General features: G+C 40.0%; 1 protein-coding gene across 1 annotated transcript; it reads right to left on the reverse strand.

The window, feature by feature from the left end:
• Positions 1–18,693: 18,693 nt before the first annotated feature.
• On the reverse strand, positions 18,694–58,217 carry ankrd50 (ankyrin repeat domain 50). The gene is made up of 5 exons (XM_006798905.3): positions 57,969–58,217; positions 55,563–56,677; positions 39,738–39,970; positions 20,690–24,234; positions 18,694–20,401 (listed from the first exon to the last, which is right to left on the reverse strand). The coding sequence occupies exons 2-4, from the start codon at positions 56,066–56,068 to the stop codon at positions 20,693–20,695; spliced, it is 4,281 nt and encodes a 1,426-aa protein (XP_006798968.1). The 5' UTR covers positions 56,069–56,677; positions 57,969–58,217; the 3' UTR covers positions 18,694–20,401; positions 20,690–20,692.
• Positions 58,218–72,089: the final 13,872 nt, after the last annotated feature.

Here is a 72,089-nt window from a genome sequence, read left to right on the forward strand (position 1 = left end):
AGTTGGTATCTGAGTACATTTAGTTCAGGAAGCAATCCTGACCATCACTTGTACTTATGCACTGAACGTCAATCTAGAGTACCTGGCCTTGCTGGAGTCCCCAGAGTCTCAACCGGAGTTGTGTTCTATTATTGGACTTCTGTGCCCACTACAGTTTGGTCATGGACATTTATGTGTTCAAAAGTGCACTTGGTACCGGGACAGCCTAGGTGGCAGTTTGACAATCAAATTTGCAAAGGTGTCATCAGATAACGATGTTGCTAAGAAATGGTGAACAGATGTTTAACAGATATTACTAACAATTAAAATCTTACCTATAGTTCTCACCAAAAAAATAGACAGTGGATGTCAACTGCTTTTGTTTTTGCAGGTATCGCTAACATTAAGGAAATTTGTTTCACTGCACTTTTAATTTTAAACATCTTCACCTCTGTGATAATATGCAAGGAGGTGCTTTTCTCCATCTGTGATGATGACCTTGATGATAATATTTAGTGTGTTATGTTGTCGTTTTTTAAGCTTTTACTATATGCATGTTTGAGATCTGCAAGAAAAAATGGAGAATTCTCCTCAGTGTGTGATGCAACCCAATTACAAAAACGGTTAGTATTTTAAGACTCACGAAGCACTTTAAAGATAAGGTGAGAAGCTCAGGACTCATTTGGAAGGTGTCGCTGCTCCTTCATAACAAAATAGCCAGTTGAGGCGGTTCAGTTATCTGTCTATGGTGATTGCTGGATGCCTCCTAGGTTAGAGAATTCAGGCATTTCAAATTGGGAGAAGATGCCAGGGGCAGACTTAGGATACGCTGGAGAGATTATGTCTTTCAGCTGATTTGGAAATGTCTCAGTATCTCTCTGGGAGAGCTAGAGGTGGCAGCTGCCCCTGCAAGCAGGATCCTGATAAACGTGGACGGATGGATAGTTTTGGTTTTGTTGTTGTTTTAAAGGTTATTTTGAGGTTATTTCACCAGTTTTTATTTGATTTTTGGGCTGATTCTTTATCCTTTTGTCATTTTACGTTACTCCCATGTCATTAGTTAACTTGTTAACTTTTGTCTGTTTTTGTTTTATACCTTGTGAAGCACTTTGTGATTGTTTTTTTATCTAGAAATGTGCTATATAAATAAAATTTTACTTTACTTTTACTATTAGTCTGCAGTAATTTCTGATTTGTTAATCACTCGTGAAGAACTTTGAATTCCATTTTGCAAAACAAGCTAAAGGCAAGTAAACAAAATGAAATTAAACAACTAAAGGTACTCTAATAACTTGTGCACAACTAATTCAGTTGGCATTTAAGTGAGTGTATTTCTCCTTTTTTTAAAAAAAAAAAATTCGAACACAAGAAAAACAACAGTAGCACACACAAGTCATGTTGTATGATCGCGTGATGCTCCTACACTGAGGACAGGGGTGTCCAGTAAAGACTTCCTGTGGTATCACATGGCCTGCTGGATGTCTTTGGTGTCTCAAAGGATGTAGTATAACCTATTCATCTCTGTGTACATTGTGACCCATATTCTCTCGCACAGGCTACTGCCGACTTCCCTCATGGCAGAAGGACATTCGGCGGTACAGGTGCAATGAATCACACAAGGACGCATTGTGTGGCAGACATGAAGCTCCTGCACAGTTCCCTGGGTTGAATAAATGAGATGAGTGAATGAGCAATCCTGGTCCAGTGGGTTTTCTGTGGACAGCTAAAAGTTTCTTACATTCTTCATGCAGATGCAGATGAACTGCTTCTTTTGTACCATTTTTCTGTTTTTGAAGTACACTTGTTTAGCAGTTGAAATACTAGATCATTTATCTATCTGTCGTTTCTTTAGGTGCCAGGGTGTCGTTATAGTATTACCAATAAGACAAAAGTTGTCTTTTTTTTGTTGTTGTCATTTCAAGTTCACAATTTCCCTTTGAAGTTGTAAAGCCTGAATTTTTGGTTGCATTCTAAAGCATTTTCTCAGTGCTTTGTCCAGTTCTGACATTTCATTGACCCATGTCTCATTAAAAATCCTCGTCTTTCACCATTTTTCACCCTCAGTGCAGGCCAAGCAGTAAATTTCTGCAGGGGTGTTAATGTGCAAGAAGAGCTGGCTGTCTTAATGGGGGATATGAGTGGGTGGTCTGCGCTCTGAGGGCCTTCTGCAGCCCCTTACCTTGCTGTAATGAGTCATTCAGTTCAGTCATTCTCCTCTTTGCTTGATTTGCATGGCATTGAAACATGCTGTACAATTCCAAAATGGGCTTTCAGTGTCCTTTCTGTACCGATTATCATGACCTGAAAAGTCCTCATTAACCAGCCAGGATTGCTTTTATCCATAAATGGTCTTGTGCTGTTTTGGAGAAGCATTATACCTGATTTTTAAATCTGTAAGACGTGGTTTTCTTAGTGGTTATCGGCATTTAATATAAGCGCACTTCACTAGAAGGCCGGGAGGGTGAAGGTGTTTTATTTACTCACCGTCTGTTGTAGCCAGTGTGTCTATAACTACAACTGTAAAAATAAAATAATTATCTGTCAGCTGTACTTGTGTTGCTGGTGCCTTTTGGAACGCTTTATCGAATCCATCAAACAAATAGCATCGCTTACTGCATGGTTAATTGCATTAATAGTTTGTTTAACAAGTCTGTGCCCCAGTTTTAATGAGCGAATTTCTAATATTTTTATGTTTCTTGGGACTAATTAACGGATATCTGTGTACATATAATACACCGATAGTTTTCAGTGTTGTGAAAAAGTCTTTGCCCCCTTCCACACATCAAATGTTAATATTGGACAAACATAACATGAGTAAATAATTTTATCATTTTAATTATTGTGTGTGTGTGTGTGTGTGTGTGTGTGTGGGGCGGGGGCGGGGGCGGGGGGGGGGGGGGGGGGGGGTACGACTACCATTAATTAACAAACTGCATTTTGTATTTACTCAGGTTACCTGTCTAGTATTAAACTTTGATTGATTATCTGAAATATGCAAATCAGTAAAAGACTTTTTTCACAGCTCCGTATCAATGCAACTTGTAAGTTAAGTTGGTACTCACTCCTTCAATTTAAATATTGTGACTTCTGGGCTACAAAAGTTAAGATTACGATGACCATCATATTAAACTTGAGGCTATAACAGGACCAAATCATGGATTTGCGGAAGGTGAAGTAAATTGTGTTAGTATTCCTGAGGCTGTCCTTCACCACAAAACAATGTAGCTGCCATACAAATAAATGCACATAAAATGTTTGCTGGTGTTGTCACCTTCAGACTGGGGTGAACTTGGCATGCTGGGAACCAAGAAAATTAAGCTTTATAACCTATGGTTAACTTTGTAAAAGGGTCCATTTTAACGGTAATCAAGTGGTTTTGGCGCCCAAACCTAACCACCAATGAGTGAAAAGGGAAGAAAAAAAATCTAATAAAAATGTAAAAATACTTCCAGACAAGACTGTTTGTCCAAAGCCAGGTGTCTTTGTGCCACAGGCAAATTTGAAATGCTTACATGGTTCAAGTCACATGACCATTTGGTATTTCCACATTTGTGTTTGTGGGAGGTAAGACAAACCTAAGCCAAAGCTTTTGGTTTTAAAAAAGCATGGCACTTAGTGAAGCACTTAGTGAGTTACATGAATATGGTTAGTGAAGTGCAATAGTCATGGGTAGAATCAAGAAACCTTTGTGGTTAGAAAAAAAAAAAATCCACGCTGACTGTTGATAGAAGACAGAACACAAAATGTGGTCTTCAGTATCAAAAATGACACATTTATCCAGTCACCTCAACCTCCTCTCAAACTCAAACTATGTGAGAATCCTCGTGCTGTTTCCAAATCCAGAGTGCTGTCATTATTCACATGGCCACAAGAGGTTTCTTGTCAGGAGGCATAAACACAGCCCATACCACCGCTCCAAACGGCTGCTTCGGCGCTTACTTATCAACTGACTTTTCGTCTTGTTTCAGCACTTGTGTAAACTGACATTTCAACAGTCAACAAGGTTTTAACAAAACATCACAGTTGTTTTCAGTGATTATACGTCACTGCTTTGACCTTTCCTGGCTGCTCAGTTTAACTGATGGTGTAACTACCTTAAAAGGCACATTCCTGTGATTTAAGTTGTAACGGATTAACAGACACACACCTCGTTGTGAAGTCATATTCAAGCTGCTTTAAGCACTTAATTTGCAGCCCAATAGAAACTCTTTTATATGCACAAATTTGAAGTTTTAAGACATTTTAAGTAGCTTAAGCTGTCTGCACTTGCAACTTTGTGCATACTTGCTAGAATGCACATTTTATATTACATTGTCTGTCTTGTGTGTTTCGTTGTCCTGCCTTTATGTGAGGTCACACTGTCCTTCAACTCAGTTAAATGTTTTTTCTGTCACCATCACTTATGCTGATCAGTGTCTGCAGCATCGCAAAAACAAGACCGACAAGTGTGTATTTATTACATTTTGTAAATAATGTGATCCTGATTGTGGATTAGAATAGAATCAGCTGAATACCCCGTATTTTACTTAACACATAACACAACACTGTTGCGCTGTGCAGATCTGCTAAACACTGTTTACTTACACAAAGTATACTGATGAAAATAGCAACAGCTCTTTTAGTGCAACATGCAATTATACAGAGATTTTGTTGGATATGCTGGTTGTTTACTGCACTGCATGTTTGAAGGCTACAACAAACAGAGGGCTTGGCAAGGCTTTGCAGCAAACCAGTTAAAGATTCGCTTTTTGTAGAAGAATAAAGGTTTATTAGTCTGAAAGCTGCTATGGAGGAAAACACATCAGGGTTGATTTGCATTGTTAAGTGTCAGTCCCTTATTTAATCTAAACGTTGTTGAAAATGTTTTTTAAAATGAGCAATATACCAATCATCCATTTTTTTTCTCATTTTTTTTCTGTCTATTTCTGGGCCCTGAGAAAATCAATTTGGAAAGAAGACATTTTTTCCATAAAGAGGAGATATAGATTTTAATATTTAATAACTTATTAAATAACTTTGTGGATGGGACACTTTTTTGAGACAGTGCAAATTTATCTCCTTGTCTTGCGTAATATCTCAAATGCCAAAACTGAATTTAATAAAGTAAATACGGCCAACAGTGATAGCTTGTAGAGTATATTGAGAAATTATTCCTCAAGCTATTTGGGGAAGCCATGCACAGTATTAATTCTAGGTATTTTTTTCTCTCAAGAAAAGCTCAGAGGTACTGTTTAATCATTTGGCAAAAGCAGCGAAATAGATTGTTCTTCTTCTTCTTCTGGACTTGGAGAAAAAACAAGAAATAACGAGTGAGGAACAGAATTATTTGTGTTACTGATGTGCTTTGCAATTTCAACTATCATGAGTTTACAAGTGGAAACATTTCAGGCCATCTATTTAGCAGATTCCCTGGTTTTAGGGCAATGTTTTCTACTATTAATGATACAAAGGTTTGACATCTACCTGACTTGTCTGCTCCAAGACTCTTTTGCTGCACATCATTCCCATAAACAGATAGGAAATGAAGGGCAGGATCTTGCCTGTAGTTTCATTTATATGTTAATCTATCTGTGGACCTTGGTTGGGATTTGAGTGATTCCAGCATAACGTTTGGTAATGTATTCAGCTGGACATATTCTGACAGCAGTGGAAAGCCTATACATCCTTGTAGTGCAGAAGCAATCTATCATTTGTGAGGTTTGGCTGCATGTCCGCCTTCCACTCTCCGTAACTGTTCCACTAGCAATAAATTGTTAGTTGAATATTGAATAGTAAGGGAAGCTGAGGTTACCTTGTGTCATAAATCCAAAATAAAAAGTAAGAGTTTGACTATGTATAATTCACAACACTTTCTTTCCATTCATTCCCATTGAAAACCATAAGTGCCAACTGTAGGCAGGAACGGAGGAACAATTTTTCATAGCCACTAATGCAAACACATGCCTGTTGAAAGTCATGGAAGTAGTCATATGATGGATGGACGCTATTGTCTGATGGGAAAAATAAAGGCTTTGGATTGAGCTGGTCACTCTTTGAAAAGGTTGCATATAAAAAATAAATAAAAAAGAAAGTCTCATCTGGAACACAAGGTAGAATCTGTCTGAAGTGTGATATAATTTATGGTGGACACTGTAGCATTATGATTTTAACGTGTTAGGATTTTGCAGTGTTGCTGTACATCAAAGGTAATGCTTGATAAACCTACATAACAGTCCTTCTAGGTAACAATCCAGTTGATTAGTGCTGGGAGAAGTATATTTATTGTTATAAATATGAATACTTTGAATGGCTAAATTAATTGAAATATGGTTTTACTTTTTAGTCACTGAACTCTTTGATGCATTGCATTGATACAGACAGTTAGATCCATAACTTTGAGTAAGTTCAGACTTTTATCTTTAAGCCATTAGCCATTTTTATAAATCGAAGCTCAAAATTAACAATGAATTAACAAAAAATAACATCGACAGATTAGCAGTTAGGCCAGGTGAGGCCTGTTCCCTTGTGATTTCTTGACAAATGAGGCAAACACAAAGTCTAAAGTAATTTTAAAGTTTTAAATTTGTATTTTGTAGTTTTTCACTCTAATTTTAAATATGAGACACACAGAATGGTTCGTGCAATTAAAGAAGAACATTATTTTGGCTAAAAAAACAAACTTTAGGGGTGGCCAAATAAACAGTCTGATAAGAATGAATTGAATGGCTAATTCAGCAACACCAAAGTCCTAACGTGCATGATCGCAGAATTATTTTCATGGTTAAGAAAAACAACTTCACAACTTCTAACAAAGTCAGTATCACTTTTTGGGAGATAGATGTATCATTGTCAAAAGCCTAGAGGCACATTGTTAAAGGAAATAGAGAAGATTTACAACACATTGGCTACACTCAAGTGACATATGTCATCTGGAGACAGTGTTGTGGTGCAGGCAATAGTACCAAATCACTGATGTTTTGTGATTTTGTGACTGCTGCTAGAAGTAGCAGGACAAAATGTACAGTGCTGTACTCTACTTAGATTCAACCAAATGCTGCAAAACTTACGGGACTGCACATCACAGTGCAAATGATCCAAAACACACTGCAAAAGCAACCCAAGAGCTTCCCATGTCAGAGAAATGGGATATTCTTCAATGGCGATGGCCGTCATATGATCTCAATCCAACAGAAGGCCTTTAAGTTATTAAATATAAATCTGAATGTTGAGACCCACAACCAAGAAGCAAGTGAAGGTGACTGCAGTAAAGCCCTAGCAGAGCATATTGAGGGAGAAAACATAGCATATCAAGTTGTCCATGGGTTTTAGACTTCGGGCAGTCAATGACTGCAAAGGATTTTTATTCAGGTGTTTAAAATTATGGTAGTTTTTCCAGTTATACCTGAGCCTATAAAAATGACTCCAAGTTCTATAAGGTTTTTTTAGTATAATTATCTTACCATCTGATGGAAGTCATTGGCTGACTTAAATTTAATCATCTATAGTAGATGATGAAATTTCACAAGACAAACAGAAATTTCGACATACTTGATAAAAAGTCAGTGACTCTTGAATGCCATTTTAAAAACTCTTCTAGGAACATTTGCACTAAACTAATCCTTTAGCTGAGATGTTTTACTGGATCATGCATTTCATCACTTTAACATGCATCACATCAACAGCTTTTGGTAAATTGCATATGTTTTAAGGAATACATAAATGACATATGTGCAGTACAAATGAAAAAATATAACATAATCCCTTGTGCATCCTGTAATTTTTAGGGAAAGAATTCTTAGAAATATGGGATTATCATTAGCTTTACTGGAGAAACTCTTAGATCTCTTCCTGTTGCTCTATAAATGAGTCCATCCTGCACTCGCACCAGTTCTTCTTGGTCATTCATCGACAGACTCTCTCTTGGCGAACCGCCATGGTTCCTAATGAGGTCAGACTCCTGCCTGCTCATCTGCCCTGATCTGCAATATGTGTGCCATTATGTGTGGGTGTATGGGAGAGAAAGCAAGTAGAAAGCCTTTTGTGTGTGTTTTTGTTTTGTGGCAGAGAAACCCTGGGATAAAGAATTTATGTAACTATGTATATCTGACACGGTGTGCTTTCTGTGCCATAGGTAATGATCTTGAATAGGGTTCGTGCTAATGAGGAGAGGGAGAGAGCGGCAGAGAAATGTGAGGGGAAGTTTAGGGTTGCCAGGTCAGTCCTGATTTGAAATGTCATGCACTGGTTGTGCTGAATAGAAGTTGCTTTCAAGGTCTGGTGTCACACACAAAAGCTTGGCCAGTGATTTGAAGGCGGTAAGTGGATGTCTAAGGGGAAGAACCCTAGCAGCTACCACAACTAAAGCTTGGACTGTAATGCACACACAGGCTGCTGTGAACACAAAGAAGAAGTAGTTTTTATGATATTATGTTCAAGTCTGATTGGAGGAAACATGCCCAGCTGGTGCTCTTGTAGTGCAGGTATTATACTACAAGGTATTACAGTAATAATAATAATGGATTGGATTTATATAGCGCTTTTCAAGGCACCCAAAGTGCTTTACAATGACACTATTCATTCACTCTCGCATTCACACACTGGTGGAGGCAAGCTACGGTTGCCACAGCTGCCCTGGGGCAGACTGACAGAAGCGAGGCTGCCATATCGCGCCATCGGCCCCTCTGGCCAACACCAATAGGCGGGAGGGTAAAGTGTCTTGCCCAAGGACACAACGATCCCCCAGAGAGCCTGGGGGGGATTGAACCGGCGACCTTCCGGTTACAGATGTGCTTCCCAACCCCCTGAGCCACAGTCGCACCCCAGTGTCTCTCTAGAAGAATCTACACAGATACAACAAAATGCAGAGTTTGCGTGTGCATCTTGAGAACATGTTGCTATTACTGGATCCTTTTCACCAGGGATGTGTATTGTGTCAGTACTGATACTGCTTATTGATGCAAGACGTACTTTTCTATAATACTCTAACTGTTGGATGACGTTTTTATTCTCACTGTCACAGTAAACAGCTGTAAAGGCGTCTGGTAACTTGAGCTAGCCACAAAACATTAGGCAAGTTTAGACGGTAGTGTCAGTGCTAAGATAGCCAGTTTAAATATTGCATTAAAGGAGACTTGCAATAATCTTTCTTTTGGTACTTTTTTTTTTTAAATCTATGGAGATTTTTGTGAAGAATGTTTAGGCAGCGGACAACATCAAAAATGATGTTTAAAATGCATTGGAAACCAACACTTCTCATATGAACACTGGGTCCATTAAGTAAAATGAACCTTCTTCTTCTTCTTTCTAATTAGTAACAAAATCCTTGACATTCATTGTTCACTACTTTACTCCAACATATTTTATGTAAATGCATCCCTAGACATTGAGGTACTTCCATCATAATATGGGGAAAACGATAAATTGGCTCTCATTACTGTCGCAAGAGAAACAGATCTGGTATAGCTAATCACTGGTGTTACCATTTGGAACCAAAGAACAATAGCCATTCTAGAAACAGATATCCCCACTACCGAGTGACTTCTATTCATTTTGTTGCATTATTGCCATGCCAGAAACACACCATTGATGTGTTTGTCCCAAAGATGCCAACAAGAAAATCACTTTCCTAATTTTTCACCTTTGTTTTGCTGTGTACACCGCAAAAAAACACTATCCATCAAAGTCTTGAGACAGCTGATTAACATCTGCAGCAAAAGTCAAATCAGGTCAAATCTCCCTAGCACTCTTCACAAAACAAATGTAAATACTGGCAAAAGCGAGAGGGAGCAAACTGATCGTAAAATTGAAGCCATGAGTCGACGGCTGTGCCAGTTTTTTTTTCATGTGTTCATGTGCAAAACATTGTTGAGCAGGAACCATTTTTGAAATCATGTGGCATTAGAGTCTTAGCCCATGTTGTCATTTCAATATTTCTCTCCTATACGCCAGTGAAACCCAGAGAATGTCTTTGTTTTACCGTCACTGTTCTCCATCTGTCCCCGGGCCCCGTTACACCCAAGACTTTGATTCAGTCGACAAACGGTGTGTATGTGCAGCAGCAGCAGCAGCAGAGCGGGGGCTTTTGTCCTGAGTTGAACTCTGCAGCAGCCGTGGTGAGGGCTGCTGCTGCTGACGGAGGGAAGAAACAGAGAGAGGGAGGGACGGAGGGAAGAGACAGAGGGAGGGAGAGCAAAAGACAGGGGAGGGTAAAAATCTGCCTGAAAGAAAAGAAGAGCGACAAGAGAGCCAAAGACAGAAAAACCAAAAACAGAATAAACAGCACGTGAGTGAGTGACACGAGGGGAGAGAATGAGCCACGAAAAAGAAGAACAATGGAAAAATTGTATGTAGGCACAAAAACAAGACAGGAAAATGAGAAAAAGCAATGGGGCAAAGACAGGAGGAAGAAAAAAATATAGATAGGGACAAGCAAGAGAAAGGGGATGTTGCAAGCAAAGACATGAAAAATCTCAAAGGAGAATGGCCAAGACTAAGAAAGATAAAGCTAAACAAAAGGATGGGGGTAGGGTCACGAGCAGTTGTCCAAGCATTTCACTGCATATCGTACTGTGTATGACTGTGTATGTGACAAATAAAATTTGATTTGATTTGATTTGATTTGATTTGATTTGATTTGAAATACAGTGGTCTGGGAGAGAATGGCAGAAGAAAATTCAAACCGAAAGCAAGTGAGCAAGGCATCAAAAACGGCAACAAAATAAATAAAAAATTTAATAAAATAAAGGAAACAGAGCCAAAGAAGAGAGAGAGCCAGGTACCCAGAGGGAGAGAAAGAGAGAACCCTTGCCAACTGTGAAATTTCCTCAACTCCTGGCGATAATAGCTCTGCATAATAAGCCGATTTAGCAGCTCAGTACCAATAAAACACCCAGGTGGTGCTCACTTTTCTCAGCTTGACGGACAAATGCTGTGTTTCAAGCAAATCTGCTTCTCATTGTTCTATTCGTGCTATGCTCGTAATGTTCAGCTGCTGTAAAACTGAAGAAAAAGGCGCTTTAGTTTAGGGTCACACGGTGTGAGTGATTTTTGTAGAGTAGATAAAGATTACATTGTCGTGCTGCGTTTATTGGCCTGCGTGCTTGAAATAGGTAGGACACTGAGATGCTGGTTAGAATGGACTTTTAACATAAATTTATGTGGTACTTTTTAATGTCAGCAACTCTAAATCTCCTACTTTTATTCCATTAGCATTATCATTTATGGATGCTCATTTTTGTTTTTTCATGTATGGAAATCTTTCTGTATATGAACTGGATAAAACACCTTTTTGAGATTCTTAAAGGTTTCACTTCTGTTGTAAGGAGAGGGGATAGCTAGACATGCATACAGTGACATGCTAATGTTTGGCAAGTACAATAGTTTTCATGTTAGTTTAGCATGCTAGCAAGCTAACATAATTGGGAAACAAGCCATAGCTATTAGCTAATGATGGAGTCCGATGAAATGATAGTAATCCTTTTTGAGATCTGCATGGACGTGTACTAATTTTCAGTGTTTTCCCATAATTGTTGAGACATTAAAATCTATAAATAGTTTTACTTTGTGGTTAGCCTAAATGAGGCAGACGATCACCAGTAACATTAAGACAGCAGTGAACTGATTGGAAAGCACTGATGTATGTGCACATTATTGTGACACTGCACCTAGTTCATGCTTAATGGAAATAGAAATTTTGACTTACTGGTGGCAGGAGATAAAAAGTTATCAAGACATCAAGTTTTTTCTGAACAATTCGTCCAACAGCTGCAGGCTCAGTAGAGGCTTAGAGTAAAAGTAGAACCGGATCCTGCTTGTAACTGGGAAAAATCAGAGTTTGCTTGGTGACTGCGCTGAATTTATTTGGAGTCAGTGGTTGTAGGGACTACGTGGTTGCACAGAGGTTCAGTGTGCAATGCTCTCAACTTCTGGTGGGAGGCATCATATCTCCAAACAATCACAGTCTGACTGGGAATGACTGCAAATACTTTCAGATAGATCGTCAAAGAATTGTCATCTAATTTATAAACTTTATATAAATTTATAAGCAGATAGATTGTCGACACATTCAATCCGAGTCAGTCTGCGCTGATGAGCTCCGTTCTTCTCTTTGCAATAGCGGACTCAAGTCAATTAGTCGCCAAAGGCTTGTACTCTGGTTACATTTTTACAGATAAATTTCTATCCTGTAGCATCTACCTCACTGTTTGGAGAGAATTTTTTTCTAATGTATGAGGTTCTGGAGTGAATGCAAGTAGTCATCACCATCAGGACTGGACTGGGACAACAAAACAACCCTGGCCAATATCATGCATACATGCATTATGTATATGTTTCATTTTGTTTGATTATTGATATTGAAACAGTTTTTCTTTTTAATCAGGTTGGTACAGTTGTTGTTAGGTTAGTTCTTAGTTGCACTGCACTACAGCGTGTGACAAATTACACTTTAGCTGTTAGGAGTGACCCGTGATCAAAGCAGCCATTTATTATACTTTAATCATTGACTCTCTTGCTTCCCAATTATGTCCCTGTTTTTTCTTACCATGGTAATTTCACCTTCCGGTGTCTCTTTCTCGCTCTCTTGTTGGGACTGCGGTCCTTCCTCCTGCGCTTCTCCACGGCTGGCACTACCACCAGCCTCCTGAGACTCAGAGGGCTTGTTACTAGTTGTTGCTGATACTGCAGGTGACGGTGCAGCAGCAGCCCCAACAGCTAACATGTCAGTTAATTTGACACATCTGCTGCATTTATTTCTAGCTTCTATTTCTGTCTCAGCTTCGCAGCTCCACCTTTTCACCACTTCTGCCACACTAAACTCTGTTCTACGAGGTGCATGAGTGCGCATCAAACATAGGGGAAGACCCGGTTGTGTTAAAGAGATTTGATTGGGCAATAGTGGATGTAATGAAAATGGGCCGGTGCACAGCGGCCCTTGTATTGACCCATCAGCCCAAAAGTGTGTCAGCCCACCTGGGAAATGCCCAGTATGCCAGATTAATAGTCCAGCCCTGATTACCACCATCACATTATAATCAGATTGCATGTAAATGTCAACTTGACCCCATTCAAATGCAAACTGATAGCAGACTGAATCCCATTTTATTGGCATCTTGAAATACCAAAGTTGCATTGAAGACAGCAACTGACAGACACAACAAGAAGAGGGTTACAAAAAGTTTTGTTCATGCTGCAGCCTCCAAACCCTGTTTTCTCTAGTGTAACTAACGTAACAGCAGAAATGTTCATTTCCTAAAGAAATAGGGAAAAAAAGTAAGAGGATCACCAGAGTTGTTAGGGTTCATCAAATGGGTACTATAAACTGTGGAAATTTTGAAACAATTGTAGACAACGATGATGCATCAGCTCATTGGCACTGCCTTTTATAGAAAATCTTGCTGTTAACATATGTTTAAAAAAAATCATATTTCTTGCTGCAATCTTTATTCTTTATTCTTTTATTCTAATCTAATAAAAACCTATTTACTGTACCTTGTTCTAAAAATCAAATGTAATTCTGCTTAGCACTGCACACTCTGCCCTTGGAAAATAAGCTTTTAGTTACTTTGTCCCTTAGAAATGGAATAACAATCAGCAAACTGTTGAACTTGGCAAACTTGGTTTCACAGCCTCAAGCTAAATGTGGCTGAATACATGTTTGTACATGTACATGTTTCCCTTTTGATTGTTTAACATTTATACTGTATTCACTATTTATTTTGTAAAATTTGTTGCAGCTCTCATAACGACGCCTTGTTTTACTAAATATTGTTTCATATATTGTTTCACTGTGTCACAGGGTAGATATTTTGGTCTTACAATTCCCAGCTGTTTCTTACAGATTCCACGTTCCCACATATCACCACTGCCTGATGCAAACCTCTTAACTCCAACAGGGATGAATTGTAACATTACATGCCCCGCGTGGCCTGGGAAAGTTCACCGACCTCCTGGGTTTATGAAACCCTCACAAAAGCACCAACTGTTCTCAAAAATGTCTCGTCTTCATGATGTAAACAATGTCATTTTTCTTACTTCCTCAAAAGCTGACATTTTGGAGATACACGGTTTGCATCTGAAATGACTATGATGGAAAGAGACCACAGAGCTGTGAAATCCTGAGTTCTCTGCTTAACAGACAGCTGCTTTTGTCTCATACCTGAGTATCTCTGTCTGTGAAGCTATCGTCTTTTTTATTATGTAGAAGCTCCATTTATTGTCCTTGGCTTCAACCATAATGATTAATGATGCTTAGTATGGTGGTGCACTATTGTAAACTCACCCAAGCTCAAAAGACAGGTTCTTTAGGGTTTTTGTGTCCTCGCAGCCAGACATTTCAACTTTAGATTGTACCATCAGGTGTGTTACTTATCCTGTTCAGAGTTTAGTGAAAGTGGAACACCTGTGTTCACGCTGGACCAGTGGGTTGAGTTTCAAAGAAGAAAACAGGTTTTCCGGCGAGAGTTGATGAAAGCTTTTCATCCACGATCCTTGATGAGAGACTGTGGGGATTATGTAAACAGGCAACAAAGAGGAATACAGTATGTCAGTAATCTCTCATTCTGCAGCTTTGTTGGCCATGAGTTGGCGCATTGTTGTTGAGCGGAGGCTGCTTTGAAAGCTGCCTGTTTTTAAGCGCAGGCTTTAATCTAAAATATGAATTCAACTTTTCGGTTGATACTGCGCTGTGACACGTAAAGGAGCACACCATTTTGAAATTGTACCTTGTATAAGACGTGCATTCATAAAAAATGCATTTAGTGCTTTGCTGGATCTGAGAGCTGTATACTGTATGCATGTTTTAAATGCCTCAGTTGTGAAAGCTTGATGAATGTATCTGTTGCCCACCTGCTGCTGGACTGTGCTGACACAAATCCAAACTGGAATGGTCTTTTTTTTAACCGAAACTCTTCATGAATGAACTGTTGCCAGTAAACAGTATGAAATTCAGCAGGCTTCCTTGTCACAACAGCGTCCGAAACCGGCTTTGCGATTACTGTTTGTTAGCTTTGTGGGAGTATGAGTGAGATATTATACTAACATAGTAGTGCTCAGTATGATCATAATGTACGTGCAGGGGGATGATGGGATTTTAGATCCATATCTCTGGCTCAAATACTACTTTCAGGGGTTTAGAGATGTCTGTCTTTCAAACCCACTTGTGGGGTTGTTGGAGCTAAAAATCTTGCAAATTTAAGTGTGCTTCTATGAATTATGGCTGATCACGTGATGTTTGTAGGAAAGAGGAGTGTGAAATGGGCTTACACAGCCTGTTGTTGAGTTTCCATTGCATACATGGCTGTCAGCAACTAGCCATTAAAGGATGGGTTCGGATGTGTTTTAGGTGTTTTTAGCACAGTAGTAATATGGCATTTTTATAATATGCAATGTATACAAGTTGAGTATTGGGATAATTTCACCTCTGCGGACTGGCTCTGACCCACAAAGAAGTATTAAGCTTGTTTGAGTTCAAATATTAAATCAAGAAGAATCTGCTTTCCAAAGTTATGGTCTATTTATCATGATATTCTCTATATTTGTTTCCATAGCCACTGCTGGCAATAATATGTAGGTTTGTTCATGTGATAAATTGTGGGATTAGAGCTAATGTTTCCCTGCCAAACAAAAAAAAAGATACCCATTTGATTTGTCTAACTCAGCTCCCTTTGTGACTGAAATGACACATATAAACTAACGCTCACGTTTGCACAAGGGTTTCATTATCTACTGTCCATCTGTGTGTTGCTATTCTTTGGTCTGCAACTGACCGAAAGGAAACTTTTTTTTGTAAATTAAATTTCATGCACTGTTGCTATGTCACATGATTATAATGTAGAACACAGTGTAGATACAATAATGCAGTCATGACGTTTCTTGCACAATTGTTCATTTGTTTATTTTATTAGCAAATCCTGTTGTTTGCAGCCTGTTTGCCAATACAAGTAAGAATATTACACATAATATTAAAACAAAATTCACATAGAAACATCTGCAATCACCTTTTGGCACAAAACCTGCAATAAAATCGTTGGTGACAGGAAGTGGGCGGGTCCTGAGATGAACTCACTTTTGAGGCAAGCGATTGAAGTGATAACCAATGAGAGCGCAGGATAACATACCGGTGACTAACATATGACAGGAAAGTAAATCTATTAGGGGTTATCTAGACTAGCGATCAGAGGTCAACTTCAAAGCAATTCATAGAGCAAATTACTTCCTGTGTGTATGCAGCTTAAAAAAAATTAGTTTACAATAGAACACTGAGTGTAAGATTTTATTGATGAGTCAATTATAACACATTTTTTCTCTGTATAGTGTCACTTTCAGGGCAAATTGTTTTTTAAACAAACAAACAAAAAATAGTTTTAAAGCAGGATTTTGTAAAAATTAATAATAATAACAATAATAATAATAATTGTTATTAATCCATTAATTATTAATTAATAATTAATAAAACAAATCCCAGATAATCTAAAAATTAAACATACTATATGTAAAGAACAAGATCTACACAAACTTCTTCAGAACAACATAACACATAAATGTAGCAGTTAATGGATTTAAAGTCTCTCTCTCCAACCAAATTGCAGCCATTTCCGCTTCGCTGTGAGTTTGGAGAAATTCACCTTTATTTCAGGTCACAGTTTTAACAAAGCTCACAGGCTGGTAGTTCCAGTCAATCTAATTTGAATGCCACTGAGAGGAAGGGCTCTGCATAGCTGCACTTGTGTCATTATAAAACTGGACGGACATATTTAAATACCTCATTGTAAAATTTCTCCACAAGTCTGCCACTTGGCTGCTTCTTCACCAAATCATTTCTGGCACTCATCCCAAGATGCTGACTATTTATACTTGTACAGATGCCAGTTTCCCAGAACAACAGTTAACATTTGGAGAATAAAACTCATCTGACATGATGTAGAGTCATGCTTGAAGTCTGATTTCAATTGTTCAAATATAGGTTTGAACTTACACATTCTGTCCAAGAGTCAACGCAAATTCTTCGATGTGTTTACTTGAGTTAATTGATTAGTAAGAATGACTGTGTGGTGATGTTTACAAATTGTAATTTAGCATGTAATTAGTAATGTAATCCACGAAGCAAAATCTGGCACATACTCATTCATCTCTGCACAAAAAGAGGATTTGTTGAATGCATACAGTATTTTCTTTTCCAACAAAGCTTTGCTCTGGCTAAAGTCTCATAATCGAGAAAACATCTGAAAAAACAGCCTTTATTTGTTTTGTCTCACTAAGCTTCGATCAACTGAAAAGGCTTTATCTCGAAAACCCTCTTCAAAGTGTATATTTTGTAAAATTGTATGCAGAAGTTGGAAAATAGACAGATTAAAGCTCAACATATGTGATCACAGAGAAACTTGGAAGTAAGACACCAGCCACACACACACACACACACACACACACCTGCCAAAAATAAATCTTTTCAGTGTTTGCATTCTTGTGAGGATTGCTGATCTCAAGACAAGCTGGGAAATATGTTCCCCACAAGGACACGAGAATTAACAGCATTTCGTGATTCGACAGTCACCTTGAGCCAGCTTAGATCGAAGTACACGCAGGTTTCTGTGAAGCCAAACAAGAAAGCTTGTAGCTAAAGTGCTAAACAGAGATCACATTTGCTTAAATGTGAATTCGGCACACACGTGGCTCTCAAAGGCATGCACTAGTTGAAGGCCATTGGGTTTAAAATACCTCTGGAACAAGCCAGCCACAACTGTCTCCATGTTGTGTATATTGTGAGGGAACTTGTTAGCGCTGTATCCAAAACAAGGGCAGGGGTGGAGAGCAACCAGATGTGGCCACTGGCAGACGGTTCATGAGGAGATCCTCCAAGCTTGGACAGTGCACACTGCATGACATCAGTACCAGATGGTTTGTTCATTAACACCCACCCTCTCAAAACATACAGAGAAGCCTGTGCTGAAGGTCCAAAAGTCTAAATGGCACTTGAACGGCTATTTGGTGCATTTTTTCATGACATTTTGGGTGGTGGCAGTTAAACCTAATTAGTCAATAGAACCACTTTGTTCAGATTTAACTCTTTGGTTCAAAGTTAAGTCTTTTTGAAACACAGCTGTGCAGAATGTTTTCACTGTATACTTTGCATCGATTTGGAATTTGAATAGGAGATTATTCATAATCACAGCCAACGAATCCAGTAAAACCATCCAGTTTCTTTATTGTGCAACTGCGTAAGATTAAATAAAAACGCTATTAAATCAAATCTTTCAGCTACTTCTGTTAGAGCTCTCTTTCAGTTTGCTTTTAACTCAAATGAACAGAGTGAAATGCAGGAGAGGGGGAGGCCGCAATAGCACTTGGCACACTTGTCTGCTCCACTTCAGCGTGATCCATGTGTTGCGATGCCTGCAGTGTCCTGGTTTGGCCCTCTATATCAAATGACCAACAGTGAAGTAGGTATTTACAGCACATGCTGTAGTTTCACAGCTCCAATACAGCAGAGAGAGAGAAAGAGAGAGAGGAAAAAGCTGTCAAAAGAATACAAGTACAAAAATATAAGCATGGTGCAGATTTTTCAGTTTTTGGTACATCCCCATAAATCAAATCTCTCTCCTTCGGTTGCTTTTTTATTATCCATCTTGTTTTGGACCATTAACGGCCAACACAATCATTTCTGTCGGCATACTGGCCTCAACTATCTGGCACTTTTACTATAAAAGGATGTGAAATGAAATAAGCAAGCAAAAATGTCTGTTTCAGCAGTAAAGCAAATATGTTTATTAAGCACTTTAATATACATCAGAAAATTCCACTTCATAGAATACAGGAATTCTTTTTAAATGAAAGTTGAATGTACATGGTAAGCTATTTACAATCCAATCACTGACAGTCAAATCAAAGATGGCAGACAAAACACAGTCAAGACAAACAAGATAACTGCTTAATAAGACTATACAGTATGTTTTTCCAACACTGTTTCTAAACCCGGTCCTGCTTAGAATCCTTCTACCGTCCCTTCATGGCATACGTTTGAGCTACTGTAGTACTGAAGAGCTGAGAGCTTTCACTAGGGCTTATAAGTGTTCGTGCATGCGATAGGCTTCTACTCCTCGATCCCAGTTCTTGGCAATATATATCTCACCGTTAACATTATGAAAAGCCTGCAAAAATATGACACAGCCTGTAAACACTAACGCAGCTCCATAGAATTCATAAGAAACAGATGTTTCAGTTCCCTCAGCTGAGCACCTCCTCCCCTCAAGTTGTGTCCAACTGATCCTCAGTGTCTCACAGGGAGGAGGCGGGTTAGAATATACCCATTCAACTTTGGCTTTACAACTTTGCATTACAGACAATGTGACTAACAGCTAGTAGTTGTCTTAATGGCTGAAGCCTTTCTGAGTGTGTGTCATGCCCCTGAAAAATCCAGCCAGGAATTAACTGAAAATGAACCACATGACGATACGGAAACAAAGCTTGGATTTTGTTTCTTGCGATGCAGTAGGTTATACATGTAACTGTGCTGACAAATGTATTTTTAATCACTTGACATTGCTGCTTTTAGCACCAAAATGGATTATTTAAATATTTTTTTTAATGCACACAAAACAGGACTCACAACAACAACAACAAAAACAAAACAAAAAAAATCCCATAGGGACAAAATTATTATTTTTTTGTTTACATTTTCGATGAACCTCCCTCTTTCTTAGATATTTTAATAATGCACAAACTTACATAGCCAACAAATTGGGAGTTCAAAATGACTGCAGGCAACGTCTGAAAACACAGCACCATGATAGGATGTAATGCAAAACCAAAAAGTGGCTTTTTTTCCCCCAAAATAAATACACTTTTATATACTTGTGATGAAAATAGCTATTGACATATCACACAAAGTAAGTTTAACACGCTGCTCAAAGTTAACACAGATTATTTGGGGTCTCTAGAAAGGCAGACTATCAATGCGCTTACTTCATACCATGGCATCAGTTACTGTTATGTCCTCTGGTTTGTTACATTGTACTCGCAAGTACATTGTTGTCAGTGTTTAAAAAGTAGAACAAACATTAATATAAAATAACAGGAAAAAGCATTGGTACGTTTTCTCAAACAGTTACTTAGATAAAACATGGATGGGATACGAGTGACTAGAACAAATGCATGTCTGTCATTTTACTCTTAAAAGTGCATACACTGTTTATTAAATAGCATTACATTAAATTAAGATGATAGTTTGCATGGATACATGGAGAAGGCTGTAACAGATGTAGGCACATTGAAGTATCAGTTCACATAAGCCTTAGGCAGAAAACAATCTTCCCTAGGTAACATTTTGAGGTCTCCCACTGATGAAAAGTTAAAAAAAAAAGTGTTTTTTTTTATTTTTAAAATGCAGATGAAAACAGTTGCTTTGGCACATTCCCTCCGCCGTCTGCATGACGAATGGCATTCAAGACATCTGAAATGGCACAGGAATGATTTGGGTTAATGTTTTGCTTGGGAGGCTTTCTTCATGCAAGTCTGATTAAATCCAACTAATGGTGGTTCTATTCAGTACATTCCAGTATCATCTATGTGCCCATTTTTTGCTCCTTTATTAGTCCTTAGACAAGCCAAAAGCATGTGTTGTTTGCTATGTGCCCTCGCCTTTTCTTGATTTCAACATATAAACACATGGTTGCTGTATTACATTAAAATCACATGCTGGAATATTAAAAAAAACAAAAACAAACAAACTCTCTCTTACCAGCTATAATGGAGTCTCCTTTTTGTAGTTAAACCCATGGTCTGATCCTTCAATCTGCAGTTTCAGGGCTTGTTTAAGGCTTAGCTCCGTTTCCCCTATGGGATAGTTCTCTAGAACATCCTGGTGGCCCCTGTTTTGAACAGTCCGTGGAACTGATACCCTACCCAAGAAAACCTGATTACCCTGTAGATGATAGTTGGGGTTTGTCATTATCCCATTCCTCTTCTTCTCAGAACAGCTTTGCTGCTGTATGAAAAACTGATCCTGGCACTGTCCCCTTTCCTGCTGAACCGAACCACCAATCATGATCTTACAATGAGGATCTTTCACTGCAATGTTAGCTACCGATTTATTAATGGCAATTCTCTTGTCAAACTGGGTCATCTCATACTCCAGAACCTGACCTTGGGTTGAGCCACTGTTCTTGATTTTCTTCTTGTCTCCCAGTGTTGCTTTGCTGTTTGCTGTGCTATTTCCAGTTTTAGTTCCCTTTGTTGATTTAAGACCGGATTTTAGCTGAGACCAGTCAAAGTCACTGGATGGAGATGATGGCTGCTGACTAATGGACTTTGTCGTAGAGGACGGAGATACAATAGACTGTCTGCTCCGGCTGCGGGGCAGTGAGTGCTGCTGAATCTGTTCTGTAAATGTCAGTCCGTGAAAACTGTCAATGGGCACTGTCTGTGCTGTGGCTGTAGATGATGTGGTTCTCAAAGAGGAGTTTTTTGAACTCTTGAGAGAATTATTTGACAGGGAGGATTTCTGTCTATCTACAGTGGAATCAGGAGACTCTGACGGTGAACTGAAGGCATGAACAGGCCCGTTCTGTAGACCTCGTCCAGATGACTGCACGTCTCCTGCCCCAGTGCTGCCAGAACTACTTGATTTGATGGTGAGGGACTGCATTTTACCAGTCACTGCCAATGGTGTTTTTTCTTCCATGGTATGCACTGGGGAGGGGTTGCAGCCATTTAGAGTTGTAGCTCCATATTTTTCTAGAAGTTTTATAATCATTGAATGGCCACCTTTTGCTGCTACTCTCATTGCCGTTCTTCCAAACTGATCAGCGTGGTTGGGGTCAGCACCGTTTTCAAGAAGTATTTGTACAACATCGATGTGACCCTCCTGGGCAGCTATGCCTAGTGCCGTTGCTCCCTGATTGCATGTGTGATCTACATGTGTGCCATTCTCTATCAAAAACTGCACGACTTTTGTATGGCCTTGCCATGCAGCGGACTGGAGGGCAGATCTTTTTTCATTGTCACAGGCATTCACATCAGCATGGTAGTTAATCAGCAGCCTCACCATTTCAATATGCCCTTGCCAGCAGGATACATGCAGGGCCGTTCTGCCCTCAGTGTCACAAGCTTCCACATTTGCGCCATTTTCAAGGAAATATTCTGTCATGGCCAGCTGATTTTCAAGTGCTAGTATGTAAAGCGTCGGGCGTCCGTCTGCATCTTTGCAATCTATATCAGCACCGTGGCTCAGCAGCAGTTCAACAATCTCCCTGTGACCTTCTAATGCAGCTACCCTGAGAGCATTCCTCCCATCATATCCCCTCTGGTCACTGCATGACTTGTGTTCCAGAAGAATTTGCACACAGTCATAATGTCCCTCTTGTGCAGCTAATATCAGCGGTATTCGACCATCATTATCTACCTCTGTGCAACGAGCACCTTGTTCAATAAGGGCATCGCAAACTTGCCGGTGGCCCTCAAATGAAGCCATGTGTAGCGGGGTCCAGCCTGCATCATCCCTGTGATTCTCATCAAGACCTCTGTCCAGCAGAGTTCTGACCACCTCCACATTACCCTGAGCAGATGCAATGCTCAGCACAGTCCTTCCCTCACTGTCAATACTATCAACAGCGGCCCCCCAAAAAAGTAGTGTGTTGACTACAGATGCATGGCCCATTGATGCAGCAGCCAGAAGAGGGGTGCGGCCATTGTTGTCTGTATGATCCACATCAGCCCCGCCTTCTAAAAGCAAGTCAACTACATCTACATGTCCTTCATAGCCAGCCACGAGGAGAGGAGTCATGCAGTCTTTGTCACAGTGGTCGACCTCTGCACCCCTGTCGATCAAAAGGCTCACAACAGATGCATGGCCTTTACTTGCAGGAACACAGAGAGCAGCGACTGAAAGGGCAGTCCTTCCATCAACGTCTTCATGATTAACTTCGGCTCCATGGTCCAACAGGTGTTCGACAATTTCTCTGTGTCCCATATAGGCTGCAGCAATAAGAGCCGTTCTTCCTTCATTGTCTGCTTTGTTGACCTCAGCGCCATGTTGAAGAAGGTTCAACACAATGTCTTCATGACCTCCCCAAGCAGCAGCTCTTAAAGCAGTTCTGCCATCGGCATCAGCACAGTCCACTTTGGCACCAGCATAAAGCAGAGCAGACACAACTTCTGAATGTCCACCCCATGCTGCTGAACGGAGAGCAGTCCACCCATCGTGATCTGTATGGTTTATGTTGGCCTCACAGCCAATAAGGCAGTTGACCACTTTAGTATGGCCCTGCCTTGCAGCGAGGGTAAGTGCCGTCTGTCCATTGTTATCTTCTAGCTCCATGTTTGCCCCTCTAGATATAAGCAAGTTGACAACATCAAGGTTTCCACTGTATGCAGCGTTACTCAGCAGAGTTTTTCCACTGGAGTCACACTGGTTTACAGATGCCCCATTGTCAAGTAGTGTCCTTATCGAATCCTCTCTTTCTAGGGCTTGTTGTACAATACATGAAGCATGATCATCCTCATTGTTTACGTGTGCACCAGCTTTGACCAGTAGCTGCAGGACCTCCTGTTCCCTTGGTATGGAGGTGCTCAAAGAGTCTTTAGCAGGAGTTCCATTCCAAACCATCCAAAGAGCCAGATTAAATGCTTCAATCTGTAGATTGGAGTTCACAAGATGCAATGCAAATTCCTGCACCTCAAGCGGGTTGAGCTGCTTTGCCCGGCAAGTATAACTCATTGCCAACATCCTATGTCCCTCTGCTGCATTGCACAAGTACTTTTGGGTGCAGTGCTTAACATCTAGTAGCCACTCTGCAAAACTGTAGTGAAAGAGGATTTTAGTGCTCCCAAGGCCATCGACCAATAATTTGGAGAGAATGTCCATCTTTTTCTGAAACTCTTCCATGGTCAGTGTCATGTTTTTGGTCCAGACTGCATGGTACAGTTCTTTGACTGTGAGTGGCCTACAAGTTGCAAGGATTACATTAAGAATTGGTTGTACTTTGGCAAACTGTTTTCTGACAAACAGTCTCTGGCAGAGCCACAGGTAGAGGCCATTAAGAGTGCCCGGGATGTCGCGGATCTCACGAAGCATGATAAAGTTTTCCACCACACCATCCAGGACACGTTCCAGGTAAAGGAAACAACCACTGCTCTTGATGTGAAGTTGGTTAAGCATCTCAGCTGTCTCCTTGGTTAGATGCTGCCTCAGGGCCTCCTCCTGATCCAGCCTGTGAAGGATGTACTGTTGCACGTCCTTGACGATGTAGGCCTTACGCAGATCATCAAGGCTGATTTTGCGGAATCCTGAAACAGAAGGGAAGGACATAAGATGAGACTGATGGCAAATTGAGCTAATAACTTACTCAGTATATTAAAAGATCCAAAAGATTAATTCAAGAATGACCTTTGCTGCATTATTTGCTAATGATGAGTAGAGTTACTCTCCCCACACTGGTCATGTCTGACCTTGAGATCCTGCCCTGTACTTAGTCACTGATCATGTACCTTTGGATAATTAGGTTAAGCCAATCTTATTTCCCAAGGTTCTTAAGATAATTAATAGTAAAGCCAGGTTGTTAAAGAAAATCCTTTCAGAGGAATTGAGAGCATAACCCCTATAACTGCTGGAAACGGAGACAATGAGTGGGTGTCCACTCTCAGCTTAGCCCATGAAATACCAACAAAAACTAAATCATGTCAATTAGTGGCTTTAGTGTATTGGCTAAAACAGCTATTTCAGCTTAGAGAGTGCCAGCATTAGGGAAAAATGTATAATTTAAGTATAAACATGGCTGAAACAATGAATACAGCGTAATAATAACAATAATTAAAAAAAACAAGCTAGAACGCCTTGAAGTAACAATGCAGATAACCATTTAAGAAACAAATCTCACACCCTGAGAGAAAACATAATTTATTTCAACACTGGAATCCACTACATTGGTGATTCAGCCCATTCATTAATTGCAGAGACTAATCAGCTAAAGCATATCTGCTGTAAAATGGAAGAGAGCAAGGGACACATTATTTGCATGACTGTAACACATCAATGGTCTGTAAAACATTTTTCCAATGCCTTACTTATCATGCAACATGCTCCCACATTGACCTTTAGAAATCCTACTGGGGGGAAAATAATCACAGTGGGTCTTAATGAATGATCTTTAATGGGAAATCCTCTCTGACATGTGGAAAAATGGCTCCATAATGGCCTCTGCTAATGGGCATAAAGTGAACTTTCCTTCATGCTTAAACAATCTGTTCATGGTCTGTGTAGTCTGCAGCCTTGAGGGCAGTAGGAGCATTTTTGCATACTTTTATTTACAGTTCCCATGCTTCTCAGGGTTACTAGGACAGGAAAAAAAGTCACCAGAGTCTCACTCAGTGTTGTTGACATACTGTTTTTTTCCCCAACATCTAACAAGCCTCCTACTATGGGAACAACTATCTGGCACTTTCGCTCCCTAAACTGATGTGCTTCTTTGCCAGCCTGAGCATCAATTCATTAAAATAAAGATATTTTACCTTCAGATAAAATAGCTTAAAAGAAGAGAACATTTAGAAAGGTTTACTAACAAGTTCAAAACTTTTATTCTCCATAGTGAAATGTGATTGCCTTGGTTATATAACATCTCTCCCCAGTACGAATCAGATTCTGTCACCAGGCCTGGAGCAGTCCTCTCTTCATCCGACTGCTATTGTGTGGGTAGAAAAGACAGTGAAATCTTATTCCACATAGGCCCAACGGTAACCACACACTTCCAGGCCAAATAGCAAACCTAATGACTTTAACAAGAATTCCCAAGCAGGCACTGACAGTTTGGACAACAGATCCTGGTAAACAGAAGGAGCAACAGGTTCCCTTTATCGCTGGCTTCTGTGTTTGTTTAAGATAAGCAGATTCCTTCAAACAGTATCTCACAATAATTCCCTTTTACTCTGTCCTTGAGGCCCTTCGTCACATTTCAGCCTGCGAAAAATTGGTTACTTGGTGAAATTAAAGCACTCACGCTTCGGATAATGGTTACACTTTATTGTAAGGTCTTTACTGTACAACCTAAAGCCCACTGAGAAGAATGTTTTAATCAGTACTGTATAAATAAAACTGAATGAAAGAATTTAATCTGTGATACAAGACAAATATTTACTTTGTATTTACTTTTTAAAAGGCACTACTTAAGTGTTATGAAACATCTTATGACTGAGATGCTAAGGAGTGAACAGTTACTGGGATTAAGACAGGACAGGATGAAATAGGATTCATGTAAGATTTCACCCAGAGATGTATTATACAAAATCACGTTCTATTGCTCTTTACATTTGTCTGTATCGTTTTATTTCTTTAGTGATGTGGTGGCCTGTGGTAGATCTAAATGAAAAAGAGGAAACTAAGAATGTTTCTTAACTACAACAAAAAATATATATATCTAAGAGACTCAACAGCCAATCACAGTCCGTGCACTCCCCACATCTGTCTGCATACAGCATTATGTAGTATTAAGTCTACAATCTGGGACAGGATGAAAACCTGAGTAAGGAATAAACCAAACTCCCATATAAAAAAATAATAAATATTATGAAAATATTAAATATGAACATGTAAACACAGGTTTATGTATGGGACGGTTATGGGAATTCTTTACACTTTAACAAGCTTTAAAGTAATATTCCCCATCATTATAGCCACTGAAAGGCCCTAACCCACTTCTAGTATGCCACTGTTTTCAGTAACTGTGCACATTTTCCACACTCCCTTCAGCCTCTTCTCTCCAGCTCCATGACCTCCCGTATCAACTCCCACTACTTCAGTCCTGGAGGAGTCACTGACATTACAAGAGCCAAATTCATGGCAAGCATGTGATGTAGCCATGTAAAAATCACTTCTGTTTCTGAGTACTTAGAGCAGTTGTGATGTCTTTATTTCATTCTTTGTTTACAAACCTTGGCTAAGTACTCATTTAAAAAGCATCCAGCAAAAAGCCCTTTGTTATCATGACTCTGGGGTTACTTCAGGGTTTATATCAAAAAGATACAGACTTGACTGAAGGCACCACCCGATCCTAATTCACATTCCTGGTCTCTCTGTGTGCTCACAACTCCCCTGGCTGAAACTTCAAGCAGTAAAGATCAAATTTCAGCCCATCATGTTATCATCAGAGGATCTCTCACTCATCCTTATATCTCATTTTGTCTAGTCTCTTGTTTCATGTCAGGTGTCCAGTGTGTCGGGGGTTTGTTTTCTTTTTCCTTTTTCCCCTCAGCTTGAAAGCTAATCTAACTGGTGTACATGCTTCCTTTCTCTTCTACTGTTCTGCTTTGCAGGCCAGTGCACAATCACAAGTGCTCCACTTGACACAAGCACACAGTTTCAAATTTACATTTACAGTGTCTCTGTCTCTCTCGCTAACGACAGAGAGCTTATGTCTGGTGCGACTTTCTGATGCTCGGATGTCAGTGATGGGTCCTCCTACTTCTTCTGGACCAAATCCTTCTTTGGGCATTCTGGGTTTGCTCCAGCTGGAACAGGAAACCCACTAGCTTGGAAGGGGGAAAGAGGCCATGAAAGGGAAAAATAAGGACAAAAAAGGCTTCACGCTTTAAGAGACCATAAAATGCATTTGTTTTTTTTATATTACACATATATAATTTTTTTTCCTCCCCTCCACCCAGCCACTGATTTTAGCAAAGTATGACAACTCATATTTTGTCATGTGATGATTTCTTCTATTCACAGTGGGACTAAGAAAAACATTCAGTATGCATTACAGCCCAATTCTGGAGATGCTGCTCTATCATGAATATTTTCTCTGGGGAACAGAAGAAAAATGCTTCTGTGCCGTAGTTTATGATAAACTGTTTCTTCTACATTCCACGGTCGCCGACACACCAATTATGAAGATACAGTGAATAGGAAAGCTGGAGGAGGGAAGAGATGGAAATTTGACTGCAGCCACCATGAAATAAAGCACTTGCTCAGATAAGACAAAAAAACCTACAACAAGAAATAAAACAATAGACCTACTTAAGTGCCTTTGCTCACCAAAATTACATCTCCCTTCAGTCACATACTGAAAGATAGCCTACAGTTTCCACTTAAGTCATCAGCAGACATCACTTCACTGGATATCAACTGTGAAGTCATGGCAATATTATTGCCCTACTCCTGCCGATAAAGCAATAAAACAACCGCAGGGGGAATGTCATCCAACCTGCATTTGATGACTGCGGTGTAACAGGAACTACTATTAAGTACTACACAAGAATGCATGAACTCTCATTGGCTACAAATACCCAGACGCCTTCCAAGAACCATTTTCTTTCTTTCCAAAACCCAGCAGTCATGAAGGCCTAGATTTTGCACCATTTTAAGTAGGTTACACAAACTGTAGCTGAGCATTGTGTGTTCACTCTATTTGTGTGTGTGTGTGTGTGTGGATGGTTCAGACCCAGAACAAAAGCGACTGCTAAACAAGCAACAAATGACACATTCATCAGGGTGAGGGATGCAGCTCCTGAGTGCAGGCCTCTGAGCCAGCTGCTGCTCGTTACAGAGCTGGATACCAGCCACAAGAGACAGGGTCTCGCGTACAAAAGAGTGACTGTTTGCTTTCTAGATTAATTTTTCAAATGACGAATGAGCCGGCGTGTGTGCGCGCAAGTCTGTCAAAAAAACTCGAGGTCTAAGCTCATCAACTGGGACTGTGGAATGGCAGCTTCTCAGATTCAGCACGATCTTCCGCGAGACACCATCTTAAGTCACTGGATCCATAAAGAAAACAGAAACCCAAGCCTCACTGCCCTCTCCTCAGGCTCTCCAGTAAACCCGCGCTCAACCAAACGTCTGTTCGACAGCTGCAGCGTTCCCAGCTCCAAAAATCACGAGAGAGCCAACCTCCTAAACACAAGTATGTGGAAGAGAGTGAGCTCCAACGGTCTGCAAACTCAAGTCCTGTGCAAGTGTGCTACTCTTCACTCTTTGAAAAATACTGCTGGATTCTTTGTTTGATTGTTTACAGACTCCAATTTGGAGTTTAACAGTCAAAAGGCAACAACTCTTTCGGTTTTATTTTGGATAAATGTGGCTTATACACAAGTGAGAACAGACTGAGGAGCTGAGATCTGAGAGGTTTCGGCTCAAATCTGGAGCCGATTTAACAGCGCAAAGATGCAAACAGTTGCCATGCTACGCGACCACCAGGCGAGACGCAGAAATGATTACACTTAACAATTAATTTAGGTTTGCTTGAGGCGAGGCACATGAAAACACTCCCGCCCAAACATGCCTCTGCTGACTTTCAAACGGGATGTGAAAGAGTTCCAGTCAAACCTGTTGTAGGGCAGCTGAAGAGAGCTGATGTGTTGGGGGTTGGGTTAACAGGAACATATTCACAACAAGGCCACCTGTGCAAAGAATACTACATCAATCATATAAAAATCTATGCAAAACACAGTAGAAATACTAGGGTTTTTTCCACTAACCCACAAAGAGCTTAGTTATTATTTTGAATGGCAGAAGCTCATTAAGATGGTGACAAGAGGCTGACTCAAAGCAGAGCACCTGTCTACCCCATATGAGATATCTACTTTAAGAGACTTGTCACTGCTATTACAGCCAGCTTCTTGCAGCTGCACAGATGGCTGCAAATTTCATTCATGCCAAAGATTCTAACAGAAACCCCAAACAACAGACATAAATCATCAAAAGTAGCATGACATTTGTTCCAAGTGCACATTTATCCATTACTCCATTAAACGTTCAGACAGTCACAGTGTCCACTGGGAGTCAAATGCTAGTGTTTTCGAGTTTTAGGGAATAGGGTGATGATCGGAGCACATCAAATAATATGAGCGAGGTGTAAACTAACTGTGGGAATTCTTTACTAGTTTACCAGTTTTGGATGTCATACAATTCTCTCAAATATTTAAAAATGTTAAAATAAGTTGCCAAATATACATTGGCGGTTATGAATATACCTTGGCCCCCAACCTAAATAAGGGCTGTTTGGAAGTGGATATGGAATTCCCATGGAATCTGTTCCAGACTAACTGTCACTGAATCATCAAATAGAACTGATTCTTTCTGAAGATGCAACGTTGTAGCTTTGCAGTAGTGGTAAGCTTCTGCAACACACCTTCTGACCATGTTTTTGTTCATCATTACATGGGTTGACCTATGAGTAACCTCATTTGGCTCTACCGCCACATGTTTCCATTCACCTGCATAAAAAAAACTGCTCAGACTAGCTTGACAGCAATCAAGTCAAATAATTCATTATCTACGATCAACAAGTGTTGCCAGGTAGGCCTGGAAGCATTTTGGGAAGACTTCGCATGTACAATTACAGATTCAGCACGAGGAAAGCTTGCTGCGGAATCAGGCACATGCAAAGTCATTCTTGGCACACAAGTGAAGAGACAGTGTGGTATATTTAAACGATAAAATATGTCTTTAGTTGCAGCAACCAACTGAAAACCATCCCAGGAATTCTTGAAGGGTATTTTAATTAAGGCTTAATGTAAAAACCCTTCAATTAAATCAAAAACCAACAAGTCTTGCTCTGTGCCACCAAAAGAAATGTGAAAAAATAAAATAAAATCACAGGTTCATTAAAATCTGGCAGAGGCATGCCACATACCAAAGGGCATCACCTCAGGTAGGAAGAGGCCAGCCAGTTTTGTTCGCCGTGCTCACAGTCATGTGACTGCACTGCAGCACCCAAGGTGTTATAGATACAGACATGGTAGACCTGTAATTTGCCCGGCTGTCAGACGGCATGGTGGTAAAATTACAGTATTCAACAGGGATTATGGTCTCCAGCTCATCCAAAGTGAGGCTCAACATGCAGCCTCACAGACGACAACTTATACATGAATATGGACATAAATCAGTTTGTCCGTGTAAGCCAACTGAAGAAGAAGAAGAGAAAAAAAAGAGGGGTAAGCTTATTAATAGCATCTTGCTTGCTTTTGTTAGCCATGGTGACACAGAATCTATAACAAAAACTAAAAAGAGAACAGAGTGAACTTTGCGATTTAATAGCAGTAGGCATTTGTTGAACGTGATTTTGGTTTAGTGTTGAGCAATTTAGTCTCTTTGGTGAAGGCCGCAGCATGACCAAAATATGTTGGAATCAATTATTAAATTCTTTTGACTATTAACTGTGGAAGTGCTTCTTCTTTCACTGCTGAAAAGTCTTGGCATTGTTAAGCTCCAAATTCATCTGTTGTTTGTGCAACCATATATCCAGTTGTCCAAACTGTGCCACAAAATGTCATTTTACTGTGGAGTCTGTAAGCAAAGCCATTTTTGCCTCACTTCGGGGAGCATTCCACAGAAAAGAAATAAACTGTCCTCGCTGCTTTATGACTGTGTTTGTCTTGTCAGTTGGCCAGTAAGATCTTGCGGTCCCTCCAGAGAGGTCTTACATTTGACCAAAAAGAAACCTTACCAAAAAACACACATCTAGTGCGATGTTAAGAGTTTTGCTGACCTTTCTGTGAAGGGATTCAACCATAGGCCTCCAGACAAAGGGCTTCTTGAAGAAGTGCATGCGCTTTAAAACAGAGCTGCTCTTTTCTTTTGTGGTCACTAGTGGTAAATTAGTTCAGCTTCTTGGCATGTTGGGTTAAGAAAGCTCCATTCATGGTGGACAGAACGAAGGTGGAAGATGTGTTTCAAGCCCTTGCTAGGGTGGTCTACCCTCACCCGAAAAAGACACAAATACAGGAAACAGAAACACAGTCCCACCCCAGAGTAGCACAATTTCCTGAAAGTGTAGCTTTTACTACACAATAGCTGTGAAATCTAATGAATTATCTATATGCAAGCAGTCCTGCAGATTACTCTTGGTTTTTTTAAAACAAAAATCCTCACGAGCATGAGCAAATATGTCACGTTGGGAAGGAAATGAGTAAACCCGCCATCAAAATGTCTCAAAGGATGAGTGTCTTTTTAAAGCATCCACACACTCCTGTAACATTCCTAAGACTAAGCTGGGGTATAACCGTATTAATTAAAGCTGTGATTCATAACCAAGACAAGCTTTTATGTGAGGTTTTGTGGTGGCTACTTTCCAAGTTTTGACTGGTAGGCCCCCCTTAACGCTGGCAACGTTGCTCCTTTTCACCCACTTAAAGAACTAAAATCGGGAAAGGAGTTAAAATAATTATGTATTTTATTACAGTGGAAATCAATCTAATTGAAGTTGCTGTAACACTCCTGAGCAGGAATGTGCTTGTTTAAGGGGAGTCATTATGTTTCACAGCTTCAGGAGCACACTGATACTATATTATTATAACTACTGGCACTCCATGCCTTCTCCATCCTTCCTCATCCCTCGCTCATGTTGGCTTTTCACTCAAAATCCTAAATACAGCTTTCACGAGGTTTTGTTTTGCGTTTCCTTTAAAACAGGCTCTATCACGGTTATCTTCCTCCTCCTGTACTCGAGGATTAGTCAGAAGATGCTTGCAGACAGAAGAAAAGATTTCAGTAGCAATTCTCTCCTCACTCTGATTATCTCAGATCTTAAAAACACATGCCTTGAGCTCTCCATAAGGTTGACTGTTAGCCAGTAATACTTGAATTAAATAAAAAAAAAAAAGCTAAAATATGGACATTAGGTAGGAGTTATGATTTTTGAGTGCAGGAGCTTCAGCAGTAATCATCAGCAAATGAAATATTCAGCGAACAGCTCGAACATTGCACAGCCCTTTCTGGATGCTAATTGGTGGAGAGGTTTGCCTCACTGTTCCAGTGGAAGTCTTACAGCAAGATTCCATCCACAAGTACTGCCCATATGTTTGTGCCAAGGTTGGCAAAAGAAAGTAAACAGAGTGAATTTAAGTGACAGTATACAGGACCCAGACACACATGTATCTGAGACGCTGTGGCCTGTTAATCTTAAAATTTTATGTTTGGTTCTTAACCAAAGATGTTTTATCTACATTTTTTGAAGTTATTAGCAAAAAGTTAATGATGCAGTTCATTTCTGATAAATTATAAAACATAATTTTAAGCACTTTGTACCTAGAGAACAAACCAAGACTTTAGATTATCAGACCGAGGCAAAGTGTCTGCTAAAAATACCCCCCATATCGTTTACAAGTAAGAGATGGCAGTGATTATTACCTTAGTCCAGTTGTATATGTTTTTTCATATTTATAGCACCAGACTGGATTTACACTTTGATCTGATGAGTCGACCCTGTCTGCATTTTTGTGTCACTGTCAGGAATGTCTCCAACTGTGACCTTAAATGACTGGCTGGATGTCACACTTTCTGACTGGGAAGAAGAAGGCCATTTTTACTTAAAGAAATAAAAAATGAAGCCTTGCTTTTCCAGAAGTAAATGTCAATATGAGCCATTCGCTTATAAAAAAAAAATTCATCAGCTGATCAGACACCTTCATGTAGTCCGTGCAGTACTCTCTCAAGCCCCCACACATACATGCCTGTTGAGAAACAGTGACTTTAACAAGTATGAATCAAACAGTATTGTTCAGAGCCCTTACAGTCCAGTGATGCTTTCATGTGACAGATGGAAAAATCACATGAGTCTGATTCAAATGCTATGTTGGAACTATGATTTAAAAATGGGCTGCAAGTATTTCGATGAGACCAATAGCAAAGTAGGAAGAAAAAAGAAAAAAAGATGGCAAGAGATTGAGGTTTGAGCTGAAAAAAATAAATATATACACACACACACACGGGGGGCTGTTTTTATTTAAACACCCAACCCCCACCTTGCACCTTCATACAGCCCTCTTTTCTCTGTCCCTGCTCCACCTTCTGCTGGAGGCCTTGATAAATTGGCACAGATTCTACCCGGCTCCCAACCAAAATCGCTGCCTAAGTGTTTCCACTGCGCTACCGCTACAATGCCCTTACAGTAGCACAGCTCAAAGAAAAGGTAAAGTCAGAAAAAGCAGGATTTTTTTTCGCTACAATTTGCATCTCGAGAGTGAAATTTTAGTCCAAGTCAAAGGTAACAAGTCCGAAGCTTATTCGAATCGGAATGATCACATAACACGGGTCTGCCAGAGGGATACTGTGCAAAATTCTTGTACTCCTCACAAACTGACCCCTCTTTGTTTGTGAGGCATTAGCCAAGCGGATGTGAGTGAGGCATTCTGCAGCATAAGTCAGTATGCCTCCTTCCTGTTCGGTCTCTGAGGTGCTGAAAACTTCCCAAAGCACATTCCACTCAGAGATAGACACAAGGAATAACAGTTGAGCAAGAGACAAGGAACTCTGAGTTTTGCTCCTGGGGAATAAAGTCATCTCCTTAAAAAAATGAAATGAGAAATTCCAGCTGAATGCACTTGCTGTGAGTCAGACTGAAGCAAATTTTGCAAAAATCAAAGGTAACAGAAAGCTTTGAGTTACTCACATAAAACGAGTCTGAATTCTTTTAGTCATTTTAGAAGTACAGGACCAAAATTCAGGTCCAGTGAGCTCCCTTCAAAACCTTGTGGTTAAAGGTCATTCCTCAAACTCTATCAGCACTGTATTTACAAAACCACGAAGTTCGCATTACCACAAACCAGAGTATACTGGGAAACTGACAACCTCCACTGCGACTAAAACGGACGCTCATATAAAATAGTAGTTTGCTTTGCAGCGAGCATGAAAGTGGACGCTTTTGGCAGGTCACTGCCATCTCTAAATTGTAAACAATATGCAAGATATTTTTAGGGGACACTTGGCCTCAGTCTGATACTCTGAAGTTCTTTGGTCTATTTTCAGTCCACTGCTGCATGAATAAGGAGCATTCATAGCGCCATATTAATAATAAGGTACAAAAGGCAATAGAATACACTGTGGGTGAGTGAGGGAGTGTGTGTGTGCAAGTCCACATCCGTCTATGTGTGATGGAAAAAAAAAGGAAAAAGTCAGTCTTGTAGAAGAATTTCCAGCACTGGACTAAAAGCGGAAGACTGGATCCAGACAAAACAAAGACACTGCTAAAAGCATTAGATCAAGGCTTACTGTAGTTCTGCAGGAGGATTTCAGTGCATAAACTAGATAAAGAACTGAAATAATAAAAGGTATTAACTGTGGAATATGTTCATAGAAATAAAAATACATCAGCAAGTCTAAACGGAAAGGAAAAACAAAACCAAATATGTCCTTCACTCCCTTCAAGTAGGGACATCACATCTCAGATGTGAGGCTGGCACTCTTTTCAAAAGTAGATTAATCTTTTTGAACTAAATGCTTGGCAATTGGAGTAAGAGCTCAACAAAAGCTTGGCCATCAACAAAGAGGCAGTAAAGAGAGAATGAGCTTCAAAAAATGGAGAAAAAGAAGATAACTGCCACTTATCAGATTGTTCCACGATGAAACTCACCTCAAACCATATAAAAAAAACAAAACAAAAAACAAAAAACAACAGACAAGCACAAACAAAAGAGGCGCAACAAGCAGAAACAGAACTAACATGTTCAAAAAAACCCCAAAAAAACATTTTTGTCTTTGGTATATAAGACTATGTTCCACTATGAGTCCGCTCTGAACATGAAGTGCACACCAGATAAAATCTCACTATTGAAATTAATGATTTGGGCCAAACACAAACTGCTGCCGAAAGAAAATCAAATATAAAACTTCTTCCATCTGTGTTGTCTGTGGACACAAAGTTTTGGAAAACGCTTTAAACTAAACTGATACCAATCCACACGAGTTCCTACACAGAACCTTTTAAGTTGGAGGAAAGCGTGGGTGGGCGTGTCTTTGAAATTATGAAGTGGGCAGCCTGCATCACGGTTGGTTTGTTGAATTACATGCACGATTCCCACGAACGAGTCAAAGTGAGACTCTAGTGTCCTGAATTCCTGTTTCCACTCTTATACAAACAATGACTAAGAAACAAACTCACAATGGAGAAACTAGACCCACGGAGTGGCTGGAACTTTTGCACGGAAATAATGATCAAAATAGCTGACAATTCATTTTCTTGCAGGAGACCTACAGCGGGTTAAATAAGTACTAAATGTGTTACCAGTTTTCTAAGTTAATACAATGTGCTATTGAGATGAAATTCTCACCAGATGTCCCATCCAATCCACACAAGCAAAGAAATCAAACCATAGATGTCCATAAAATTAAGTGTAATAATGAGAAATGACACAGTATTGAACACGCTTACTGAAATGTATTTAATAGAGAAATTCTTCTCATGCATTGCTCAGGGGTGATTTTGGCCCATTCTTACACACATACCTGAAGGTTTCCTTGACCCCTTCTATGAACTTTGAACTTTTGTTCTTTCCATAGATTTTCCATTGGATTGAGAGCGGGTGATTGACTGGGCCATTCTAGCAGCTTTATTGTCTTTCTCTGAAACCAACAGAGTTTCCTCAGCTGTGTTTGGGATCATTGTTTTGGTGAAACATCCATCCTCGTTTAGTCTTCATCCTCCTAACGGCAGCAGTTTTCTATTAGGAATGTCTCTGTATGTGTTTTCTATTTATCCTTCCTTTAATTATATGAAGCGTGCCATTGTCGTATGCTGGAAAACAGCCCCACACCATGATGGTCCCACCTCAAAACATATTTACTTTTGGGATGTTATGCAGTGCCTTTTGAGCTTCTCAGCAAACTTTAAACTTGCTCCAACATGCTTTTTCTTTAGCAACAAAGTCTTGTGTAGCAAGCGTGCATACAGGCCATTATTTTCTTTAAAACAATTGTTCCTGCTGATTCCAACTCTTTGTGTAGCTCTCCACAAGTGGTCCTTGGCTCCTGGAAAGCTCATCTGATAATTCTTTTCACTCCTCTGTCTGAAATCGTGCTGGGAGAACCTGGTAGTAGCCAGTTTATGGTGAAATTATATTCTTTCCACTCCTGGATTATGGCTCCAGCAGCGCTCACTGGAATCTTCAAGTGGTTTTGAAATTCTTCTGCAACCAATGCCATCAGTATCTGTTGCAAAAATAAGGTTGCAAGGTCTTGCAAGAGCTCACTGGTTTTACCCATCATGGGTTGTATCTTTGGTAATGAGATACCTTTTTATAGGGACTGAACCAGCTGTTATTCATTAGCATTAAGTGGCAGGATTGCTTTCTAATTACTGATAGATTTCAGCTGCTGTCATGACTTTCTAGGTCTTTTTGCACCTCCATTTCGTCATGTGTTCAACAGCTTTTCCCTGTGTCATGTCTCATTATTACAAACAACTTAAAATATGGACAGTTATAGTTTGATTACTTTGCATGTGTGAATTGGATTGAGGAGTTACCAACATCTGGTGAAAATTTAATGTCAATAGCACCTTTAGAAATATAGTTACTAAGAAAACTGGTGATGCGTTCAATATTTACTTTACCTGCTGTATATATGGAAAGCATATTTTAAGAGTCCTGAAAACAACTTTGAGCGTGACCTCTTAATTCTAATTACAGTGTTGCATTTAATTTGGAATATATACAGGAATACTATTTGTATTATCTAAAATGATAAGAGGCAAGCAACATAATCCACTGAAGACAAGCCAGAACATGAACAGACTGCCAAGCAAATTAATTTGCTGCTGGGGCTAGATATTAAAGAAGGATGCTTGTTACCTGTCCTATTAATTCTATAGGATTTTAGGCGCACATTATATTGTTACCATGCATTTCTGTACATACTATGCACAGAGACCTAATCGCGATCATACCCGATTGTGAGAGCTCATCATGAAGAAATAACAGAACCAATGCGGGATTTAAAAGCTGGAGCACACAGAATCTGACATTTTTTTGTTGACCGTCCAGGATTCCAATTAGGGCTGGGCGATATGGCCTAAAATTCATATCGCGATATAATTTGAGGCACGTGCGATAATGATATATATCACGATATATTCTTTTCTTCTGTATAACGTATTTTCCACACTATAAGGCACACTTAAAATCCTTTAATTTTCTCAAAAATCAAGAGTGTGCCTTATGTATGAATTCTGGTTGTGCTTACTGACCTTGAACCGATTTTGGCGTGCAGAAATCTGTTAAAAAATGTTTTATTACAACTTGGGTAAGCCGCACTGCTTGATGGATTGTCAGAGCATTACGGCTGCCGTGGTGAGGAGCTTCGCGGAGTAATCTGGGTCCAAAACTCTGTCCACTTCAGGTCCCAAAGTCAAAGTACGCTAAGAGTTAAAAACGGTCTAAATTCTTTCATCTTTAATTATATCATCAGCATTGCTGCTTTATCGGGTGTAACAATTAAGTTTAACATCCAGGCATCCATGAAAACAGAATTTATTAAATTTAACGGAGTTAGAAGTTAGCAGGAAGTTAGCTCGCTAGTTTCCACCTAAACATGACATACCATGTTCTGACTGAGAGATTTTTGAAACTAATTAAAACGTACAGCTCTGCTACCACTTTCCAACATAAATGAAGACAGGAAACCACAGCAGTGGCGTTTGCAGGGTTACTGAAGTTGGACTACCTGGTATATAATGTTGTGCTACGTGATTGCTAGCGACACAGCTATGTTAGCATAACATTAGCACAGTGAAGCTGGAGGATGAACGCCAACTTTTTTTCCACTCGATAAAAGTTAACGTGAGGGATTCTGGTGGTTGGGGACAAATGCAATCGCATGCAGGATGCTATACACGGAGCAAACTTCAGTCAGGAGAACAACAGATTATTCATCCACAATACCAGGTTAGTTATTAATATACTGCAACAACATGGGAATAGAGCAGCTGCGAGAGAATTCAACATTAATGAATCAATGTTACGGAAGTGGAGGAAGCGCAGTTTTTTTGCTTTCCCCATATTTCAAAACTGTCGCCCGCCATAATTTGCAGATGATAACGGTTTTAGCCGCTGCGATGCTTTCGACCAAAACAGGCGCAGCTTGATGACATCATCAACATGCGCTATCGCGATAGAGCGATATAGTCAAAATCTCTATTGTTGGCCAAATTTATATTGTTTCTATCATATATTGTTTCTATCGCCCACCCCTAATTCCAATATAAAATTAATAGAAATAGGAGCACTACCAAATAGAACTGCTTTTGGAGAATTAGATCATACAAACATAGGCATTTTATAATTTATGCAGGAACAAAAGGAAGAACGCATGTAGCTTGTTCATCCCCAAACCTGACTGCAAGCACCTCCTGAGGAGGGAGCAGCACAACTATTCAGAATGCTGGGATGTTGTGTAACAGTAAAAAAGGTAAGGTGAGGGCACTAGAAGCTCCCACATTCAATGGCTTTGGAAAGGTAGACGGGGGACACGCAGTAATGCGAGTCTGCAGAGGCAACTTCCTCCCACACAGTTAGGTTTTTGATTAATGTTATGCCAGCTCATCGCCACAGAGTAGGCTGCTGGCCTGACAAGGAGATAATAGCAGTGGGTATGGTACAGTGTCACAAGACAAGGAAAAGCTGCATCTCTTACAGAAGTCTGCAGTGGTGACTAATCCCTTCAGGCATGTCATAATGTTAGAAAGCATTCGAAGCAGTGACCAAAAAAAAAAAAAAAAAAGACCGATGCTGCAGGCTTTGTTTGTAACTGCTGTATTTTTTTGTCAAAATATGTATTATTAAATCTGAAAAATGGTTGCCATCAAGCGGAACAAGCATACAGCAGTACTGACAATTGCAAGTACTTTCTCATACATCAAACTGTCTCTTTTCAACAGCTCAGCTCAGTTGTAATAATGGTATCACAGTGATTTTGACAATGATGTATTGATTTTTAAAAAACTACATGTAACACCCTAAAGCTTTTGGAAAATTGCCTCTACATTGGAGAACAGTTATCTTAACTGAGCAACGAGAAAAGTTGAACCATTTACCTGTGAATAGTTTGGTAATGGCTTTGTTCTGTCGTCGTGCGGAGCAGATGAGCAGCAGCCAAGGAGGCAGAAACTCGTGGTGACTGGCCAGGAGCTCTGCAATGGTCCTGGGAGAACCCGGGGAGGACCTCTGTTCCCCCTCACCCAGCTGACTGCCTTCATCAATGGAGTCCACAAGCAGGAAGAGTGCCTGCTGAGGAGGCTTCACACTCAAGAGAGGCAGGAGTACACACCTGATGAAAAAGGATGAGACATGGAAGGAGAAAAAAAATTGTTACAATGTTTTCATCTTTTTGATTTTGTTTAATTGATGACATAAATCATCTTCTTTCAGGGGTTGCCACTGCAGATTCTGGTCTCTAGCATACTCATCTGCATGTTCCCTTTCACTACTTCCATGAATCTTCTAATTTTCTGCTTCTTCTCCTGCCTAGCAGCTTCATATCAAACAGCCTTGGTACTCTACATATGTCCAAACCATGTTAAGCTTGCTTCTTTACCAGCTCCACCTGTGGTGTCCCACCAATGTACACTAATGTAATGTTGTTGGCCACTCCCAGTAAAAATCTTAAAATCTTCAGTTCTGCCACCTCCAGTTCGGCCTCCTTTTTTTTTGTAGCATGTATTTAAAGTCATGTACCTACACTACCTCCACTCTTTGCATCTTCCCTGTTACAACTGTCTCCCTCTCATTCACACACATATTCTGTCTTGCCTCCACCGGCTTTCATTCCACTTCTCACTAGAGCATACCTCCAACACTCCAGACCATCTTCCACCTGCTCCCTACTCTGACTGCAGATCAGGGTCATCTACAAACATCCTAATCCATGTCCTGACATCATCTGTCAACCTATCTTGACATAAAAAGTAAAACAAAAAAAAAAGTACAATTCACACAAGTTCACCTTGATAGGCCAGTGCATTGTCACTTTTGTTATTTTTTTTATGTTGGTTTTGCTAGCTAAGTTCTATATTCACTTTTATTTACCCAGAAAATGATACATGTTTTTATTTCCCCTTCTAATGAGCTTAGATATTCATGCTTAGGAAATAAAAACTGTTAGTAATAGTAATAAACATTCTATTGACATTCTCTGCACAACACGGGCTTTGCTTCAAGATGAATACAAACAGTTGGTCTAATACAGTGAAACAGTGGCTTTACAAGGACAGAAGCGTCACAACACAACCAATTTCAGTTAAACTGTTTAAATAGGGAGCGCAAGGGTGTTTAAGTACATCTCCATCCAGCTCAAATTGGATCCATTAACAGGCGTGCTACCAATGATCTGCGCTCAAAGAGAGATTTACAGATGATACAATCACTATAATTCGTCTCCCCCCACCGAAAAAAAACTTTGCCCGACAGCTAGATTTTCAGCTTTGAGATTATGCCAAAGATGTGGAAGGAGAAAAGTGTTTTGCAACTTTAACAACAACTAAACATGGATATTTTCTTCAAGTCGAATCTCAACTGACCTCCCAATAACATTAAAATTGATGCCTGAACATTAATATCCATTAAAAAACAAACTGTAGCATTCAGTAAGAAAGCAAATGTGTATTTTAAGCATATGCCACATTAACCGTTTATGAAAATCCAAATGCAAGTGAGGCATGATTCTGCTTCAAGGCTAATGTGAAGATCACACGTAAATGTACACTAAGCTAATTTTTCTTCGCAGGACTTCTGTTCCACTGTGACTGCAACTAGTTTGAATCCCCCATAAGATGTCTGCCAGGGGAAAATGTCATCTCCTAATACTCACAAAATTGCTTCCAGCTCAGCTGGCTGTGATAAAGGATCTGAGGATTTCATATTAGTGACATTTTACTCTGGGTCTAGGTTAATTAAACATTTAAAGGAGGTTGAACAAATCGATCACTCAACATAAAAACTTGACTCAAGAATAAACGTGGCTGCGGGGCATTTGAGGGTCTTTTAGGGTAGCTGCCGCGCAGATAAAAATCAGTCACCTTCCGGATGATGGGATGGTCTCTTTAACTACCACTCTTCTGTAATGGAACTGACATTGCTTGTAAGCGTCGTTATAAAACACCAAGACGCAGTTTTAACAAGATGTTTTTTTGGATGTTCAACAGCCTGTCACTAACCCTGCGGCTGCAAAGACATTCCCTTTTTGAGGTTCTACCATTCAAGACCTAAGTTTTACTTCAATTTAATGTCCGTAATGAACATGGGTGCAGGAAAAGTCATGTTATTTGGGATGCAATTTCTGTCATGGTCCTGGGCCATATTGGCCCAGTATTCATAGTTTTTGTGTGTTCTTGTATTTTGTTCTTTATTTATGCCTTGGTTCCTAGGTTGTTTAGTTAAGATGTTTCTTATTCAGTAACCCCCTGTGTGCCCCTCTATCTGTGAACCCTTGTTTTCCCTCCTTGTGTTTGATTCCATGTTTTCCCCAGCCCGTTATGTCCGTGCTCTCTCTCCTCCTGTCTGAACCTCTGTGTACTTCCTGTTTTACTTTGACAGTCTCTCCTAAGTATGTGTCATGTTGTGTTCACTCCTGCCCTGTCTTGTTACGATTATCTGTGTCAGCTGTGTTCCCCATGTGCTCCCACTTCCCTCGTTTACCCTCTGTGCATTTATGTCCACGTCTCCCTCAGTTCAGTGTCGCGTTCTCCCTCATGACTGTATGCCCCTCCGTGTGTTTCCTCGTGAGTCAGTAACTTAGTACTTCCCAGTTTAGTTTCATATTATTTTGTATCGCCTTTGTCCTCTGTCAGCAATAAAGCTGTATTTTGAGTTCAGTCCTGTTTTCCCATGAGTTTGCGTTTGGGTCCTCTCCTGCCTGCACACAGCCTGATCATGACAATTTCAGTCTAAAATACAAAAGATGCCACTTCTACAATTAATTCTTCTTGAATACTGAAAGAACTTTGACTAAATCTCCAAATGTTCCCACATAAAAAAAATCCCCAAAACTCTGATAGAATAAAAGAAAGACTTTTATGTTATGCAGAAATCCGACAATATGGAACTCGTATAACACCCTAACTTCTAGTATTCAGGAAATTAAAAGCAAATCCAATGTCTATTCTATTCTATTGTTGTTTCGATAGCCTAAGGCAATCTCTTCCAAATTACTGATGTTATAATTGGAAAAGTAGCAAACAATCATAATTAAAAAGTTGGAATTAAAAGTTTGTTCTCTTTTAATCGGTCATTTCAGTACCAGATGAAATCCGTCCAAAGTCAACAACCAATAGTTATACATGTTTCTGTGAAGCTTCAACTTTTGTTGAAGACGTTACAGAGAAACCTGAACTCTCAACAGCAAAAAAAACAAACAAACAAACAAACAACAAAAAAAAAAACAGAGTTATGGTTTTATAACCTTCACACTCCAGTGTGATGCTGCTCAGCCTTTGAGAAACACAGTCAATCACTCCTTCTTATGGTCGCAGCCCGCACAGAACCTGCAGTGCCATCTGGGAGCCCTTCCAAAAGGAATGTCCATCCACAGGGGTGACTGTGTGTGTGAGTGTGTGAATAGTCATGTTTGAGGCCATGTTGCCTACTGAGACAATCAAATCCACAGCGACAGCAAGCGGTCGAAACAAAGAGCCATTCTTCTCTCACTATTCAGCTACTTTCGGGCTGTCAAAGAGTCAAAAGACAAGGACTGCAGACAAAGGAAACTTAGCGGGATGTGGGACATGGAGAGAAAATCAGCTCAGGAAAAGCTGATTTAGTTTGCCAGACAAACCTGCAGCATACCTGAACCAGAAAACCAAAAGCATTTAAGCTTCACATGGTGGTCTCTGACTTTTGCACCAACCTTTTAGTTCTTGTTCAAATCCTTAACATATGCCCAACCCAATGCCAATTGCCATTTAAGTCTAGAGCAAAAAGGAAAAGAAAAAGTAGAAGAGGGGGATGTGAAATGCACCTAACGCAGTCACCATCTGTCATGTTGTATTCACGACCGCGGCAGCCGTCACTCCCACCACAATGGTCAAAGCGAAGCTTCCAGTGAAACGTTCAGTGAAGACGTCTGGGGCGACAAGGCAGCGCTGGGCACCGAGCCAGTGCCTTGTAAATTTACGCAGCTCATTTTAGAGAGCTAGCCCATACCCACACACTGTATGCACACCAAAACTATGATTAGAAAACAGCAAAAATAAGATCCATGCATGGCCTTGAAGAATAACCAGCAGGTGAGTTTAGCTCTTAGCTTCAGACAGATCACAACACGGAGAGATACCGACAAAGCTTTCCTCCATAATGGCTTAAAAAGACAAAAGTTGAAGCGAGGCCTTTGCATTAAAAAAAAAAAAAAAAAAGCAAAAAAACCCCTCAGTCTTCATTTAGTATTGAGTCAATTTGGAGGAAGCCTGCTCAGCATCTTTGCAAAGTCAAGACAATTTAATACCACAGAGCTCAATGACAACAGCTGACTCATACACCGGCTCATCCAAACTGAAAGGGACGACTATCTTGCAGATCGTTTGCTCACAGTTTCCTTTGCGATTCGTACATTATGAATTATATTACTGCAATCATCCCGTCGAAAGTAATCACACTGACAAGAACAATAAGAGTGACTGGTGCTGTGGGCAAAATGTTCTGAACAAAGAGGCTCACACACTTTAACTGTATTCTTCCCATTATGTTGGGATCGACCATATGGTCTTGTTTCCTGCTCAATCTGTTATCATCCAACTCCAGTTTCATCTGATTGGACATAAATTGCAATTCTATGGGTTTATTACAGACTTTGGGAAAACATTTATGCACTAAAAAAAGCTGGACTTTTAAGCTTTAACAAAAACAAAAAAACGTGGTCTGATCCAGAGTGGTTACACAGGAGCAGAACAGCACTTATGTAAGCTTTGGACAGGCATACTTACATTAATTTGAGTTGAGTTTTCATTAGACAGATAATCCTCTGAGGATGTCAACCTTGCAGCAGAAAATTAGTTGCTTTTCAAAAATACTGAAATGGACATGATAATCATTTGTTCAAAATGACTGAGTGGAGAATTAGGTGATGTTAAAAAAATCCCTATGAAACTCAAACAACTGTATTTTGTTGAAGTGGAATATGAGCTTAAAACATGACATTTTTCTGATTAACGGCACCATTTTATTAACATCCCCCCTGACATAAAGCTACTCTGCACACACTTCTCGTTCTCTATGAGCTTGTAAGAAGCAAGTACGGCCCATGATTCAATAACTTGCAGAACCTCATTTCGCATCAATAACTTATTCTCCTCATTTTCTGAATGACTTATCAGTCTCTTATGTCGTGGTGGAGGAATTCTCTTCATTACAACATTTCTTCTGTCCGTTGAGGTTCACAGGCATTTAATCGCAGTTCTTTTTAGCTACGAGACAGTTCATGATCAACTCCGCAAAAAAAGCCCATCACCAATTTCGCTGCCCCTCGGCCACCATGCTTGACAGGTGGTATGAGAAGTTTAAGCCAATAATGATGACATGAGATAGCCTTTGTCAGTTGCAGTTGCCAACAACCGAGATGACAGTAAGCGTTTGGTTTTTGCCAAAGTGGTGCTTTGCCTTAAATTCAGACATCTCCACTTTGGTCTCATCTCTCCAAAGGACACAGCGGTCTATTAGTTTGTTCAGATCCAGCTTTGCAAGCCTTAACTGTGCTGCTATGCTGTTTTTTGAGAAAAGAGGCCTTCGCTTGACAACCTTTACAAGCAAGCCATCCTTGTTGACTCAATTTCTAATCGTGCCGTGGTGAACTTTTAATATGCCAATTGAGGCCTGTAGTCTGTGAGACCCAATGCTTTTGGGGTTTACCATAAGTTTGGACTGCATAGTCCAACCTTTAGATAAATTTGTTGGGGACATCCCCTCCTGGGAAGATTGTGGCATTGTGCTAAGACACATCTGAACTCTCCTGATCTGTAAATGGCACAACATCACACACGCTGATGATCAAGTAATCGAGTCCATTTGATTATCAGCACGTGGCTACTACTTACTGATTCTATAGGAATTAAGAGAGTAAGGATATATTTAGTTTTCACAAGACTCTGCAGGACTGTATGTTGTTTCCTGGACAGGGCTGAATTATAATAGATTTATAATTTCAATAAAAAAAATTATGACAATTTATTATTTATCCCACCACTTTGCTCCTGACTTGGGTATTTAAATTACTTCTTGATGGATTGCCATTCCAGGTCCCCAAAGGACACAGTCTGTTGACATCGGTGATCCCTTCACTTTTACTCCAACACCACTTTGAGGTTGACATTTCCGGTTTGGAGTAAAAAGCCAACTAAGATGGCTGCTATTAACTTCGGTGATCCTTTGACTTTTCAAATAATGTCATGGTGAACCACATTAGCACACCCACACAAACATTTTGCTTAAAACGCACCACTCTGTTCATGTCTAGCCTGACAAAGCCACCAGTATGTTGTACTAAGTGCACCAGTATGGTACATTTAGTGCTGCCTAATCAGCAAAAAGACATTTGAGTTGTCTCTTAGAAAAAAACAGTAAACATGTCATCTAAATAGAGATACCTGACTGTAAAGCCTCTAAGATTGTGTTTACATCCTGTAAATATATTAAACAGATTTCTTACAAATTATCAACGTGTTCAGGACTAATTTATCTAAAATAGAAAATAATACCACATCAAATAACAGAAACTGAAATTTTACACTCATCAACCACAGCAAATAAACCACTGTCAAGAATAGCAAACAACCTTATCGCCTCACAATCCAATATTCAGCTAGAAAACCTTGGCATTCATGTGAATGCACTCCTCCCAACAAATTCTTAGTGAGCATTCAATTTCCAGTGTTACTTTCAGAAGGAAAAAGGTGAGAGTTCAACAGCCTTTCAGAAGAGAGACATTATTTTTGTCAGGTGGAGGAATGGGCTAACTGTGGAAGTGTGACCTTGTCTAAATCTAAGGGTAACTAGCATCTTAACTGAAAACCCCAATCCACAAAGGCTCCAACCATCACAACTAAAAGGGATCAACTGCTGACAAATATTTCCATCCACAACCAGACAGACATGACTACTGCCAGAACTGCAGGTGGACCTGGGGCTGGGTGACCAAATAATTTAAGTATCAGTTCTGCTTTGAATGATTATGGAAGTGGGAATAATGTGAAAATGATTACTGTCTTGCATTCAATTTTGCTATGAAGCACTTGCAGCAAATCAAGCGTACACCTTTCCTTTACAGCAGAGAAATTTAAACCCACACTAAACTCACTTGCTGCTTAGAGCAGCTTCAGCCAGGATGACGGAGAGCCTTCGGTCAACAAGATGCATCTACAGGACGTAAATCTCTCAAAGTTTCACAGTTAAAGCTGTAGGTGGGTTATTGGTTCCTTAGTGTCTCCAAACTGTTCAGGGTCTCTTACCCAATCCAACTTTCAGATGTCTGCACCAGCTCTCTAATATTCACCCACTGGCTGCTGAGCATGTCTCAAGCAGGCATCTGAGTCCACTGCCGCCTGGGGCTCTCTCTTCGCCTCATCTGCCCCCCGCAGACATCCCCAGGTGGAAGCAGACTGCCAACAACCGGCAGCTGCCATTGCGAGGCAGACTTTAGAGTCAAAACAAAGCCTAGTTAGGGCCCAACTCCTCTTCTTGATGAACTCGTGTCCACCACCACCACCACCCTTTACATCTTAATTTATTAATTTTTCAATTGAATTATATGTATATTTTTTAAAAGATTCCCTATAAAAAAAGATTTTTAAAGGCAGTTTATGGACAACCATAAAACAATAACAGAAAAAGTATGACAAAATATGTGAGTATCATTTTTGACAGCTTAATGACAACTCTAAGACTGTAGCTGATCTGGTGTATTTCTTCTTTTACTTAGAGTAATTTGAGACAGCATTATTTTTTTAAACATTGTATAGTGTTTACCACATTTGCAATAGGTGGGGGTTTATGCCAGGCTATAATGTGGGCATACAGCGTGAAAAGCTGCACCTGCTTGTGCCATTGGTAGAAAAATTTATTACTATATTGACGTCTTAAGTATCCCAGGATTTGGGAAAAGGGCTCTGACATCTCAGCCACGCTCCACTTCAGGCCACGCTTTAGCCTGTGGCATCAAAACAGGTGTATAAACCTGGCATCGAAGGCAGATTATCTGACATAACACAAAAGTAACAAAACAAAAATCATTTTAGAAAAGCCCTGTAAGTATTTGAAAAGTGTTTTCTTCAGCGGTTCTTTAAACCTGCTGGACAATGCAAGAATCTGATCTCGTCTTAATGGATTTGCACGATCAATTCTGCGCTGAATCCCTCAGCAGACAAATGCCTCCTGCTTGACCGAGAAATGGTGTGTTGGAGACTGCTTGGTCAGGGGGAAGTGAGAAGCATATGAAAAGAGATCCAAGTTGCTTTCATGCAAAAACAGCTACAGCTTTCAAAGGCAAGTCCGAAAAGAATCTTCTTAATAGACCATTGCTAAGTGATAAAGATTAGATTAACTAAAATGTGAGTCTTATGACTTTTATTTTTTTATTTGAAAGCATCTCACGAGACTGATCACACACAATGACTACACTGTGTTCACTGTGTGAGAGTATTAGTCAACTTATTACCCAAAGTAATTCCAATTGTAGTTGTTCAAAATGGACCAATTTCTTGGTAAATTATAATAAAACGGGATCTCCTCATTCAACGTTATGCATCTATATAATGATGCTGTTTAATGATTTGACAAAGTGTAAACACACTTCTTTCGTTGCCACCATGCATACCTCCTCATACCATAACTATTCCAAATCCCCCCGAGCTCTTCCCAACCCAGACGAGGTGTGCATTCCTGGCCAGCTATCCAATACCGTCAAAGGAATCTGAAATTTTATCCTTTATGGGTCCCCTTCCCCCCCCCCCCTCCCTCCCTCTTGTCCTCATCCAGTACTCTGCTGTGCTCCTGCTCTCCTCACACACAGATGTACACAGACCCACAGCTGGGTCCATGCAGCTTAAGCACACAAATACACACAATGGGAAGGATTTCAGCACTGACAGGTAAACCTCCAAGCAGAGGTTTTACCTGGATTCACAGATTTCTGGAAACAAAGGGCAGCAGAGTGATGCTGAAGCTTTCTGCTTTCTGAAAATAATCTCAATATTCGATTAAAGCCCGAGAAGTGCTCCAATGAGCAAAATTTGTCTTTGTTTTTGGTCCTTAGTTGTTTTGATGGGTTGAAAGTGGGTGTGTCTGTCAAGGTCATCGTAGGCTAAGGAGCTTGGAAAGACAAGCATCTGGACTTCTTTAAGTTTCTTGAAGACACTCCAATAGAATAGAATAGAATAGAATAATCCTTTAATTGTCCCACAAGGGGAAATTTGGTTGTAACAGCAGCCAAAAAGACACATATACAAACAAACAGCACACAGAACAGAAACATACACAATTTTTCTTACATATTTACATTAAGAACAATGGTTACTATAAACAGAGAGTACTGTACAGTTATTAAATTAAATAAAGATAACTACAGATAAGAGGCAAACCAGGTTGTGGTGCGAATCGGTTAATTAACTTATTGCAGTTACAGCGCTGATGTAAACATCTATGTTTGTTGGGAGCAGTTCAGATTGTACAGTCTGACAGCTGCAGGGAGGAAGGACCTGCGGAAACGCTCCTTCATGCATCGAGGATGCAGCAGTCTGTCACTGAAGGAGCTCTGCAGTTCAGCAACATTTACATGCATGGGGTTGGAGACTCTGTCCATCAGAGATGTTATTTTGGCCAGAGTCCTTCTGTCTCCCACCAACTGCATTGGGTCCAGGGTGCATCCCAGAACAGAGCTGGCCTTCCTGATGAGTTTATCCAACCTCTTCCTCTCAGCTGCCGATAAACCGCTGCTCCAACATACAACACTGTAAAAAATGACAGATGCCACCACAGAGTCATAGAAGGTCTTTAAAAGCGCTCCCTGGACTCCAAATGACCTCAGCCGCCTCGGCAGGTAGAGTCTGCTCTGACCCTTCCTGTAAAGAGCATCAGTGTTGTGGCCCCAGTCCAGTTTATTATTCAGGTGAACACCCAGGTACCTATAAGAGTCCACTATCTCAATGTCCACTCCCTGGATGTTCACCGGTGTCAGTGTGGTGGGTCTGCGTCTCCGGAAGTCCACCACCAACTCCTTGGTTTTCCCGGCGTTGATCAGCAGGTGGTTCTGCACCAGTCAACAAAGTCCAGAGTCCACTGTCTGTACTCTGAGTCGTCCTCACCTGTGATGAGGCAGACTATGGCAGAGTCGTCAGAGAACTTCTGTAGGTGGCAGTGTGGGGAGTTGATGGAGAAGTCTGCAGTGTAGAGGGTGAAGAGGAACGGTGCCAGCACAGTTCCCTGTGGGGCCCCCGTACTGCAGACCAGCATGTCAGAGACACAGCCCTGTGTCCTCACATACTGTGGACATTCTGTGAGGTAGTCCAGTATCCACTGGGACATGTGGTGGTCCCACATGTGGTAGGGCTTAAAAACTGGGACTCTCCACCAACTGCTCTTAGAACTGAAGAAGCTTCTCAGATGAGAGGTGAAACATCTTTAAGGAGACTTAAAGAAGTCCAGACACTTTTCTTCCAAGCTCCTTAGAATTCAAGTGGGTGGGACTCTGCTGGAAAAAGGTGATCTCATATTCATCTCTACCAATCAGGGTTCTGCAGCAAAATGTGATGACAGTTGTGGGATTGTTTGCTTAGGTTTCCAGACCAATATCAATCAAACGGGTTTAAAACACACCCACACAATCCGGATGAGCCACAGAAGACTAGTCCAGTTTTTTAAGCCTTTTCTTTAAACCATTCAAACACTAGAAAGTCTTAGAAGTTTGCTTGTATTTAATTTGAAAGTTTCAAATTGTAACTGATTCATCATCTTTTCATCAAGTTTTCAGGGGCTTTAACCATTTCAGTAATATGTCAGGCAAACATTCAGCAAGTCTAGCTTTGCAAAAAGCTAGGATTTGCTGCTTTCCTCTGTTCCAAGCCCTAATAAATTAGAGACTTTTATTTAGACTGTGAGATCATATGGAGATTTCATCTTGGGTTCTACAAACATGATTTACATTTTCCACAATTATCCAATATTCTGTAGACTAAATGAACAATCAGAAAGGAGCTCCACTTCATGAATGAGTATAAACTTGCAGCAATGCTGACTGTGAGTGTGTGAGGGTAACAATTACATGAATCAGTTTTGTATGCCCACATGCAGCACGTAGGCAGACATATCCACAAACAAATAAGCTCTAACAAAAAGTACACACATAGCCGGTGGTGTGGAGACAGACGTTGGCATTAGATTGCTGAGTCATCGGTGCAGCCACACCAGTGCTGCCATTTCTCCTCATCTGCTCTACTGGAGCTGATGCGTCACACTGGGAGTCTTTTTTTGGTTTCTAAAATGTGGGCCTAATCGGCAGCGAGTTTTCCACAGCCGTGCACCACATGAAAGCCAGCGAGCTGCTTTCATTTAAGGTCCCTTAACCCCAATAAGCACGGCCGCCCAACGTGCAACAGTCAAAAAGTCAACACAAAGACAAAAAAACACCGCAGAGCTCCCGCTTGGTTAGATTTACTTCAGACTCGGGCAACCAATATGGGTGAGGTCACAGTTTTACGTTAATTTTATATTATTTAAAGCTTTCTCTTGTTTAGGTAACAATCAGATCAGAGGCCTTTGCAAACGTCACTACATTTATCTCTCTGGCATAATCGGTCACATGTCAAGATGCTTAAAAAGGAAATCCCATTGTTGCAATACCGTCTAGAAAAATGACTAGGGGGAAAAAAAGGTTTAACAATATTCATGATCTCACCGGAGGCAAGAACAGCTGATCTAATCTTTCTTTAGCTTTGACTGATGTGACTATTCTGGAGGATCAACAGTTGTTTGGAACAAAGCAACAAGCAAAGAACCGTCTGATGAAGCTGCCAGCAAATCAACATTTCTAACCATCTTTTAGGAAAATCTCAAAACTGCATCATCAATTTCTTCCACAGACAATTCTTGAGGGAATAAAACATTGCCAAGAAAGTTCAAATCTTTTTCACCAGTTAAAGCCACAGTCATTCATCATTTCTGAAGTCTGTGCCCTTTCTATAAAAATAGAAACTCATCCAGCAGCAATTCAAACTTAACTCCTGCTTACCGGAGAATAGCCTTACAACAGATCCACATACAAGTCACACCTACACTAAAAGCCTGCTTTGTCCCATCAGGGGAAAAAAAACAAAAAAAAAAGAGCAACTTTTGCCTGTCATTTGACCAACGCGACTGAGTTAATTCCACCTATTCGAAGCCAGCTCTTTTGTCCTGAAGGGAGAAAGTGACGTATGTTGGATGACAGGAGGCTGACTGGTTGTTTAAAAATCACAAACTGATTCAAAGGGGAAGACTCCAGTCAAAACATGGCAGTGGCCTTTGATAGCGCTAAGACACAGACTACAGAAGAAGCGATAAAGACAGAGGAATGTGCTTTGGCTTTGTCTGGAAGTCGAATCTTTGATGATACACTGCAACTCAAGTGTCAAAGCCTTTAGATAGCTCTGACGGCAAGCAGTGAATGTACCAAAGTTTATTTTATGAAGTTTATTGTCTGAACAAGACACACGCTGGCACTGGCAGACGTGAAGCACACAAAGGGCAAATTAAAAGGTGAAACTGCCTTTTGATGCAGGCATGAATTAAAAAAAAAGACTTTATAGAAAGTCTGGCTAAAAGAACTAAAGTCATGACCACAATCTAATAAAGGATTTTTTTGTTAATGTTACGATTAAGGCCACAGATTTTCCTTTTACTGACCTTCGGGTTATTTCCTTTCTATTATTTTAGGCCAAAAAAACTCAGAAAAAGCATTTCAGATGTTTTTGTCTATCCAACATACAAAAATTAAAAAATAAAAAAAGAAGATCTGAGAAACTTGATAGCATAAATTCCCATGTAGATTTCTGAATTATTGCTTTTCTGTGCCTCTTTCCCGTATTGCCTCCACTGCTCTCTGTTTCACCACTTGCTCCTTTGCAAACTTTACAGAGCAGTTGACAGACAGGTTAAGATGGAAATTCATCTGATTGAGCAAACTGGACTTAAGAGCGAGGGAAACAAGGAAAACCTCCATCGACTGCTCTTTTCCGTCATCGTCCAATCACCGTTTGCTGTTGAATCGGTAAAGTTACAAACAACTGCAAAGAAATGAACAAAACTTGTTGTGTGCCAGCGTGAAATGCCTCCAAAGTCCTGACCTTTCGTCATTAGCACTCTCCGTGCTCCACACGCAGGTTTACGGATGCACTGCTGACATCTGATCTAGTAAACATGAACTAACATCAAAACTGAACTGATCTGTCCTTTAGCAGAGATACTGGACCGACAGATAAGTATCCAATCAATGAATCAGTAGATAATCAGGCAAATTTTAAGAACTTGCTTTAATTCTGTTTATTCACTCGATTGACATTTATTGTTAATTTAATCATCATGTCCACAGGACACATCTTAAAATGCAAGATTGTTCTAGTGATACTTAAAAATCAACTCTACTTTGAAGATATCCTTCATTTAAATAGTACATTTGCTTCTTATTATTAAAGTCACTGCTCATGCTACATCTGTTTGTAACCTGACAGCAATAAAACACAGAAATTAAGGATTACAACATGGGGAGAAACTTCAGGTTCATAAAAATTTGCAGGGATTTATTAAAATGTCCAAATTTTGGTTAGTTGTGGTATCGGAGTGGAAGTAAGTGGACGTAAACCCATGTAAACCCATTGTATTAACACAGTGCTGGTGATTACTACCAACAAACTGACTTGTTTGTCTTTGACTAGGCCAAAGAATTTTGCAGGGCCTCTTGCACCCACTCACTAGGTAATGTTTAAAATCACAGCTGGAAGGCAGGGGAGGAGGAGGAGGGGGTCAACAGCTCCTCAAAAAAAACTGTGTTAAACAAGACTTAACTAAATGAAACTTGTGTGACTTTTATTGCAATAAATGTGAACCCAAAGGTAGTTGAATCAAAACAAGACGTGAATCCCTGTGTAAACGTTAGTCCTGATTTAATTACTACTCATTGAACTTTTCTAAATGACAATGCCAGATGCAATCTTGACTTCCTGAATCCAGATAGCATCTCGATCAGCAGGGGATCTGTTCAGATTTTTGTGTACAACAGCGCCTGGGATGCTTTTACACCTGAGATGGCGATAAGGCATTTACTCAACTGTTTATGTGGCTGACGAACACAACAGGCAGAGATAATAAGCCTTGTGTCTTTGTTGTCTGCAGATTTAAAGCCCGAGGTCTCGAGTATTACAGAATATTTGCTTCACGAGGCTGGGTTCAGTGAAGTGCAAGTGTCCGCAAAAGGCCCTCAACATTCAGAGTGACACAGAGCAGAGCTGAAGTGAAAAATCTGTCCCTGTTGGGTTCAGTCTCTTTTTCAATGTTCCTATGATAACCTGTCCTTTACCTCAGAGGGGCAAACTGAAGTCTGAATCATTCGTGGAAGCCTTGTGATTACGAGACGATGACAAGACAAGCATTCCCTTAGGAATGAGTGGGCTTAAAAATAAAAAATAAAAAAAAAAAGTGGGTTAGGATCTTGACTCTGGTGAGTAATTGAAAAATGATTTACCTTACTGAACATTTGACCTACTTTTCTTCCTGTGTGTGATGCTGAGATGGTACAATAAGCATCACCAGATGGCCAGATGAGAAACGTGAGCGTGTGTGTACAGTGCTGCATTCCAGCCTGTGTTGCATAGACGGCCTGACCTATACTGTGTAGACAAGTCGTGCAAGTAACGCACACATGCCGCTCCGTTTAAAGCCCCCGTCTGCAATAACAGTCCATCTTGATCGTGTTACATGTCCGGGCAGGGTGCTCGAATCCCACAAGCCTACTGTACTTCAGCCTTACATGTGCACTTCATCATCTTGCACAGTGTTGGACTGACCCAGGTGAACCTAACAATCACAGTTCAGCGCACCCAGGTCGGTGAGTCAGTGATACTTCAAAGCTTCTTTCTCATGAGTCTCTCACCTCGTGAGCTAAGCTACAACTTAAAAATATCTGACCTTTCCTGAATCCAAAGACAAGCAGGGACAGTCCCACCCAGCATGTCGCACGGGGGGGGCACAGGCAAAACCATGACAAGAAATAACTGGAGAGGCTGCTGGGGCGGAGCTATGTGATGAGTGTGTGCAGGGAAAAAAAATAAACGGGGGGAGGTGCATCAGGGTCAGGAGGTGGAGAGGGTAGGTTCGGGGGGGGGATGGGCTGACTGCACTTTACATTTCTAGTCAAACCAAATTCCTAGATTTCCATTACTACCTGAAACACAGTTTTTTACTATTTCTTTTTTTTTTAATTTAAAGTTGCAAGAAGATATGAAGAAACACTTAATAGGAAGATTTATATTTTCCAAAAAGGAATCATAACTCAGGTAATTTTGTGCAGTGCTGCAATAGGTAGCTGTTTCAGTAAGATATAAAACTGCATCAGTTTATTTTTTTAATAAATTAACAGGAAAAAACTGATAGAGACTGAAAAACAGGATGGTGGTGTGTATGTCTAATCATCCAGTGTTTAACAATGAGATAAAAGCTGCCAAAAACACATAATAGTCACATTAGGCAAGCTGCAAATGGCAACAATTTGCTTTTAGATGTTGACTAATTGATTAAGCAAAGAATGAAGTCCTGTCGACATGGATTAGTTATCCGTCTCACTGTAAAGAGGTGCTAATCTGTGAAATCATCTGCTTGCAGTCATACTTTAACTGTGTAAGTGGGTGTGTCTTTACCTCTTGAAAGCCTCTGTGGGGTTCCTCTCGCACTCTCCAGGCTGCAAAGTGTTCTGCACAGCTGGATCGCGCACCTTTTCCTCATATCCTGGCAGTAGCCCGCTGCGGCAAATCTGAGCCACCAGACCTCGGATGAAACCGCCGACGCACAGCGTGTCCGAGTCATCTGCCCGGCAGAAGTGGAAAGCCAGGCTTTGCTGGTGTAGACCGCGGTGGGTTCCCTGGGCTGATGTGGGCCATAACAGCTCTGTACACAGTGCAGTTTTCCCACTCCCTGGCCCTCCCACCAGCAACACACCCCAGGAGCTACCCGACTTTGCAGATCCTGCTGTGAGGGTGCCGGGGTTGGACGCACTACCACCAGGTGCCAACGGGGGCTGTTTACTGGGAGTGCTGATTACTCCACTGAGGTTGTTGGTTTTCTCCTGGAGGCAATGCTGGATCTTATGGAACACCCACTCCCGGCAGTAAAAGCGCTTCCCTTTCAGCAAACTGGTTTGGGCCATTTTGATCTAGTGCTGCTGTTCCACCTATTCCTCCTCTTCAGGTTCCCTTCATTACGCCCCTTCACGTTGTCATCTCCAACAAAGGCTGGCTTTAAATTCGAACATCCATTTTGTCAGGTGCAAAAGAAGGATGCACTTTAGCTGTCCTTGGTTTTAAGAAGCAGCGAGAGTGAAGGCAAGCTGGGTGAAAAGTAGAGAAAAAAAGCAGAGTCGCTGTGGATGGCAGAGAAAGCAACTGAGCTATGGAGCGTTAGAGAAAATGTAGGTCAAAATGAAAAAAGGAAGTTTAAAATTGAGGTTTAAACCATAGATTTTCCACCAACTTTTTCCATAGCTTCCCCACTGGTTGAACTAAGTGCTCCTTGCTATTATGAATGTGTTGCCTTAGCATGGCGCTGGGCATGGCAGGGCACTCGGCTCTTGAGTGCATCCACTGGCAAACTCAAGCCACCGCTGCTTGATAGAATTAGCCATGGAAGTTACTGATATATTTCCACTGATGCATTTCAGATGCCACCGACCAAAAGGGTGTTTCCATTACATTAACATGGAATAGACTGCCAGCGCTGAATGGCTTTCTCCAATAACACACTAAGCCTGCCTCCTTCCCTGGAAAACAAAAACAAAATGAGAAGACACAAATTTAAAAAAAATCATCAATATGTCCTAATTAGTCAAGTAAGCAGATGATGAGACATATTTTACTTTCCTAGAAGCAGACAGTGGAAAGCACAAGTGCGTAATTTATTTACACATCTACTGCCCTAAAGAGTCTCCATATAAGCTGAAGCAGTTTGACACCATTTATCATCATGCACAGTACTTTTACAGAAATTTTCCAGCCTACAAAGAAGAGTGAACTCTATTTAGTGAGCTACAAGAGGTGGGCAAGCTGGTTTTTCGGTGCTTTCATCCTCCACATCCCACATCACTGCCTGCCTGCCCTGCAACTAAATTCTTGGCAGGGGTTCGTCCAGTTTCTCTAGTCTATCCACTGATCCCCTCTTCCTTCCTATGTGGCTTTAAATCCCAAACAGTCCACATCCGTCCTGAACTGTGAGGGGGAATAAAGTCCAAGTAACAGGACCCCCTTTCCTGCACGTACAAAGGTCGTTAACATGGGCGTAAATGTAACATAACAGCTCTTTTCTAAGGTTTTGCAGCAATGATTAAACTTTAGAGGGCAAAAAGGCCCATTGAAGCTCTCACCGAGAAGATTCTGGCGCTTTGGTGGCCAGCTGCACTTTAACCATCGTCCTATTTAGTTGTTCATCATCGCTGTTGTTTCTATACTGGAGCAAATGCAAATATTCCCCAGTCTCCCCAGCCAAGAAATCACACGCTTACACACACCCAGAGGCTTACACGCACACGTGCGCGCGCACACACGTAGTCTTGCTGGTTACTTTGTGACACTGCCAAATAACAAGGGTTTACACGGGCTGCTATGCATTTCCACATTTCTGTTTTTCTAAGGCGCTCCCTGCCGTCAACACAAAGCCTTCCAAATAAGTGTTCAATACATCAAACCTTAGCTGTCTTAAGACGGAAGGCGACCAAAAAAAACAAACAAAAAAAATACATCCATCAGAGAAAACGACATAAATTCACTTCAGCTGACTGGAAAGGAAGCGCAAGTCTTTTGTATGGCAGACAAACCTCACCCATTTCTAATGGGATACAATTTACACCTATGGGGGCTTTTTAAAAAATGACTAGACCGGCGAACAACTGCATTTATTAAGAAGGGAAAAAAATCATATAAAGGCTAACTGAAGCCGGTCATGTTCCTGCAGCCCACCAGAACTGTTCCTTCAACTTCAATTGAGCCAATTGTGGAGCGTTTCTCTGTCTTCGCTAGTTTTAAATGTCTCACAGTCCCAAACGGTTTTCCTCTCACCTCTTTCCGATTCCTCTCGCTGTTTTAGGGGGGGTAAAGGGGATTGCCGTGTCCGTAGTCTACACCCTTTCTGTCCAAACCAAAGGCTCCGGATAAACCGCACGACCGTTCCTCCCGGCGTAATTCAAAGCCCAATTTTGTGCATTTGAGCAACGTTCACGTCTTTCTTTGAATCGCTCCTTTCTGTCGGTGTCGGCTCCTCCTGCTGCCCCTACACAGCTCCACAGTGAGCAGACTGACTCTCCGCCTCCTAACACTCTACATTTCTCCCCACTGCATGCAGAACACACGCTAATGAGTGGCGCAAAGCTTTTTGGGATTTGTAGTTTTCAACCTTTGGTCGCTATTCATTGTGTACAAACAGGTGGTTCAATATAAAAGCGGAATAACAACTGCAGATGAATTATTTTCTCATGGAACAGTTATTTCGCTTTAAAGCCAGGGTGTCAAACATGTGGCCCGGGGGCCAAAACGAACGGTACAAACCGGTCCAATAATGTCATTACAAAGACTGGTTCTGCTCATATCCAATCCAGTTTTTCAATATAATGTACTTCCTGTTGTGGAGATGCTAATTATACTAGACAGGTCTGAACACTTTCATTTTATGACAGGTGAGCACTCCTGTCAGGTTAAGATCCTAATGCTTTTCTTTGATTTATAGTTTATATCTTATTTGTTCATGCAATCTGCACTTATCTCTTCTCTTACACAATGTCAGTCTTACATTTACTGTTTTTAACTAACTTCAATGTTTACTTTTATTTGTTTTTATCATTGTTTTAAATATAAAAAAAAAATTCTCTCACATTGTATAAGGCCCTCACCGAGTTATTTAACTGTGTTGATCACCAAGTTGTTTGAATTATAAAGAGATAAAATATGCACCTTACTTGAAAAAAATGAATAACTGTATTTTGTTTATAGATAGATAGATAGATAGCAAAGTTGTACTTGAACATGAGAAAAATGACCCTGCTTTGATTCTGCCTAAGGCTTTTTAATTAAGGACACTGCAACATTTGCACACTTTTTATGAATGAAGTGCAGCCACTGATGCTGAGCAGAAGATTAGCTGTGAACTCACAGTAAATCAACGATGCCTTATACCTGGCTGAATTATGGCTCCAAGGTCTTTATCTGGGGAGTATATGAGAATGTCTTTATAATTACATTATACCGTCTATATATAATCAATCTCAGGTTTTTCCTTTCATTAGAAAGCTATTAACTGTGATGTACTTCCTGCTTCATGGCTGACACACCAGATGCTGTCATTGTTAGAGAGCAGAAGGCAGGTGCGTGCTTTAGAATTAGGTCTTCCTTTTGACTCTGATGAGACTTCTAAATTTGGCAGCACCAGAGTAATGACAGGAAAAAAGACCGAGTGTGCTCACACCAAAGACAAAATATTCAGTCACTGCATGTGACAAAATGGAAAAGGGCTACACAATAACCAGTTTAATGACTGAATTCTCCAATGATTAAATTGTAGTTCACCTGTGTGCAGACCTTCCCCGTTTTAGTCTCTGAGTGATTGTTTTTGATTTGTGAACAAAACAACAAATTTGGCTGCATGTGTTTTATAATTCACGAGAAATTCACTGATGAGCAAAACCAGCTGATTTGTGTGTGTTTCGACCAAAGCTGCACAAAGAAATTCTGTTTGTTACATAAGCCACTTTAGAAATGAAATCCGTAAGCGATCAAGATGCAGCAGAAATGAGTTTCCCAAAAGTTTTTTTCTTCCTTCCAGCAGGGATGCACATGGGGCTTTCACGCTGATACTTTTTGATCTAACTGGAGGCTGCTGATCTCACAACTTATTTATCACTCCCTGAAGAATAACTTCAGGGACTTTTACTGTGAGGTGTAGCTGCAGTAGGTTGTAATAGCTGACAGTGTGTTGCCGGCTGAAGCTGACTGTGCTCAAATGAAGATAATTCAGTCTCGTGCTAAAGTGAAGTTCCACTTCAGATTTAATTTTCTATAGTCGCATAACAGCCTTTTTCTTCATGGTAAGGTATTACAGAAATGATTGCTTGGGGATAGGCTCAAGGCTGGGTTCAAGACAGACAGGAAGAAAAAGACAGGAGCTAGGATTGGTGGTTAAAATAAGGCAAAACAAGACATGATATAGATTCAGACACAAAACAAGTAAAAATCAAAAAAGTCTGAGGATAATTATGCAAAGTGTGATGATGTGGGTGGCACAGCAGCACAGTGGTATGGTGGTCACCAGTGTTACCTCACAGCAAGAAGTCCCTGGGTTTAAATCCATCTGCCTGTGTGGAGTTAGCATGTTCTTCCTGTGCAGTTTCTCTCCGGAAATGCTGGTTTCCTCCTGCAGTCCAAAGATGTGCATTTTGGCTGACTTCTAGTGAATTAGCCATAGGGCGACCTGTCTAAGGTACGCGCTGCCCAGTGGCAGCTAACATAGGCTCCAGCACCCCTGCAACCCTGAACCAGATAAGCAAAAGAGGACTGATGATTGGTGCGATGATGTCAAAACTGTAGACTCAGTATGATGGCAAACTCCAAACGATGTTGGGGCAATCAAGTCAGGACATTGTTCACACTTGACAGTTTTCAAATGATGCGCAAAATAGGTAATAATTCTGTTGTCACTACTACTGTACTCACTAGTGAATGCAGGAGGCATGACATTGTGAATCCACTGAGTATACCTGTGCTATTCTCACAGCGACACCGCTTGGGCTTTGCGGGTTCAAGGCTTTAATGTCTTAACAATTGCTTTCTCCCAACAAAAACCAAAAAAGTGAATGAATTAATGATTAATCTGAACAGACTACATTGCACACAAACAGAGTGATGAGATCATGATGCCATATGGATAGCATCTTAGAAGGTATACTATTAAAGAATAACTAAAAAACATTAATAGGCTTAACTCTGAAAAGGTTCTCTAAAACTACAAAGCACAAAGTTCCACAAATACATTAGCTGTATCCATTGGAATATTGTTGGAAAATGATCTTTGTCATAGCTTTATCTCTTACACAAAATGATTATTCCATCCAGATAAAGGCAGTTTTGGAAAAAAATACTTGACAAGTATAGGAAATATCCCATCTTTAGAGAAACAAAACACTTTCTCTACATCTACCAGCTGCTTCAGTTTTTTGTTCTTTCAAATAGCCTGTTGTTGGTGTTACCACCCAGAGCAGGAAACATGGACGTGCCCCCTGTGGATGCAGAGAGGAGATAAGCAAATCCATATATTGAACTCCCCTCCAGAGTAATCACAAACACTCATCTACCTTACATGATACTCAGTCTGCTAATGCTGCCCCTCAGCAAATAAACAAGAAGAAGACAGGAGGCAGATAAATGACTCAGGTTTTCCATTTTACATCTCACTTTGGGCGATTATAGGGCTGAAACTAATGATGCTTTCCATTAATCTATAAACAACTTTTTTGAAAAATAATTGTTCATCACTGTCCAAAATTCAAAGGTAGCCACTTCAAACACAGTAATTAAATAAATATTTCATCAGAATTGTTCGGCACAATGGCTATAATCCATAGTAAAAACCTTTTTTGTTGTTGCATGACAGAAAAGCTGTATTTTTTCTGAACTCTGGCCCATTTATCTTTTTCTTTTAAGTCTTTTTGTTCACCGCTTCTTTTAAGTTGTTAATTCCAAGGAAAAATCATTTAATGGACCGAAAAAGCAAAGCAAAACAAAGAAACAGCACTCAGTAAATCTCTGCTTTGGTTTTAGTAACACTGCATGTGGTTGCATTAAAATGTACATGCAAAACTCTTGCATGACAATAATCAGCAGTTTAGCATGATTATAAAAAGTTTAATTACACACACTAAAGTAGGTCAAAGATATATCTTATATTTATGTATACTAAAGCACCAAATGTGCTTTAAAGCAACATTTGTCATATTCTTTAAGGTCACTTATATATTAAATGGATTCTTGTATAAAATACTGTACAGCAAAAGCAGGTAAACTGGATATTGTGAAACACCCTGTAGATTATAAAGCTGCAAATAAAGCCAAGCTGACTGGGACGTGTTCCACATCAACTCCTGTAATGTCACACTGAAAGATCTGATTCATCTCAGCTTGAGAGTGACAGTGGACAGGGGGCTCCTCTACGAGTCTGAAAAAACAAAGAAAAAAACACACAGCTTGGAAGAATAAAGTATATGAACAACTTGATGCCCTGAGAAAAACACAAAAGTACAATAGGTGCCAATTGTGCACAATCTTAGCCTTTAATACTTTGACAGAATGATGAAGCCAACAATATCATGTTAGACAGTGACAATGGTTAATATTGTCACTATCATATCAACAGGACATTGTCATTGTGAGTATTTTAGCATGCTAACTTTAGGATGTACCTCAAAGCTGGAGACTTGTTTGTGTCAAAATTTGGAATGCAAATTGTCACCTGGCACTAGAATTTGTTACATCTTAGTTACACACCTTAGATATTACAAAGTAAACCTTAGTCCTGAAGTAGCTTAGACATATTTTCTTATGCACAGTGGGTGTCAGGATAATGTGTGTAGTTCTAAGAGAGTGCAAAACACTAGTACTCTCCAATCTGCCTGCCATTCCAGTATCAGCAGGAGCCAAGTTACAAGCTCACTCCTCCCCTTAGGAAAACTGCTATGCTGCATGCCGTTTATTCAGTTTTTTTTTCACACTGTGCTCCTATTCACACTCCACGAACAGCCAAATTCAGATAATTACTGCTATTTTTTGTCTTTCTGTCAACTAAATATCAACCAGTCCAAGTCCATAGTCCTCAGGAGGCCAGATCAACTTGAGCTGCCATAATTGTTCCCACTTTTGTGTATACTCACGATTATTCTCCACCTTGTTATTAAGAACACGATGACGCATGTTTGGTGATTGGGGCTTGGCTAGAGAGCGTTAGGTTTGCTTTAGAAAATTGAGTTGGAGTGGTCCGTTGATTTTCTGTTTTTGTGTCTTTTCCTCTCTGGAGAAACAGCTTATCTATAAATTCTGGTTATTGTGGTGTTTTGCACGTTTGACCGAAATGGTGTCAGGGGGAGGACGTCAGGAGAATCTGGTCCAGATATTGTCAGAACCTGTCCTTTCTCATATGTGGTACATAACAGGGGATTATCCAATTCAAATGGGTTCTCACTAATGGAAATAGCAATGCTCTCTTTGGTTTAACCACTCATTAGCCCTGAATACACACAATTGGATTCTATACTAGGGAACAGGCAGGTTAAAGGCTATTTAATGATTCTTTAAATATTAAACAATGTTAAACAGAGAGAAAAACTCCACCAGATGTGTCTGAAAATGTAAGCATCACAATTACAAAATGTCTGCAGTGTAAAATATTTAAATACATCAGTACTACAGCAGAAAATGTGAATGTGTGTGTGTGCATACATATGAGAGATAAATGTGTGTGCGCTGGCAGGGTATTTTGTTTGCTGAATTATGACTGACACCAGAATGAGGACAATAGAAATTACTACTGGGGCAGGGGGGCCCTTTTTAAAATTTCAGCCACCACCTCTCAAAATGCCCGTACACGTCCCTGCAGAACAAATACTGTGTAATATTTATGGCCATGATTTCTATACAATGACAAGCAAAATCAATACTTCACCACCCAGAATGATAATGTGGCAATAATGAACAATGAGGATGCTGACCGTGATAACTCATGCAACAGCACTCCACTCAGTCTCTGAATAGAGGCTGAGTAAAACATAATTGGCAATCATGGAACCCGAAGCTACAGGCCTGTAAGCGCTAATTTGCAATCACAGGATGGGGCAACGCTGATACTCCAAGAGTATTCGGGGTGTGTGCTTTTGTGTGTGTGTGTGTGTGCTCATGAGTCACAAACTGCTGAAATAATTTGAATGCATGATCAATTTCTGTTACTTTGAGCGATTATAAGCTGTAGGAGGAAAGATTAAACCTGGCATGTACCTTGGTAGCATTCGCAGCCAATTTGCGTGTCCATTTATTTATAGAATAATATTTCATTTAAATGATTGGTGGTGGCACACACTCGATTCATAAAAGAGTGTTCCTTTTCATCTTTCCTTTTATACAATACGTCTTTGTGTAGCACCAGACAAGAAAATTCAGTGGGAAAAATCAATCTAACTTAAACCATTTTGTTGGTAATACGAGTCCCTAAAATGACTTATCAATAAAGAGTGAAAAGAAGAAAAGAAACAGCATCATTCTCAGCTCGCCTCAACAAAAAAAGAATCCTTTGTCAGTCTTTGATATCGGTCCTCAGAGGCAATTTTATTTTTATAGTTCACGTAAACTGAATGTGCTTAACTTAAAAGATAAAAACATAAAAATGTGACTTAAATTAATATGAAGTACAGGATTAATTTGTACAAATAAATAAGTTAAGATACATACAAACTAACAGGGCTATTAAGTGTAAGACTGTGGGTACAAAAAGGTTTTAGAATTGTTTTTGAATAGAGACTTGCCTTACTGACCTCAGATCAGCAGGCTGTTTAAGGAGGAGAAATACAAATTCATCATACATTCACTGAAATGTGTTCTAAATGCATTTTGCAATTATTGTATGTCAGATTCTGTTTTTCACAAAGCTCCAGCATTGTGTTACATCTGGTTTGCGTTACATCCAAAAGTTGTTTTCAACATGTGTTCACTGGATTGTTTTGCCAATTCCTGTTGATATCTTGTTTAATTTGAGAAGATCACTCATTTGCTTGAAAATTCATCCAAAACACACCAAACTTTGGAAAAGATGGTGGAGTCCAAAGTTATCAGATAAACTGCTAGCGCTAACTAGCAGGGACAGTCCCTGCTAGTTAGCGCCAAGCAAAATGCTACAGATACAAAATACTACAGATACAAAATATTACACCAAGCTAAAAAAACAAATGATACTCTTCAAAATGCAGCTCTCAATAAAAAACTGCACAGTAACCTATGTTATTTGTCAAATAATGTTATTACAAATGCTGTATCAACATCACAACTAGGTTGAGAGGTTTATTTCAGTCACTTGAATTACCTGATGCAGCATCTAGCAAACAGCATTTGATATCAGCCTGTTACCATCTTCCCTCTGCAGGTCAAAGATAAGGAAGATCCTTCAAAGCTGGAAAATGAAGCTGACACGTATGTGAAAATACCTGCAGTTCCTCTAATGTACACTTGGGTTGGCTCCAAAAGTGAATCAGTCCACATAGACTCCTTGTCAACCCTTTGACACACTATTCAAAAGCTGTTTTCTTGTATTTGTGTCCGTGTTACACATAAACCACTACACTGGACACTGATGTGTCACTCCATACCCTGCCACCCACTGGTCAGCCAGCTGTCCACCTAAGTGGACATGTAAAAAACTCTTTGAAAAGTACATCTTTTAAAAGTTCAATTTTTTTTTTCATGCTAAAGATGAATAAAAACACTTGAGAAAAAACCCAGATTTAGGTTGTCATAGTTCATGCATGAAAGGGTTAAAATACCAAGTCTACGTAATTAAAAAGTATATATAAACCCTGTGACAAAATGGTTTGGTCTCTATAGATAGTTTCCCTCTTCATAACAACTGAATGTGATGTTTGTTTAACTCATCCACCTGGCCAATTCAGGTATTATTATTATTATTATTATTATTATTATTATTATTATTATTGTTCCATCCCTTTCCGTTTATCTAGGGCTGTGTCGTGGAGACAGCAGCTTAAGCAGAGAAGCCCAGACCTCCCTCTCCCCAGCCACCTCCTCCAGATTGTCCGGGGGTGAGACATTCCCGGACACCTTACCCAGGAGGCACTGTGCAGGCATCCTTGAGAGATGCCCAAACAACCTCAACTGGCTCATCAACTGGCAATGTTGAGCAGTAGCAGCTCTACTCTGACGCTGGTCCTGGATGGAACAACTCCTCACCTTATCTATAAGGGAGAGGCCAGCCACCCTTCAGAGAAAGCTCGTTTCTTTTGCTTGTACCCGCGATCTCGTTCTTTTGTTCACCGAAAACTCGTGACAATAGCTCAGGGTAGGGACATAGATCGACCAGTAAATCGACAGCTGTGGTTTTACGCTCAGCTCTCTCTTCACCACAACGGACTGTTACAACGTCCGGCATCACTGCAGCAGCAGCAACAATCCATCTGTTGATCTCCCCTCTCCCCTCACTCATGAACAAGACCCAGAGATACTTAGACTCTTTCACTCCGTCACTTGGCTACGGCCAGAAATTCTATCCATAAAAATTATGAACAGAATTGGAAAACATATTCAGGCTTCCTGTGTGTCTGTGCACAAAATAACATCAATAATGTTCATATCTCCACTCATCAGAAGTGATGTACAAAGCCACAATTTTCCTCTTCCTGGCACACAAAGTGAAAACAAACAGCTATCTGCACAGTGTCGAGATAACTGAAGAACCATTGTAAGAACTAAGAGCATAACTGTGACTGTAATGAAATAACTGACTTTAATACAGTACATTACTGCAGTACTGAAAAATGTAATGTTATTACATTAATAGTAACCAGCACAGGTGTGCTGCTACATCCACTTTGCAAGAAATAATTCCAAAAGGTGAGTTTCCCTGAAAGGCCCTGAATAATCTCACAATAGACAAGAAATCTGACACCGACAGGTAACGTTAATACAGAAGAGCTTAACATGGATATCCGTTTGTAACGTCTGAATGATGTTGATAATTAGCAGCTTGAGTGATATAGCAAACACAGACTGGAAATATGCTTATGCATTAGCACCAAATCTGATACTGTTGATGTTTATTGTTTCCAGAAAATGCATAAGATGTAACAACTCTTTTTCTTTTAGTTTTGCTGCTTTTAGCCTCCAAAAAAAAGTTTTTTTTAATCAGACTACTTTCTTGCTTTCAAATAATGGATTCACACTGAAAAAAAGAAAGTGGGTGGTTGCTACATTTACAAAAGTCTAACTTGTAATTTTGAACAAAATAATTTCACGTTTCTATCGTGAACGTAATTAAATCATGTAGGATCTGTATGAAATTCAACAACTTAATTTGTTCTTGTTGAGATGACAAAATAAGAGTGGTTAGTTGCCTGGACTCACAAAATTCACACGATCACACGAGATTTCAAACTGTAGGAAAATCACTGGAGTTATAAGAGGCAGACAACTACACACACACAGCAACAAAGTCCTGGGTTCAAATCCACAATCTGGCTAGTTTGCAGTAGGTTCCCCTAAGTACTCTGGTTTCCTTCTACAGTTAAAAGTCATGCAGTTAAAGTTAGGTTAATTGGTGACTCTAAATTACCCATAAGTGTAAATGGTTGTTTGTCTCTATGTGATAGACTGGTGAGCTGTCCAGGGTGTACCCTGCTTCTTACCCTATCACTTCTTGGTTATGCCCCAGCCCCCCTGCAACCTAGAAAAAAATATGAGGATGGAAGTTGTTGTAAATCCATTTGATTTTTATGTTAACCAGACTCTAGACTTGTTGAACATTATGTAATATGTGGACAACATGTAGTATTTAAGTGACCAAGTCGTTTTGGGGTAAAAGTTATTGAATAGTGTTGGACTAAAGTGACACAATCGTGAAGGACTAAAATATTCCAAGAGCTCAACTTACTTCATCTAAACATGTTTCAATCATGTTTTATTGATCGTGGCTCAAGAGTTGGGAGTTCGCCTTGTAATTGGAAGGTTGCCGGTTCGAGCCCCGGCTCCAACAGTCTCGGTCGTTGTGTCCTTGGGCAAGACACTTCACAAGTTGCCTACTGGTGGTGGTCAGAGGGCCCGGTGGCGCCAGTGTCCGGCAGCCTCGCCTCTGTCAGTGCGCCCCAGGGTGGCTGTGGCTACAATGTAGCTGCCATCACCAGTGTGTGAATGGGTGGATGACTGGATATGTAAAGCACTTTGGGGTCCTTAGGGACTAGTAAAGCGCTATATAAATACAGGCCATTTACCATTTATTGACATAAAATGCACAGGTTTATTGAATATGAATAAGTTGTGTTGATTTAACTCAGTTGTTTAATTTCCTGCCAAAGCAAAACAATTGTGTGCACCACTGTCCACCATTGAATTTTTTTCAGTGCATCGAGGAATGTGTCTTGCTTTGGTTGCTGCAAACATGGTGAAGATGGTACATTACAAAAAGAAGAGCCCAGAGCTTTTTGGGGTGAATATAGTTTTTCTTTTTTCTCTGTCAGATTGGACAAGTCTTCCATGCTCACTGTCCTCAGGCTTATACACAAACAGCTGACAGGCAAACTGCATGATTCAGATGAGTGACCCCTCAGAAAACGAGGGAGCACACATGGCAGTTTCAAGGCTACTGAGCTGCATGACATTTGAAAGCGGAAAATTATGTTGTGTTTCACAGCACAGCGTTCCTCAGATCAGAGGGATATGGTGATAAATATGTCAGTAGCTTGGTAGCATACTTAGGTATTTTTTTGAGGTGGAAATTGCGGTATGTCTGCTAAGAAGAAGAGGACGAAATTAAAATGTCATCTTTTGAATCTTTTCCAGTTATAATGCTCTAGGGCTCGCAGATTGCATTGCAGAAACATCCATCTTACATTTATTAAGCTCATCCTGGCTCTTTCTTGTTCTTCGCATTAAATTTTTGACATTTTGTGGAAAGTTTTTTAACTTCAGTTTATATTCACACCATACAACGATGAGAAGGATATGCTTTTATAAGAAAAAAAAAAACCCAAGATAAAATAATTACTGCAAAATGTATTTAAGTAAAGGACAGACTGAGCTGAATAATTACTGAAGCTGTTGTGACTGAACATCTGGCATCTTCACCAAGCTAATGAAGCTAATTGATTTAATTGGAGTCAAAGGTCAAACTGAAGCAGAGCTGAGAAAAATCTACCTTCAGCACAGAAGATAGCAAAAGGAAAAGTTGGCACGTAAAGGAACCAACCTGTCCTGATATATTAAGCTTTTGTGTTTGTTTCCTAAATTTTAATATTACACCAAAAGACTTCCCTTTGATGCAAGAAAACATAAAATCATTAAGCCAGATTGCTTTTATCGACTTTATTTCATCTATATGGGTCATGAACTCGTGTGCATCTACTCTGGTTTATGCTCCTTTGCTACGGGCTTGTCCAGCCCAGCAGACTGAAACTAACAACAACTCTCTGAAATATTTATGTCTCCAGAGACCATCTAAGGGTGTGTGTGTGTGTCTGTAGGTCTGTGTGTGTGTGTGTTTAGAAGTGGCACAATAAACTTCCCAGCTCTGTGTACCCTGCATAAAAGAAAAGGTTTTCCCTTGTTTTTTCCCTTTGCCTGCAGGCTGTTTCTTTCTTCGTCACTGTCAGCATTACCTCAAATTCACACAGTTATTAAGGTTGTCAGGTACATAAATCAGTCCTTATACCATTTTGTCACAACCCTTTAGAGTTTGTAGTTTAGGGATTATTTTAAATAAGAAAAACAAAATGCATTCAGAAGTTTTTTCTTTTGTTACTTTTTTTTTTTTTTTTAGATATTTCCATATAAGTATATCATTTTCATCAAATTCTCCAGAATGATGGCTGCTATCTGAACACAGTAGCTCCTTCAACAATGCTTCACAGTTGACCTAGAAACACAAGCAGTTTGGCTCAGATTACCAGATCCACTTTGTAAGAATTAAAGGCCCTGAAAAATCCCACAATAAACAAGAAATCTGACACGACAGGTGATGTTAGTACAGAAGAGCTTAACATGGACATCAATTTGTAAGGTCTGAATGATGCTTATAATTAGCAGCTCGAGTGATTCAGTAAACACAGACTGGAAATATACATTAGTGCTAAATCTGATTCTGTTGATGTTTATTGTTTCCAGAAAATGCACAAGCTGTAATAACTCTGTTGATCCCCTAATTGCCAGCAGGCTAAAATCTTTGATTCATTGAAAACTATCTGATTTCTTTAATGGATTGGAGAATTTGTTAGCATGGAAGCTAAGAAATTGAGCTTTCTAACACGGGGTTTAACATTTCAAAAGGGGGAATTTCATTCCAAACCATGACCTTTTGAAGCTTTAAATGGAAAACAATGGTGTGGTGACACATTAAATGTGAGTAATTACCATTAACATTGCCACTGGAAGCATGTTAGCATGCTAGCATATTAGCAGCTAAGAGCACCATGCAATGCTTCCTTATAAAGTCATCTCTAATGTTATGTTTGTTATGCCTTATTGTGACTATTTGGGATGATGCTAGCAAATAATTAAACAAAACAACTAAATGACGAAGCCAATCAATTTAATTATGTAAAGAAGGAGGGTGCTAATCAAAATGAATAAATTAATTTAACCGCCATCTTCACCAACCTGCCAAAAGGACCTCGGCTGCTCTGAGGTGATGATATTACTGCAGTTTCCGTTTCATTGTAAATTCATAACTCCTCATTCTTAATTTATTCAAAAACAACAGGAATACATACCTACATGTCATTTCCTGAAATCTGGGACATGGAAATCGACTTGCGAACACCGTAAAACAGCTCATACAGTTTGTGCATCATTAATGACAAATATGATGAAGGAGACAATAGAGGTGGGTGAGCTGTGTGATGTTTGTTTCTCTACCTCTGCACAGGACTGGGTTTAAAAATATCATCTGGTTGTGCTTCTGTTACATAACCACCACCACAGCTACAGCTACAGCCATCCTTTTTTTCCCCTTCTCAGTTCTGAATTCTGAGGCGTTAGCTCTAAATATGACCGCCGAGCACTCGGTGAGATAAAGACGGTTATTAAATGATTCATTTAATAATAAATGTTTTTTTATGTACAAAATATGAGAAGCAAATAGAATAAATGACTCAAATATACTGAAGACATTGAAGTCATTCCATCGTTTCTTCACTGCATATTTAGTGGAGTCATGCTGCTTGAGATTGCATTCCTCTAGAATGGCAGTTTTCTCCCTGCAGATGGAACAGGAGGCATTCAAATTAAACTCCATAGTGTCTACCCATTCCTTAAGGAGAGCTCGGTGCAATGTAGTCTCAGAAGTGTCATTGCTGTAGTGTTTATGTTGACAAGTAGCTGAATCCAATGCAGCCCTGAGTAATGAAATGCCTATTTGTTTCCTCTTTTTTGCAGTCATGCCAGGAAACACAAAAGAAGACTTCAAATTGCGAGGCTGCGTAAAAAATAAAAATGGTGGAAATGTAAAATGTTAATTTCAAAAGCTTCCTTTTGATATTTATTTCAGTGGTGGTTAGAATACCAACATGTTTACAAAAAGGGGAAACCTAGTGTAGCACAGAGGCTCTACAGCAGCAAAACTGAACAGTTTTAACAGAAAATCGCGTTGTTGGGTGTTTCCTGCAGCTTTCTTCAATGCCATTAGGTGCAGTCTTGGAGAGCAGTTGCGAGTCGGACAAATACACGAGCCAGGTTTGTGCAATGGGCACTTTACTCCCAAATCTGTGCGCAAACTGTATTCCTTTGTAAGTAAATGCAAACAGACAGCGCAGTTTGTTTGTTTGTGACTGTCAGTTGGGAAAAAAGGCTTAATTAAAAAGGATTTTGTGAAATTAAAGAAATTAAACAAAGTTTGCCTTGGATTTGTTGACTTTCACTCAGTTTCCTTCTGTATTTGGAGAGGAGCTGCGCTGTGGGATTTTATGACCCTAACAGTGGTTGTTCAAACTGCAGTTTATGTTTGCAGACGCCATAAAGACAATTACAGCAAAGCTTCTCTCGGCTTTCCTCTTTACACTTTCCTGTTTGTCTGATCTTTTACATAACTGCAGAACACATCTTTAAATAGATGAATCTAAAGTGGAGAGGGGTGTGACACAGGAATATGAAAACTGTGACTAGGATGTCGGTCACAGAGGCCTAGAGACCAGTCCTGCAATGTAAGGACAGGACACTAAAAAACTAAACAAAACACATTTTTAAGGTTGTGTGACTACAAATGTGGCCATTTTGATAAGATTAAAAAGGATTATTTGATTTCTACAACAAACTGTAGGTAAGTGTATTTGTAAAAGTAACATTTCCTATATATATTTCTTATAATAAATATATATTTAGCTATAGTGGGTTTTCTTCCAGAAAACAGTGGAGAGTCTATATGTCATCAAATACAAAACA

This window comes from Neolamprologus brichardi, chromosome 2, assembly GCF_056152115.1.
Source record: "Neolamprologus brichardi isolate AB-2024 chromosome 2, ASM5615211v1, whole genome shotgun sequence".
Classification (NCBI taxonomy): Eukaryota; Metazoa; Chordata; class Actinopteri; order Cichliformes; family Cichlidae; genus Neolamprologus; species Neolamprologus brichardi.

Coding starts and splice junctions, on each gene's coding strand:
- ankrd50 (XM_006798905.3), bottom strand. CDS start 56,068: ATGGCCCAAACCAGTTTGCTGAAAGGGAAGCGCTTTTACTGCCGGGAG. Junction 39,971..55,562: donor CCCACAGAGGCTTTCAAGAG/GTAAAGACACAC, acceptor CTTTTTCATCAG/GTGTGTACTCCTGCCTCTCT. Junction 24,235..39,737: donor CATTACCAAACTATTCACAG/GTAAATGGTTCA, acceptor CTTCTGTTTCAG/GATTCCGCAAAATCAGCCTT.